Source organism: Sarcophilus harrisii, chromosome 5, assembly GCF_902635505.1.
Source record: "Sarcophilus harrisii chromosome 5, mSarHar1.11, whole genome shotgun sequence".
Lineage (NCBI taxonomy): Eukaryota > Metazoa > Chordata > Mammalia > Dasyuromorphia > Dasyuridae > Sarcophilus > Sarcophilus harrisii.
The window spans coordinates 95,329,463-95,401,551 of record NC_045430.1 but is presented as its reverse complement, the minus strand read 5'-3'; the positions used below and the strand labels follow the sequence as shown (position 1 = coordinate 95,401,551).

The following is a 72,089-nucleotide window of genomic DNA, read 5'->3' as shown; positions in this document are numbered from 1 at the left end:
CCTGTCAAGACATAGTTTAGATTTTCAGGTTACAGTTGTCCTTTCAAACACATTGTAATCATCCTGGAGACTTAAATTGCTCAGGAAAGTAAAGGTTCTGGCCATTTATGTATTTTATTATTAATCTAAGTACAAATAGGAGCCCAGAATTGTCATTGTGATTGTTGTTCTTTGTCTTTCTTTCTCCAGCTTCTTCACCAGCTTCACTTTCTCCTCCATAATCATTTGGGACCAATGTCAAGATCTAGATCAGAATGCCTGAGGATGACCTGTGGGAGGGAGGGAGGGAAGGAGAGACAGAGAGAGAGAGAGAGAGAGAGAGAGAGAGAGAGAGAGAGACAGAGAGAGAGAGAGACAGAGAAAGAAAGAGAGACAGAGACAGAGACAGAGAGAGAGAGACAGAGAGAGACAGGGACAGAGAGACAGAGAATGTATTAGTTTCTGGCCAAAACAGAAGTAATTGCTATTTACATTTATTCTGAGCCAATAGATTCTATAAACCCCAAGATATCTTGCAAGGTTTCAGAAATCACAATTTACATTCCTTTGACCAGAATACATGCAGATAAGAATATGATACTCATGTGGACAGAGGGAAGGGAAAGGGAAAGAGGAAAAGGAAGAGGGAGGGAAAGGTAGAAGAAGGAGAGGGAAGAAAAGAAAGAAGAAAAAGGGAAGAAAAGGAAAGGAAGGAAAAGGAAAGGACAGAACAAGAAACAGAAGGGAAGGGAAGGACAAGATAGGAAACAGAAGGGAAAGAAAGTGGAGGGGAGAGAAAGGAAGGCAAGGAGAAGAGATAAGAGGAGAGGGAAGGGAAGGGGAGAAGTAGGAAGGGGGGAGGGAGGAGAAGGGAAGAGAGAAAAGGAAGGAAGAGTGTTGCCCAATTGGCTACTCACATAATTTGTTTCATTTGTCCTTGATTTTCAAAGAGAACCATGACATCAGGGAGGTGATACCATGACTTGCAAGTGAATTGGATTTAAGGGAGTGTGGGCTGTGCAAAATCACCAGCTTCACTTTCTTCTTTGCAGCCATCTACATCCATTGGCAAGATACAGAACAAGATAACTGGAAATAGCCCTCATCAACCCATGGAGAAATAGTGGTAGCTCTCCCTCAGATATGACTAATAGATCAGCATGGACAGCTAAATCAAGACTATAACTTTGCCGATTAGCCTTTCCATGATGGCTAAGAAGGCCTCCTCTTGTTATGTGCAGAATTTTATTTCAATTTCAAACTTGAAGTATGAGACTACTCTGAATCTGGCCAAGGCCTCCAACACAAGGGAGAGGTGAATATTGTTTGTTTGTTTGTTTTTTACCACATTAGATTTAATTTCAATTTCAAACTATAGGTTTATATACAAATATTCATATGTGTTGAAGTTCTCCTTCATAACAAAAAAGTTAAAGAGGACTTTCTGTTTTATTGTATTTTGTTTTGTAGTACAAATTGTTCTTCATTACAAGCAAGTCTTTTTTTCCTTTTGGTATATCATATTACAATGTTGATCTTGACTGTGAGTTCTTACATACACAAATGTAAGATTAGTTATGTATGACTTGTCTAAATATAAAAATGTACTTTGAGGGTAATATGGATAGTTGTGATATAAGGTTTGCCCCATCCATCAGAGTATATGAAGAGAGTAAGCTAGAAAGTTGCAAACAGGAAGAAGGAAGGGAAGGGAAAGAGATGAAGAGACAACTTCTAGGATAGCTAAGGCTGAGCAGTCACTCCTCCATCCTCCAAGAGGAGTGTCAAGCAATCCTCCAAGAGGAGTGTCAAGCTACAATTGAATCCATCTGCCATCATCCCTAGTCTAGAGATAGAACAGGTTCAAAACAAAAGTTGCTTCTTTGATTACTCTTAAGGAAGAAAATTAGCCCTTAGCTAATATTCACCAGCTTTGTCCCTCCCCACCAAATGCTTGTTATACAAAAGATCTTTTTATATATTCAATGGTGACTAAATTAATTTAATCAAGCAAACAAATATTGGAAAAAATATATTCTTGCTATTCATCAGCTTTGTAGTCATGTCTGTAACATAACTGTAACATGACTTATTACTTTTGGGGTTTTCTTGGCAAAGATACTCAGTGGTTTGCCATTTTCTTTTCCAGTCCATTTTACCAAGAAAGAAACTGAGACAGAATAAAGTGATTTTCCCAGAGTCACACAGCTTGCAAGTATCTGAGACCAGATTTGAATTTTGGAAGAAGAATCTTCCTAAGTTTGACATTCTATCCACTGCACAACCTATCTGCCCAGGAGAAATTATACAACATACTAAATAATACACAAAAGGTGAATGAGCTCTTTAGTTGGGAACAAGATAAGATCTCAGCTCAAACCTGGTGAAAGAGAAGGATCTAATCTAAGGAAGGTTTATTCTCAAAAGTCTCTAGAATTCCAAGCAATACCAAAGACATGATAGGAGCAATTTCCCATACTTGTCTACAATTCCAAAGATTTTCCTCTCCCTCCCTGATATTCCTTTCTTCATATGTTTCAGAAAAACTCTTGAAACAATTTAGTATTTCCCTTATGCAGACATATAGAATCATATTCAATTTCTAGTCACTCAGGAGTCATATCCTTCTCCCTATGTGAAACATCACAGCACACAAAACTACCTCAGGTGTGGGTGGAAGGTTAGTTACACTTGTTACTTAATTTCTTTCTTCCTGACTATTTGCAATATCTTTTCTTTGACCTGTTTAGGTCACACATTTTAGCTATGATAGTTCTGGGTATGTTCAACTTGAAGGTTTTTTCCTCAAGAAGTGAAGGTTATATTCTATTTGTTTTCTGACTCTAATCAATCAGTTTTCTTTTACTTTTTAAAAAGAATATTAAAGTTTTTCTTTATTTAGGGGTATTTTCTTTCTCTAGGATTTTATCTTAGGATCTCTTAACACATAGTATTCTTTTACTGTCAAAGGCTTTTTTTTTCTTTTCTATTTGCTCATATCTAAAGAAAAATCAGAGCAAAAGGGAAAAACCACAAGAGGAAAAAAAAAAGGAAAAAAGTGAACTAAAGCTACAATTCTTGAATTAAGACTTTGCATCAAGATACCTCCCTTTCAAGTAATATTAGATTAAGTCCTGTCTCCTGCTGTCTTGCATGGGATGAAGTCATATCATGGCTAGATCCTGCATGTGCTACAGTCTAAAGATTGTGGTCTTTGAATAGGAGGCTACCTAGATTCAAGTCCTGCATTCTTCCCCTTCTCTAAGACTGAGATTAGCATTCTGGTTCCATCACATGCCACTTATTGACAGGACATAATTATCCCTCGGCCTTCTGGGGCTTCCCCAGCCATAACATGAATTGTCATGTATGAATTCTCAATTTCCTTGGGCTGTCACCTACTGGAGACTTGCCACTTGAAGAGAAAGCCCGTGAGTCAACCTGACTCACATTAATTGGCTTTTTTAGTCTGGTTTCTCTGGGACACCCCAGGACCTGTGGCTACCTATCCAATGGTCTGCAGCTTCAGATTTTCAACTCTGAATTCCGCCCAGGTCTTTATCCTAGAGTGGCCTCCCTGTAGTTGGCACACACTCTGACGTCCTGGCAGTGCCTTGATTTTCTTGTGCCGTTTCTCACTGGAAGCCTTGAGCAATGCAACTTCCCTTCCTTTTGGTCCTATGTCCTTGAACTGTCCTTTATGGTATACAGAATATAAATGAATGCTTTTCTTTGGTTTTAAAATCCCATCTGGAACTTTTATTCATTTTTAATAGATATTTCTTAGGAAACCTGGGTCTGCTGAGAATCCTTAATATCATCATCCCCTTTATTTTTCTTCTTCCCTTGCCTGGGTACTGACCAAGAAAAACATCCTAGATCTCCTTCACTTGTCCAATCATTTCACTTCCTGTTTTCTCTTTGACCAATGGAAAGAGGTATATGTATGATGAGAAAGAGATTTGTCTTCCTGGCTACAGACACTGTAGCCTGAATTTAGACATCTTCTTTATTACAATATCACTTAAAGCTGCTATTAAACTACATGACCATTTAATGATATTTCCTTAAATCTATGAATTCACTATTCAAAATTGAAAAGGAAAAAAATTTACAAAGGAAGAATAGATTTTTCCTTAAGCTGAAGGTAAATTTGAAATCAGAGAACCTAAACTGAAATCCCAACTCTGTTATTTAATATGTATATTATCTTGAGCAAATCATTTCATCTCTTTAGGGCTGAGTTTCCTCTGGCATGAAAAGAGGAGGAGAGAGTCCATAATCTCTAAAGTTCCCTTAAACCGTACATCCTGAAATCCCTGAGGTGATGGAGTTTCTGTGGTGAGTGAGGAGAGTTTTTTTTATCTCTAGCACTGTCTTATGCTGAGTTAAAACACTAGGCTATTCCAGCTGCCCTGCTATGCTAGGCCTACCCTGGGATCACAGGCCACAGGAATGTCTGTGTGGGCCTGACTGGAGCAACTGTTTAGTGATCACTATTCCCTTCTGTTTTTGTTTTTTTGTTTTTTTTTTACTCTGCCTTTGACTTTTTCTTTCTTTACTATTGGTTTCTCTACATCTATTTCTGTGTATACACATCTTTTGTCTCTGTCATCCTCCTTATCCCAAACATTGACAGTTTTAACCTCCCATCAAACTTGAGGATGTTTGGTTTATTTCTGTCCTTTGCCACTTTCTGCCTCATTCCCCACTGTACACACTTTCTCCTTTCCTTGGTACTGTGAGTATAGTAACCCAGGCTAGTTCCCTAAATAGGCATTTTTAATCCTTTTTGTGTGTGTGTCTCTTTTTAGCAGTCTCTTCTCAGAATATTTTTAAATAATTGAATAAAATGCTACATTTCCATTATGTTAATGAAAATAAAAGTGTAATGTTTTCCCAATACAAGTTCATGAATCTCCTGAATTTTTTCAAAAGGTTCCTTCCTGACCCTTACCCTCAGTGGAGCCCAGTTTAAGAACTTCTGTTCTGAGTGAAATTGAGGATTAGTTTAGCAAATTGCTTAGCACATAGTAAACACTATATAAATGTTTTATCCCCTTCTCTTCTTTCCCTTCCCTTTGTATTTTCAGAGGTGGGGAGGAAGATGAACTGACAGGAAAAAAGATGAAAGATAGAAACAAACAAAACCTCAGGTTTTCATTGATAGAAGTCTTTCTGGCTTATTTCCTTAATCCAGCCTTTCCTGTTTATTCTGACCTATGATCCTTAGCATATAACAATCAATCAATAATTATTCATTAAGTTCCAAGCAATAGGAATACCAAGACAAAAAGAAAATGAAAAAAGAAAAAAATAGATTGTCCTATAGGTATAGAATTTAAAACCTAATAGGGAAAGAATATATATCTATGTGCATGATTATATTCAGAAGAAATGCAAGGTAACTTGAAGTAAAGGGCAGTAATGATCATAGGGGATTAGGAATGGTGATGCTTGAGTCAAGTCCTAAATATGAAGACAAAAACCATATAAATTGTAAGGGGAAAACAGTGAGAGAAGACCAGGTGAGGAGAAAGAAGGCTTTTCTCTTCATGTACATAATTTTTATTTTTTTTCTTATTGGACTGAGGAAAGTGCCTGGCTCTCGCAACTCCGGGCTATTTTATGATTTCCCAGCCCCTGGCATGACCCAGAGGCCAGCTTATGGCCAATAACAGCTTTAACCCATGCAGACAATCTTTCTTTCACAAGCATATTTATTATTCTTTGCCCATCCCTCTTCTCCCTTCCTACCAACAGCCTAAAATATTTTTTTAACATAAAAACTCCAACCACTGCTGGAAACCAACCCTAAAGTTAGCCTAGGGTGTGGGAGTTGCCAGAGGAAGTTGGCAGAATACAGGCAAGACGGTCAGAAGGAGGAGAAACTTAATCACCAGGTCTCTTTCCATAGGATACATGGAGTGGGAGGCATGGATGAGGGGTGGGCAGGCATAAAAACATCCCTGAAGATCTAGGCAGGGGCAAAGAAAAAAGCTGCACATGTTGATATATGTAGTCCCTACAACAAGTTCAATTCAACTCTCTTTTTTACTGACTCCAAGTGGCAATCCCTTGCCATTAATAGTGGCCCCAGGTCACCTTCACCTTCAAATGGCCCCAGATCACCTTCAGACACAAGAAATCTGGGATGAAGGAAGAAAAGAAATAAGCATTTATTGAGTACCTGTTGTGTGCTAGGTACTTTGCTGAATTTTTACAAATATTCTGTGATTCTCACAACAACCTTAGGAGCCAGGTGCTATTATTTTCCCCATTTTATAATTGGCGATGAATTGGTGATGAGAATGCAAACTTAACAGATGCATGTTATTTATGTGAGGGCATATGATCAGTGTAATAGTAGGTGCCCATTACATCTATAGGGAGACAGGGGTCTATTGTTGGCCAGTATACATAATAAGGTCAATAATAATAATGTGGGCCAAGAAGGGGTTAGGACGTCAACAATAACATTACTTCCTTTTAGCTTTTGCATTCCTCAACTACTTGAATCCCAATCTTAGGAGCTCCAGTTTCTATTCAGCTGCTATGTTGTTATTAGAAATCTCTGAAATGGGTTCTGGGGGCACAGAATTTCATAAAGGATTGAAGTGGGAATTTCCAAGGAATTTTCTAATCCTAAATTAAACATTGTCTGAAACTACAAACTATCAGTACCAGATTCAGGTTGCACTCCTCTGACTAGAGATTCAGTCTGTGCCACTCTGGCTGGCTTTTGTTGGCTTTTTTTAATCTAGATATAATGTCTATGCTTACTAATTCAGAACTAAAAGATCTCAGACTATCCTTGTAAGAAAGCAGAGAATATAAGTAGGAATATAAACCAGAAACAACATGATGATATGGCAGAAAACATTAGCAACTCTGGATCATCAGATGTGTGATACCATCTCTATTGCTGGTAAGTTATGGAAAAGTGTATTCCATAGAGGAAGAGTCACTTTATTTGAAATGTTATTTGCCTTTTATTTGAATTAATGTAAAAGCTGGTAAAAATAAATACATCTCTTCTTTCAAGAAACTCTTCACATTGGAGATTTCTTCCTCTTCCCTCTCAAGCCATTCCTGAAAGTTCTTGCTAATATCTAATCTGAATTCCTCTTAATTTGATTTCAGTATCTCACTCATGTTTTATTTGTTTTCTTCAGCAGATTACTGGAGGATGTGGAGCTCTCAAGACAGAAAGTCTTTCTGCATGTGGAAAAGAGAGGCTGATGGCAGGTGGGAATGGTGGGAGGGAAGGAGAGGGCAATAGAGAGGATCTCTTCTCCCACTGTCCACCCAACCTAAGACAGGATTGATATTATTTCAATCTTGGACATCAGTAAGGCTTTTCTTAACTGTTGGTCTGGATAGAGAACAAGGTAAAACAAGAGTTTTGGGTCAGTCTGGAATACCTTTGATCACTGCCACTCTCCTCAGCAGAATACTTATTTAAGGGATCCAAACTCTTTAAGGCATGGATTCTTAAACTTTTTTCACTTTCTACCCCTTCTAACATGAATATAAATATCCCAGGAATATAAAATAAGTATACAAATCAAATATTTACTGATAATAAATCATCATTTCATGACCCCTACATTCAGTCCCATGACCTCCATTTTGAAAAGCTTTGCTTTAAGGAACTCAGTCATACTATTCAGATGTGTAGACTTGGGAATATCTTTTTTTCATATATGGATGCCCAGAAAAGTTATCCCAAGTTCAAGACACAATGAATCAGCATTCATTCAAAACCTACCCAATGTATACATTTATTTTTCTGTTTACACCCTGTATTACAAGTAAACTTTTTGTGGTCTGGAACGGTTTTTAATTTTTGTCTCTGCATCTCCATAATTAACATAGTACCTTACACATAATAGGCATTTAATAAGTATATATTAAGTTATATTAAAGCAGTAGAAATGGCATTGCCTTACAAAGGCTCTGACAACTTTATTTATATGACAATGTAATAGATGTATGAGGCAGCTAGGTGGCATAGTAGATAGAGAACCAATCCTAGGGTCAGGAAAACTTCTCTTCATGGGTTTGAATCTGGCCTCAGATACTTATTATAGTGACCCTGGGCAAATAATTTAATTTTGTTTGCCTCAGTTTCCTTCTTGGTAAAATGGGCTAAAGAAGAAATGTCAAACCACTCCAGTTATCTTTGCCAAAAAGCAAAAACAAAACTAAATGGGGGTTATAGTCAGACATGACTAAAAATGACAGTAACACAATAGGTGTGTGAGATAATATAAGCTGTACCCATATGTGGTGATGGCCCATGAGGCACTTGAGATATTGAACCTTATAGAAAAAAACAAGGTGTCATTTAATTATCTAATGGAGGATAATATTTGACTACTCTGTCAGGTGACAATATTCTCGAAACCCACCAAATGGTTTCAATAGGGTCCTAACATTGTATATGTTCAACTAAACAAAATTTATTTCAGGTACATAAGCCTCCCATACTGCCAAGTTGCTTTCATAAGCAACTTAAAATTTGGGTTGACCAGATTTCAAATTGAGACCAGAAGGTTATGAAACAGGACTAGAGTTAGTAAGAAAATTTAAAACTCCACTTTTACCCTTTGTCTGAACTGTCCCTCAATACACACCCGACCCCATAGATTTGTGCAATGTAGTCACTCAATTCACTATAATCACTTGCTTCAACAGACCCGGCAGAATTGTAAAGAATATTTTCAATCTCTCCTTACATAGAGGGTATCTTTCCAATCATTTCCCAGCAACCACTGCTTGCTTGCCCTCATTCCTTTCATTTCTAGAGTGCCAGGGATCCCTCCAGGTCATAGGAAAGATGAAGGGAATATCCTTAGGGTCATTACTGTAATGAAGGAGAAATAAAAGAGAGGTGCTGGAGCAAAAGTTTTTGGATTTGAGACTAGGACAGGAAAAATAAAGGGAGATCAGTGTGAGGATCAGTTCTCACCTCCCCTTGCATATCAAGTATGGGAATGGTTTTTAAAATGTTTTAATACTTTAATTTGAACAACATCGAAAGTCCTAAATGTTTTCATATTAAAAGGATTTAGCAGTAGTGTCATTACTGGGTCTGTATCCCAAGGAAATCACAAAGAAGGAGAAAGGACCTACATGTTCAAAAATGTTGTAGCAGCCCTTTTTTGCAGGATGAATACAGAGAGGCTTGGAGAGACTTACATGAACTGATGCTAAGTGAAATGAGCAGGACCAGGAGATCATTATACACTTCGCAACAATACTATATGAGGATCAATTCTGATGGAAGTGACTATTGTTGACAATGAGAGAATCCAATTCAATTCCAGTTGATCAGTGATGAACAGGATCAGCTACACCCAGCGAAAAAACACTGGGAAATGAGTGTGGACCACAACATAGCATTTACACTCTTTCTGTTGTTGTTTGCTTGCATTTTTGTTTTTCTTCCCAGGTTATTTTTACCTTTCTAAATCTGATTTTTCTTGTGCAACGAGAGGACTGTATAAATATGTACACATATATTGTATATAAAATATACTTTAACATGTTTAACATGTATGAAACTGCCTGCCATCTAGGGGAGGTGATGAAGGGAAGGAAGGGAAAAGTTGGAACAGAAGTGTTTGCAAGGGTCAATGTTGAAAAATTACCCATGCATATGTTCTGTCAATAAAAAGCTATAATAATAAAAAAAAATTCAAACCAACTAAGGGATTAACTCTTTTATTATTTTTCAAAAAGTTCCTGGCCTTATTAATTTGATATTTTTAACTTTCAGTTTTGTTAACCTCTCCTTTAATTTTATGATTTCTATTCTGCTGTTTAATTGGTGAATTTTAATTTGTTGGTTTTTTAGGAGTTTTGTTAGCTGTACAATTAATTCTTTAATCTGTGCTTTCTCTCTTGATGGTAAGTGTTTAGAAATATAAATTTTCCTATAAGTTCTGCTTTGAAAACATTTCATAAATTTTGGTATGTTATCTCACTGTTTTTAATCTTTAATGAAATTATTGATTTCTATGATCCGTTTATTGACCTACTCTTTCTTTAGGGTTAAATTTTAGTTTTCAATTGCTTTTTAATCTATACTTCAAAGGCCCTTTAATGGGGTTTGTGGGGGTGGTAGGGTGTAAACATAATGCCTTCTGTTTCTCCAAGTAATATAAGCTGTTATTTGGGAAAACGGAAAGAGAGATGAAGAAGATAAAATACTTGGGCAGAGCTGGGAAGGGGTAGGGGATTTGGAGTGGTAACAGGCAGTTCATTCTACTCCTTGTAGAATATCTTTATCTTTCAAGATGAAAAGCTCTTTCCAAAACTCAACTTAATGAATATAAAGCTATAAGGTGGATACTATGAATGCAGAAGACAAAGAGGAGGTAGTAACCCAGGTGGACTATCTTTGCCCTAGCCCATCCCTAAGTACTGATGAGCTCATGTCTACGGTAAGATAAGTAGTTGTAACTGTAATGATGAAGCTTACCTGGAGCAAGACAGAGGTGAGAAATGATTAGCCCTCTCTTTTAGAATGTTAGTGCCCAATTACAACTACCTCCCTGTTGGAGACTGATACCCTAAGCCATACTGGCAGATATCCAGGCTCTTTTAAAAGTATCCTTGGGTGGTGAGGGGGAGGAAAATGATTCTGGAATGTCTCCCTTCCATTTCTATAAGGGGGAGGTAGCTATGTGTGAGATTGTTCTACTGAAGAATGTGTGAACCATGGGTAGCTCTTCCCCTTTCCCAAATATGCCAAAATGTAATCAAGTCCAGAGGTTCACATATTACACAAGTGAACAAGTGAATTTGTTGAACAAGTTTGAGGAGGGGAAAAAAGGTTCCTTGAAAGCAAGTTCTCAGGTCCCTTTAAGAATCATCCTAAGAGATGGATGACAATTTTTTTTTTCTTTCTCTCATAATGTTATTAAAAGTAAGAATTGCAATAAGAGGGAATGAGAAAAAATATGAAGTACTACCAAACTCACGGTATGAGCCCTTAGACAGAGGAGAGGGAAACCCATAAGATCTCTTAGCTTGGACTTTTACAGACCCCTGTCTGCTGGTAATTACTAGTTTTGCCTATGCATGTATGCATGCATGCGGTTGATGCTGCTACTGTTGTTTGCAAAGTACATAAGATCATAGATTCAGAACTGGAAAAACATTAGAGGTCATCAAGTCCCTTCCCCTTATTTTATAGTTAAAGAGATGGAGGTTCAGAGAGGTTAAGTGACTTTCTCAGAAATCCATAGATTTCAAAAGTGCTACAAGAGTCAGATTCAAATTTTCCTGGCTTCAGTAAAGCAATCTATCCATGATCCAAAAACCTGGAATCATGTATTCTCAGAAACTATCTTTTTTATCTAAAGGCTGATGTTCCCTAAAAATAAGGAAGAAAAAAAATTTTTTTTAATGTAAACCTCTAGGCTAAAAGTGTTCCTTTCTTACAGGAAGAGATACCAGTTCCATTTCTCTATATTCTGTACTAACATCTCATTTCACCAACTCTTTACTGTTCATTATAAAACTATTTGTTCTTTAGAGATTTCAAAGTCCACATGCTCCCAATAAAATCTTCTCCAGCACCTCCACCCACACACTTCTTTTACAATTTATCTATTTGTAAATTATATGCTTCCAATCATGTGGGTCAAAAAATAATGAACTAAATATTCTCTTCATCACACTGAATGACTAGCTCTTTCAAATACTCCCAAAGTCCACCAGTCAACTCCCCAATTAATATCTTGCTAGCTACTCTTGCAAGAGTGACACAGCCAGATCACTCACCAATATAAAAATTAAAGTCAAAAATTGTTTTGCTTAAATCTCTCCTTTCTCATCTCATCATAGCAGCTTACAAAGCACTACTTTCTCTTAATGAAGCAGTTAATAGGCAATGAATTGGGAATTACATGAGCCCAAGACTCTTATTGCCATCTCTCACAACTATCTTCAATTTCTAGATAAAATTCTGGAGTTTTAAGGTACTATGGCATGATCTATGCTACCTGCTTCTTATTCCACATCTCCTCCCTCCATCTTTGCTGTTCCACACTAACCTACTTCAGAGACATTTTTTAAACTCCTAACATTGCAGATTACTCACCTGCCTAATATCATCATGGTGAAGATTCCTGTCACCTTCTAAGAAGTATCATTCAAATATTTTTTCCACTAAGTCTCCTTTAGTCCCAATAATGAGAAATAAATTCTATCTAGGAGTATGTCCTAGGCCAGGATTTCTTAAACTTTTTCTATTTATTACCCTTTTACACCTAGAAAATTTTTTTACATAACCCCATGTATATGGGTATATAAAATAGGTATACAAATCAAACACTTGTTGATAATAAATCATAATTTTGCAATCATTCACATTCAGTTATATGATTCCATAGAGAGTCTCAAACCACAATTTAAGAAGCTTTCTCCTAGACTTTGTCTAGATTATGGAAATGGGCTTGACTGGCTATGGGCTTAAATAGCATAAAATAAAAGGATTTCAAGCAAAAAACCCCTTAGATATTCAATCCCTTTAATTTTCTAGGTAAGAAAACCAAAGCAAACGAAATTTGGTCACCAAGGAAGAATTTGAACTCATATTTTCTGACCCCAAACAGCAAAGCATTTCCATTAATTCACACTTTTTCTCAAATGGAACATTAATGGTAGAGACCATATAGGAGACACTTAAAAATTTTTTTTGTTGTTCTCCCATTTATTTATCTTGTACCTGGTAGAGACAAAGAACTGTTTTTGGTACTAAAGGAGATAAGACGTATAATCAAAACAGACCTCATGAAATTTACATGGAGCTAGGAAGGAGAAAATAGAATACAATGTACAATAAATACATTGATGGCCACAGTGTAGCCATGGCTAAAAAGATTAATCTTCTATTATCAAAGTACTTATTACCTGATTCCTAAATCTTTCCAGGGTGAATGCTTCAAGAGTAGAAAGGATATTATTCACATCCTTTATAGTCTACTATTTTGATTTTTTAAAAGTTCTTTTTTGTTGTTTTGTTTTTTTTCTTTCTTGTTTTTGTCTTCTGATGCTTCTTTCACAATATGACTAATAACGAAAAGATGTTTAATATTATTGTACACATATACCCTATATCAGATTGCTTGCTATTTTGAAGAGGGAGGAGTGAAGGGGAAGAGAGAGAAAAATTTGGAACTCAAAATCTTACAAAAATGAATGTTGAAAAATAGCTTTACAGGTAATTGGAAAAAAACTAAACACCATATAAAATAAACACAATCTTTCAGTAAGATCTTTTCTCAGTCCAATCTCAATTTCTCCTGCTGCTTTTCAATTATACTTTTATCTTGTACTCTGTACAAAGTACAAAAAGAAAGAGATATCAAGCCCAATTGCTCCCTGCCTTACAAGTCAATTTTGTAAGGGAACTACTTCGTTAAAAGGTGTTTATCGGGAGCTACAAATAATACTGGCTTTAGTCCAAGGAAGTGGATTGAATCTCTGCTACTACTTACTGCTTGTGATTTTAAGCAAATCCCTTTTATAATCTCTTCTGACTTCAATTGCTTTATCAGTAGAAGGAGGTGGTTGACTAAATGAGATTAAAGTTCCTTGCATCCCCAAATCCTTTGCTTCTAGTCCCTAGATTAAAAAAGTGAGAAAGAGAAAGATTAAGTAAATATTCTGCCCAAGGCTTCAAAGAAAACCAGACTTGACCCCAAGACCTCTGCTTTCAAATCCCATCTCTCTACTCCAAACTCTAAATACCTGTCTCTACCCAGCCTCCCAACAGAATACATTTTCCTTATCTTCTAGCATCCAAGGATTATTAGGCACTCTTGCGAAGGTGCCCTCTGCTAGAACAGACTAGGTAACACAGGCTGGAACAGGACTGCTGAATGAGCAATGAGCTAACGATTGTACCTCTCACAGTTCACCTCCAAATCAGAGGGATGTGAGAAAGCATTTATCTTACTGACAATCAACTCAGCCTGGAGCTTGTTGATTGACTAAATTTAAGAAAGTGTGGATAATGCACATAAATTAAAAGTATGAGCATCCATCATCCTCCCAGGGAAGCCAGTTGTTAAACATTTGCCAACACACTTTTGTATTGCTCTATAAACAGTGTTTGAGCTTCCCTAGAGTACAGAAGAAAGCTCAGGGAAGGGAATCTTCATCAGCCTAGTGATTTTAGACTAATAAAAATGATAAATGGCATTTATGCATGGCTTTAAGGTTTGCAAAATGCTTTACATATTATCTGATATTGGCTCCAACCTCAAAACCACAGTGGCCAAAGGGATGTCTGGGTTCCATGACATGTCACTTTGGCTTGAGGTCCCTGGGGACTTAAGAATAGAGGAGGGATTCTCTTGGGGCCAGAAACTTGAAGTTAGGGGTTGCTGTGAGCCTTGCTCCTCTCATTTCCTCCTTTCTCTCTTCCCAAAACTTTCAGGGCTTCATTGTGAAATAATAACCTTGACCATGTGCCTTTCCCTACTCTTCTTTCACCTTGCCTTTAGGGCCAGTGATCTATATATAGTTCAGGGATAGGAGGGGAAAAGCAAGGAAGTGATTATGAGTAGGAAACAAGGTTCAACATATCAGAAAATATACTATAAGGGACCTAGGAGACATTCTGGCCAATTCCCCCTCATTTTGCCAATAAGGAAACTGAAAACAAAGATCCAAGGTCATATAGATAGCAAATAGCAGAGTCGAGATTTCAGCACAGATTTTTTGACTCTTAAGTTCAACTAATTCAACTAAATTTTCTATGAGAATTTACAGAGTTCCATAGAAAGTGGCCTGGCTGGGCAAAGACCAAACATAGAGATGGAAAAATACAACCTGAAGATAGATTTGTGAGGACTGGACTGTAGGAAATTCTTCTAAGGAGTTATTGAAGAAGGTTTTTTATGTTTAAAAAAAAAAAAAGGTGCATGTGAATGTTAGATGTACCCTTCTTGCTGTCCAGGAATCAGTAAATAACATGCCTGTAGTTCCTGCTGTAAATGAAGAAAATGTGTTTAGTGCCCAATATTTATTGTGTCCTAAATTGAGACTAGGGAAAGTAATTCATAGTTGGTGAAAAGTAGTTCTCAAGATAGGCTATTCACTATTTTAATAGTGTCCTTTGATACAAGTTACTGCTTCAATGTGGAGGTCATTGTTTTTCCTCTGAGGCTCAATTGCACCATCTAGTGTGAAGATGTGAATTATTTTTGGGAGGAAAATCTAAGTAACAAAAATCTACTTGAAGTCTTTTCCCTTTCAATGGAGCAAAACTAAATGCAAAAATAAAAGTTACTGTACAAATTGTTTCTGCGTTTGCTGTTGCATTAAAAAAAGAAAGTAATGTTGTCTTTGTACGTCTGTTTGTAGTTAGTGCTGAGGGACTTTTGGGAAAGCCTAATTTTGATGTTTCCTGACACTAAGAGGCAGTGTCATGGTAGCATGGAGCCATTAATACTAATATTAGGGAGGTCCCCAAGAATGATTCATATGGATTATTTCAGATCTACTAATATAGGCACTATTACTACTAATGATATTGAACTTCATACTATGCAATAACCACATATTTGGAGATTCTCTAGTCAAAGACATGAACCTTTAAAAGCTAAAGATAGTCCCTGATCTTGAAGAACTTGCAATCAAATGGAAGAAACAACATGCATAAAATACTATGTCCAAACAAGCTAAGTAAAAGATAGATAGAAAATAATCAACAGACAGAAGTAATGAAATGAAATGGATTAGGAAAGGCTTCCTGTAAAAGGTCACATTTTAAATGGGACATGAAGGAAACCCGGGAAGTAAGGAGGAAAAGCATTGCAAAATGCTTTACATGTTGGCTCCAACCTCAAAACCACAGTGGCCAAAGGGATGTCTGGGTTCCATGCCATATCACTTTGGCTTGAAGTCCCTGGGGATTTAGGAATAGAGGAGAGATTCTCTTGGGGCCAGAAACTTGACGCTAGGGGTTGCTGTGAGTCTTTGCTCCTCTCATTTCCTCCCTTCTCTCTTCCCAAAACTTTCAGGGCTTCATTGTGGAATAATAACCTTGACCATGTGCCTTTCCCTACTCTTCTTTCATCTTGCCTTTAGGGCCAATAATCTATACTTTGGAGATAGAAGGGGAAAGGAAAGGAAGTGATTATGGGTAGGAAACAAGGTTCAATATGTCAGAGAATATACTACATAAGGGACCTAGGAGACATTCTGGCCAATTTCCCCTCATTTTGCCGATGAGGAAACTGAGAACAAAAGTCCAAGGTGGACCTTGGGGAACAGTCAATAATGATGGCAGGAACTAAGAAACAAATAAAGTCAATGTAATTGTATTGAAGAGTACTTGGCATGGAGTTGGGGGAGCGGAATGATATAAAGTGTAAAGAGTAGAAAAGAGAGTGGGGAAAACAATGTTTTCTATAACCATAGAGATAAAGATGCATATAGCTAAAAATACATATATAGAGATAGATAACCTAGAGCCTCTTTCTGTCTTTGTCTCTGACTCTGTCTCTGTCTCTGTCTTTTTCTATTTCTTTTTGTCTCTCTAAAACCTAGCTCTCCCATCCATCTTTCTAGTCTTATACTTTATACCATTCCCCTCTACTCCCATTTTCTCTTCAATTCTTGACTTTTTTGAAATACACACATATGTACATATATAATGTATGCATATATATATATATACACATATACATATAAATATACACACACTCACAGAGATACATATATACAATCCTACTATAATATGGATTCTGAATTGGGATTCTTTAAAATCAAGACAGAATGTTTAGTTGTACCATTGTAACTATCTTATCCTTTTTGGTCCTAATTATACATGGTCAGTTGTAATCCAGATTGCGTTGAAGAGGCTTATTTTGCTTCTTTGGTAGCCCTGATAGATATCAATCAGATATTGAAAATTATGCTGGTCCTATAACTATCTCAAATGTTATGGCTCTCAGTGTCCTAAGTATTATTTTCTCATGCAATGACCAATTACTAGAGCTTGAGCTGGGTTGTCTTTTCTTATCTCATTCTCCTACCATCCCAACTTGAAAGTATTCTTGTTCATTTAACCTGTTGACTTCAAGGTCATTTAATAAAGCTTGTGATGATTTTCAGGGAATAATTTCCCTCAAAGACTAAAGTGGTTTCTGGCTATTTTGGCTACAATTCCGGACTGTATTAAGGATTATAGAGGAGCTCACTTATATTTCTCTTTAATTTTCTTTATCAGTTTTATCTGGAGTCTTTTCCCATTTTTTCCTTTAGGGATGTGTAGGGCAGCTGGGCTCAGGAGTGTGCAGGAACCAGTTTGTTCCTGCTCAAGCGAATTGATCATTAAATCTCTAGTATGATCATTTATACCTTAGAAAGCACAAACTTCACAAATTAGAATTTGATTTGTGGCTTTGTTTTGTCCATATTTAGGAAAAATGGAGAAAATGTTAATAATGTAGATTATACTTAGAAGTGTATCAGAAATATACTTAGAAGTATATTTCATTCCCCCTCCTAATACCCCAACAAGCCAGTGGTTAAACATTTACCAGCATGCCTCTGGGTGAATTTCTCTACAACCTTTCGCATTACCAACTGAACTAGAAGCCTTTTTCTTCTTTTGGGTTTATGAAAGGTCTAAATATTTTAAAGAACTTGGAGGAAAGGTGATACTAAGATGTTCTAACTCCATATATAATGGATAATATGCAAGCCACTGATAAAATCCCACCCTTGTGCAAAAAGGACAAGTGTACTCAGAAGGAGATTACGGGAGACTCTGCTGGCTCTGGGAAAAGGACTCTACTGAATTGCCCATAGGTGGTTCTAGGTTGCAGTCTCAGGGCAAGGAGGAGCACTAAGCAAAAGCAGGGACCCTGGGCGTAGGCTAGCTGTATAACTATATAGTATGTGTATGGGGAGTGGTGGTTGGGGGTCTGTAAGTTTTCAGTTCTTCTAGATGTGGTCACTACTTTTCTGTTCTATAGTCTGTTAATAATCATAAGCACTCTTTTTTACCCTAGAACTATGTCCAGGGCTTTTAGTTTTATTTTTATAAGCTTGGTCTTTTTAAACTTATTTACAGAATTTCTATTTTGGTGGTTAATAGAGTGATTTTAATTTGTTGTTTAATAAGTTTTTTAGTTGTATGAACAATTCATTGATCTGCTCTTTCTCTCTTTTAATTATATAAGTGTTTAGAGATATGAATTTTCCTTTAAGTACCACTTTGGCTGCATCCCACAAATTTTAACACGATGTCTTAAAGCTGTTATTATCTTTAATGAAACTGTTGAATGTTTCTATGATTTGTTGTTTTATTTACTCTTTTACAAATTAATACATAATCAGTTTTTGTGAAAGTGCCTCACACAGCTGAGAGTAAGAATACTCATTCTTATTTCCTTTTAATATTTCCCCAAAGTTTATTATATCTAATTTTTCTAAAATTCTATTCATTTTTTTACTTCATTCTTGTTTAAGGCTGTTTTTTATCTAAGTCTGAGGTAAATTCAGGCCCTTCACTAGTTTTATTTTTTTTCATCCTAAATTCATTTAATTTTTAAAAAAGAACTTGGCTGCTTTGCTATGTGTTTAAACATGTGTTTAGTATTGATTTGTTCCATGGTATTTTTTTTTTTAGCAAAATGTTGGGTTTTTTAAAAATCCCTGTTTTTTGTAAATAATATATTGTTAGATAATAGTTTCTAATACATTCTGTCATCCTCTTCCATTTCATGGATGACTTCATCCATTCACAATTAGGGTTACCGTCTACCAAAAATATGAACTATGCCCAAAGAGCTATAAAATCATGCATAATCTTTGATGTAACAATAACACTATGAGGAATCCAAAAGAGATTAAAAAAAAAAAAAAAAAGAAAAGCACCTATATGTACAAAAATATTTATAGCAGCTCTTTTCTCAGGATAAAGAATTGGAAACTGAAGAAATGCCTATCAGTGAGGAATGACTGAATAAATTGTGGTATGTAATTATGATGGAATGATATTGTTCTATAAGAAATGATTTGCAGGATGCTCTCAGAAAAACCTAAAAGGCCCTCCTTGAGCTCAAAGTGCTTTGTACTTTGTACATAGTAACAGCAAAGTTATGGGATGATCAGCTTTGAATGACTTTATTATTCTTCATTCTATTTTTTATGCTTATCTTTTTTCCACCTTATTTCTTCCTTAAGAGACTGTTTTGCTTCTGACCACTGCCTCAATTAATCTACTTCACATCATATTCCACTCATTCTTTCTTTTAACCCCTTTCCCTACTACTTCTCTACTGGGTAAAGTGAGTTCTTGTATCCAGTTGTGTGTATATATTTATCCTTTCCTCCTTGAACCAGTGCACATGAGAGTTAGTGTTTCGGGGTCCAATTCCTTTCCATTCTCCCCTCCATTGTATAAACTGTTCTTCACATGCTATGTTTGTAAGAAGTAATTTTCTCTATTCTTCCTCTCTCTTCTCCCTCTTCTAGTGCACTTCTCCTCCCCATCCTTTTGAGATTATTGAAATTGAACCTAATAGAATAATATCTAAGCCCTATAACTAGGCCTTTTTTTTATTAGACTCTCTTTAAGAGTCTTAATGATAATAATGTTCTGAAAGGTAACCTGTATTTTCTCCTCGTGTAAGAATGTAAGCAGTTTGACCTTGTTTAGTTTTTACTGATTTCTCCTTCATGTTTACCTTTTTATGCTTCTCTTCAATCCTGTGTTTGAATGTCAGTTTTTCTATTTAGCTCTGATTCTCATCAGGAATTTTTGGAAGTTCTCGATTTCACTAAATGTCAATTTTCCTCTTTATTATTATTGTATGCTATTTTTCTAATTAGATTGTCTTTGACTGTAATCTTAGATACTTTGCCTTCCAGAGCTCTCTGTTTCTTTGTAGTTCTAACTACTAAATCTTGTGTGACCGTAATGATGATTCCTGGGTATTTAAATTGTTTAAATTACAATAATTTTTTTTTGATTGATGTGAGAATTCTGGGTTTTTGCAGCCATATTGTTGGGAATTTTAAATTTAGAGATTCTCTTAGGAGCTGTCTAATGAATCCATTTTTATTTTGTCCTTTGATTCTATGATATCTGAGCAATTTCTCTTTTCTTGAATTGTGATGTTTAGGTTCTTGTTGTTGTTGTTGTTTTTCATGGTTTTTAAGTACTCCAATAATTCTTGAATTATAATATTTATATTATTACATAATTGTATATAACATAATTATACTAATAATAAATCTTAAATTATCTCTCCTCCATTTTCCAAATCAGGTGTTTTTCCCATTGAGATAGTTCACATTTTCTTCCATTTTTCATTCTTTTGAATATGTTTTATTATTTCTTGATGTCTCATGGAATAGTTTCAATTTTTAAAGAGTTATTTTCTTTAGTTACCTTTTTATGTTTTTACCTCATTTTCCCTGCTGTTCTCTTGTCATAATTTTCTTCCATAACTCTCATTTCTTTCCCAATTTTTCTCCTCTCATATTCATTTGAGTTGTTAAAATATATGGCTGAGGCAATTGAGGTTAAGTGACTTGCCCAGGATCACACAGCTAAGAGGTATTAAATGTTTCAGGTCAGATTTGGACTCAGATCCTCCTGACTTCAGGACTGGTACTCTATCCACTGTGCCACCTAACTGCCCCTATTTTTAGTCTTTAAAAAAAATTTAAGGAAAAAACAAAAATTCTTGTCAGGTTTTTATATAATCTGGGTTTTTGTTTTTTTTTTTTGAGATTTTGCTTGTAGATGTTTTAAAGTCATTTTCTTTTTCTGTGTTTGAGTCTTGGGTTTCTCTGTCATCAAAGGAACTCCTTGTGGTCAAGTTTTTTGTTTGCTTATTCTTCTATTACCTGACTTTGGACTTTGTGTTGGGCTTGATGCACTTGGGGTGGAAGAATGACTGACCTGAATGTTTTATTTGCTCTTTTCCCAACCCTGCCTGGAAGCTTGAAAGTTTTCAGTATTCATTCCAGTGTCTGTACTTCTCTGTGTCTATCTTCCTAGGCTGTTTGGGGCTAGGGAAAAAATCACTCTCAAGTTTTCCTTGATTTTCTTTATCCACATTCAATATAGCACATTTTCTAGACTGTTGGGGGAAATAGGGGAAGTGTGTTATGTGAGCTCTCCCTCCAGAGCCTATCATCCTTGGGATTTTAAAAATTGTCTCTCTCTCTTTTTTTTATTAATAGCTTTTTATTTACAAGTTATATGCATGGGTCATTTTACAGCACTGACAATTGCCAAACCTTTTGTTCCAATTTTTCCCCTCCTTCCCCCCACTCCCTCCCCTAGATGGCAGGATAACGAATATATGTTAAATATGTTAAAGTATAAATTAAATACAAAATAAGTACACATGCTCAAACTGTTATTTTGCTGTACAAAAAGAATCGGACTCTGAAATAGTGTACAATTAGTCTGTGAAGGAAATCAAAAATGCAGGCGGACAAAAATATAGGGATTGGGAATTCTATGTAATGGCTCTTAGTCATCTCCCAGAATTCTTTCGCTGGGTGTAGCTGGTTCAGTTCATTATTGCTCCATTGGAACTGATTTGGTTCATCTCATTGCTGAATGTGGCCAAGTCCATCAGAATTGATCATCATATAGTATTGTTGTTGAAGTATATAATGATCTCCTGGTGCTGCTCATTTCACTCAGCATCAGTTCATGTAAATCTCTCCAGGCCTTTCTGAAATCATCCTGTTGGTCATTTCTTACAGAACAATAATATTCCATAACATTCATATAACATAATTTACTCAGCCATTCTCCAATTGATGGGCACCCACTTAATTTCCAGTTTCTGGCCACTACAAAGAGGGCTGCCACAAACATTTTTGCACATACAGGTCCCTTTCCCTTCTTTAAGATCTCTTTGGGATATAAGCCCCAGTAGTAACACAGCTGGATCAAAGGGTATGCACAGTTTGATAACTTTTTGAGCATAATTCCAAATTGCTCTCCAGAATGGCTGGATGTATTCACAATTCCACCAACAATGTATCAGTGTCCCTGTTTTTTGACATCCCCTCCAACATTCTGCATTATCTTTCCCTGTCATTCTAGTCAATCTGAGAGGTGTGTAGTGGTATCTCAGAGTTGTCTTAATTTGCATTTCTCTGATTAATAATGACTTGGAGCATCTTTTCATATGGCTAGAAATAGTTTTTAAAATTGTCTCTTCTTTTGCATCCAACAGGATTTCTTCTTGATCTACATTTTAATTGAGTTAAAACCTTTATTAGAGATGACTAAGAAGCTTCCTTCTTATGATTTCCAGCAGAGTTTGATAATAATTGTTTTCACTTCTGCATAAACAGAAGCTTTTGTCTAAGAGGAAGAATGGTACCCTATGGAGGATTTGTAGGAGAATCATGTTGTTGTTGTTCAGTTGTTTTAGTCATGTTTGACTCTACAACCCTGTTTGGGGTTCTCTTGGCAAAGGTAGTGGAATAGTTTGCCATTTCCTTCTGCAACTCATTTTACAGGTGGGGAACTGAGGCAAACAGGGTTAAGCGATTTGCCCAGAGTCATATAATTAGTATTTGAAGTCAGATTTGAACTCAGGAAGATAAGGCTTCATGACTCTAGATCCAGCACTCTATCCATTGTACCACCACAGTAACATAGTATTAGAAATAGAAGGGATGGCTAAAACTTTCTAATCCAATCCCCTCATTTTATAGATAAGGAAAATAATTAGAGGTTAAATGATTTGTCCATAGTCTTACAATTATTAAATGTCAGGTAAGATTTAAACTAGGGTCTTTTGACTCCTATTCCAATGTGTTATCCACAGCATCATATTTGTACAGGATAAGTAGTAAAGATTTGGATGCATATTTTTGTGGTCAGTAGGCATCTTGATAATATCACAGATTCAACTTAAGTGTTGATTCTTCACTCTCTCTCATAGACACATACCCCTTCCCTCATCCAATCTGTTGCTAAGGCATGACCTTTTCCTTTTGCACTGTCCCTCAAAATCCCTTCTCTCCTCTGACCCTATTACATTTGGACTTTGCCATAGCCTCCTTGTGGATCTGCCTGCCTCAAGGTTCTCCCCACTCAAATCCTTTCTCTACTCAACTACCAAATTGGTCTTCCTAAAATTTAGGTCTGACTTTGTCACTCTCTATTCAATAAACTCCAATGACTAGCACCTCCAGAATCAAATCGAAAATTCTTTGTTTGGCATTCAGGACCCTTCATAATCTTCTTTCACAACCTTTCTAGCCTTCTTATCCTATGCTCCCTGCAATCCCATGACACCTCCCTCCTTGCTATTCGTCCAACAAGGCACTCCGTCTTTGACATTTTCACTGGCTGTCTCTCATGCCAGTAATGCTCTCCTTCCTCATCTTTCACTCCTGGATTTCTTTGCTTCCTTCAAGTCAGCAAAAGTTCCCACTTTTAAGAGAAGTTTTCCTTCTCCCTTAACTCTGGACCCAGGTGGCTCTGGAGGGGAAGTGAGGCAGGTGACTTTGCATAGCCCTCCCTTACTTAATTCCAATTCATTTGCATGTCATAGTATTACTTCCCTGATGTCATGGTCCTGTTTGAGAACAAAGGACAAACAACAATAACAACAATTATTCTTGTGCCTTCCCTCTTGGTTATTTCAGATTTATTCTGTATGTGTTTTGTTGGGATGTAATTCTCAGCATATTATCTTGTCTATTAGACTGAGAGCTCCTTGAGCACGGGGATTATTTTTCCCTTCTTTGCAACTCTAGCATTTAGCACACTTCTGCCTATTGTAGAAGCTTAATAAATGTTTATCAATAGATGATTGTTCGTTTCATCCTCTGTTTCACTCTTCAGTCCACGCAGAAGAGTTATCAGGTATTTGCTCTTGCATTAAGCATCTAGGAAATGCACAGGATTTGGCATGGTTCAATCAATGAGACCAGAGGCTAGGTGAGGTGGATGTTGAAATGAATCACTGAAAGATGAGAGGATGACAACAAACTAGAATCAGAAGGTCTGAGCAAAAATACCAACTCTGATCACTCCTCAGCAATAAAAAATCATGGTCTTTTAATTCTGAGAACTTAATTCTGTGACAAAATTATTGGAAGCATGGTAGGAAAGAAAGTTATGAACTTCTTTAATGTGTTTGACTAATTTAGTCCACTACAAACTTTTGTGACCCAATTAATTTGGCTTGTAATTATGCTTTTTCAATAGGCATTTGTAGGGGTCCCTTTGGTTGCTTTTGTTACAGTGGGTCATTTATCATAAAATAAGAGCCATTTAGTTATTTGTTTTTAATGAACATTTTTTATTTGTCTTATTTGATTTGTCATGGAATATCCCAGATAAGATAAACATTCAACAAAGATTACATCATAGAGTGGAAATTAATACACAAACAAATCCAACAAAGGTGTCTTTTTAGTTTTTATTTTTGAAAGAAAATTGGTCGACTTTTTAACTGTAAAGGAAGGGAGTAAGGAGAGGGAATGGAGAAAGGACAGAGACAGGACAAGAACTATCCATGGAGAGGGTGTTATATGTATGTTTGAGGCTCCCTAGTCTAGGACACTTAAAATTGGCATTGTCAAATATCTTCAGAAATTTATTTTACAAAATAGTGCAGAGTCCCTGATCCCACCTCTTCTTGAGATTGCCTTGCCTCCCTCTCTCCCCCCCAGAGCTGCAGAGCTTTTACTTTCTAGTTAACCCTCCCCCCAAAAAATGTCATTGGAAAGCAAGGAGCACCTGATGGTGGTGGGGAGGGGAAAGGCCAAAAAGAGAGGATGTGGTTTGATCCACAAGCCTGGCTGAGGAGAGGCAGGGACTCCTACCCCTTACCCATGTCTCTCTCATGTAGCTTTTCCACTTGTATCTCCAGCTTCTACTGCCCCTGGCTTCTTTCTTGCCTCCACCCTTGCCCTTCTCTTGGAAGTTTTCCTGATGTCTCCTACCCAATGGTCAGTGGCCCACACATGGTTCTCACCCCCAAAGCACAGACTGCATCTGCCACTCCTTTCCAGCTAAACCTTCCCCAGGAAGGAAAACCCAGACTTTGGAGGTTCCATACTGTTATCCTCATAAATAGGGCTCTCCCCAAATCCCAGTTAGATACGTGTTTCTCTTACTGAGTGTTGTTTGGCTCCAAAGTTGACAAGAAGAAACAGACTTCGTTTTACTGTGAGGTAGTTTAAACAAGGGAAGTATGAGGCTGGTATGGACCTCAGTTTCCTTCATCTTGGTTGAAAAACAAAAACCTATCACACAAGACAGGGGCCAGGTCTTAGGTTAGAAAGACTGTTGGCCATCCCTCCAGAGAGAGGGATTGAAGGAACATAAACAAAAGAACAAAGCTCAGATCAACTTGTACTTTCCAACAAGGTTTTTTTTATGTCAATTTATGTTTTAAAAAATACAGAGATGTTTGACACAGAATAGCACCATTGTGTATGACACACACAACTCCTGCATCTGCCCAGCACCTGAAGGGTTCATGCTTAGGCTGGGGGCAGTCACTTGGGGGGCTTTAGCTCACACCAGTTAGTTTCCCGCCTCTGCCTTGACCAAAAGGTCTTACAGGAAGACAATAAATAAATAGATCATCGAGGTTTTACTTTGAGGTCTGCCCAGTTCTGGCCTCTTGGAATAGGAGGGGGGGAAATGTCCAAAATGTAAGCTTGTGAACGAATGGGCATCCTTTGGGGTCAGCCATTCAGTGCAGAAGTCCTAGAGTGATTGGAGATTGTAAAGTACTCAAGTCCTTCGGGTTTGGTACATATTGTGTTGGATTGTTTCTGGATTGGGGTTTTTACAAGAAGCAGACGGGGCCGATGTCCACACCAAATTCCTGATCAGCCCTCCCAATGTCCATAGGTGCAATGTCAATGATGGGGAGACGGGAGGTCTTCTGTGATCGGTACTCGATGACTGTTTTACCCCACTTACCAGTGTGTTTCTGGAAAAGAGATGGGAAAGATAAGGTTTAGGAGATATGTTTATTGCTCACAGAACAAGGTTCCATTAGAAGGACTGCCTATCCTGGGCAATTCTTCTTTTCTAGCTAGCTGAACCCCCCACTCCCATTTAAATTCCTTCTTCTCAGGGAAAACACTATTTCTCTCTTTCTCTCTCTCTTTCTCTCTCTCTCCTTCCCCCCCCCCCATTTAAGACTTAATACTTCAACAAGTGGGGCTCATTTATGTCTAGTCTCTCTCAGGATAGGAATAGATTCTGAATCATCCTGAACACTCACTGTATGTAAACCCTTAGCTCCTCTGAGAAAAATGAAAGGCCTTAAAAGTAGAAGAATCCAGCCACAAGTTTTTCCCCAAACTTCCATCATACCTTTTTTCTATATGTTATTACCTCAAAGGTATACCTGATATATTGGTCAGGCACTCTGGGTCAAACAGGTCAGTTCCTTTTCTTACTCCAGAATTAGCCCTAGAACTTTTTTGTTTCTGTGATTCAATCTGACTCTTTTTGTTTGGGGGATTCTTACCGTGCAGCCATCCTTCAGTACACTGTATGTGAATCTGCTGTTGCCCTCAGCCCGGATCTCAACATCATTAGAGCCCTGAATCAGCAAGGCTTTCTTGAGGTTACCAGCTGCCTCATCCAAGTAGGCAATACTGTTCTTACAGTGGTAGGTGATGTTCTGGGAACCCTCAGTGGACAACAAGCGTAAAAAGGTCATCTGGATGTTGGCAGTGTTGGGAGCCAGATTGTCATCTCCATAGCTGAACTGTTAGGGCAGAAAGCAGGGTCAGGAAGCCCAAAGGCCTGTCATATGGAGAGGGATTGTAGGGTTCTGGGCATCAGAGAGTCCTCATGTCTCCCAGAAGCCTTTGTCTGGGGGAATGGGCATTCTAGTTTCAGGATAAAGAGTCACTGGGTGAAACATGGGCTTCTGAACTCTAGTGCTGCTATTTCTCCAGAGCCACTCTAAGCCACCTGTTCCTTTTTCTATAATTGGAGACAACCATTCTTGCCTTTCCCTGGTTTGTAGGCCTAGACCAATGGAAGGTCAAAACAAATAAAAACAAACTTCTAGGGAAATAAAGGGAATAAAGACTCTGTTGGATCATTTCAGTTTCAGGAGGGGTTGAGGCACTCACATGGAAGCCCCCATTGATGGTTTCTCCAAACCAGATGTGCTTCTTTTCCTTGCCCTTGCTACTCCACCAGTTCTTCTTGGGGACACTGGATGGATTGGGATAGACACATGTCTCACCAGTCTCCATGTTACAGAATACTTTCATAGCATCCAAAGTGCAGCCTTGGTTGGGGTCAATCCAGTAGTCTCCTGCAGGAAGAGAGATTTCCTGAGATCAGGACCGGGCACCTGTTTCTCATAGAATTCAAAGTAGACAGAGAAACACTGCAGGAAACATGGGCCAAAAGGAAGCTTGGACAGCTGGACTAAAGCTAACTAGGACAGGGAACACAGAGACCATGAGAGAAAGGTGGAATAAAGCAAAGTATGAGGAAGTCAATGAAAAGAAAGAAAAAGTGGTTTCCGGACAACCTAGGGGAAGTAAGGCACATGAAAAAGAACTCAAAGTAATAGGGGGGGAATGTTTGGTACAAGTATAAGAACTAGTTTGCTTGGATCCTACTTTTCCACAGAACTGACCTCAGCAGAGATTATCACGCAGAGGACCACATGAGGGAAATTTGAGCCTGGCTGTTGGAGCGGGACTAAGGTCCTCCAGCTGAGGCAGGAAGGAGTCATTAGGACTTACTGGAACCTTGGAGGCCTCACACTGAGTTCTGATCTAAGTAGATTCTTACTTGACAGGAGCCTCAGGGCTCCTTTCTGAGCTTCATACAGCACCTGCCTTCCTTACTCACCGCTCTTCCACTCAGGGTGACAGAGTTTTAGGTCTCGGCAGGTACGAGCTGGGTTCTTGCGAGAGCCCTCTGGGCTGCGGATGCTTTCAATCTGGTTGTTGAGGGACTTGAGGGTGGCATCTACCTCAGCATCATGTTGCCGCAGGTTGCCAGCTGCTTCATCTGCTCGCATGTATTGCAGGGGGTCAGGGCCTTTCTCTCTCTGGCCTAAGCCAGCAAAGGCAGACATGTCGATGCCAGGGCCAGGGGGACCTGGAGGTCCAGGGGGTCCAGGATTGCCAGGAGGACCCTATGGTAGAAAACAAAGAACCTCAGAGAAAAAATCAGCTGTGTGAGCTGGGAGAGTCCATCCTTACTAGCTAGGGACATACCTAGGAGGAAAGAGTCTACTTCTAAGTCTTGAAAATGCTCATCTTGGGAAAGGGAATGGCAGCCAACACTAGGCCAAGATCTAAGTTATCCTGTTTCTCATACCTTTTCCCTCCAATAACTTTGACCCTTTTATGATCCTGGGAAGCCAGAGGTAGGAAAGATAAAGCAATCTGTCAGCTACATAGTTATTTATGGACAACAAATAACTAGGGAACCTAGTTGCTGTAGTTTCAGAAAACTCCCTGGGTTAGCTATAGGGACATAGTGAGGGAGATGGGACACTTACAGCAGGGCCAGTTTCACCAGAGCGACCTCGAGGACCAGGAGGACCAATGGGGCCAGGGATTCCATTGGAGCCATCTTTGCCAGAAGGACCCACTGGACCAGGTGGACCCTGAAGACCAAGAAAGAAAAATGGTGAGAATTCTCAAGATTTGATTTCACTCCAATTGCTGGGAGACTGTCATGTAAATGATGAGATCTGAGGCAGGCAAACACACGCACATATATAGAGATAATCTTACTATAATGTGGATACAGGAGGAGGATTATTAAAAATCAGGACTGTGCTACTACCTCATGTTCAGTTGGTAGACCTCTATGAGCATTTGATCCTTTTTGACTATAATTATATGGTATTCCAGATTGTGTCAATGAGACTTATTTTGTTTCTTTGAGTGACTAACTTCACACACAGTCCTAGATCTCCCCTAATCTATATCTGACATGACATTGCAATGATCCAAAAGGTAAAAAAAAAAAAAAAAAGATTAAAAGTATAAGAAATATAGGTATGTACTTGGGGAACATGATAGAGGATTGATATCTGATGCGCAGAGTAAAAAGACACAATCATGGGGTCATGGTCACTCCCTGATCAGGGGAAAGAAATCCAGTTGAGTCCAATGTGCCAAAGACTCCAGTAATATCTATCCCCAAAATATGAATACCCAACTCTTGACCTGACCCCACATTTGGGATTTTTTTTCACAAACCTAGCAAAGACCCTATTTTCTTCCCCCACCTATCTACACAACTCCTTACTACTTACTCGGGGACCAGAAGGACCAGCAGGACCAGAAGCACCTTGATCTCCAGAAGGGCCCTGTATTGGAGAGAGTCAGAGGTCAGTACACAGATAGATCTCTGTTTTTAGGAAAGCAACCCTCCCTGAAGTAAAAGACATAGATACGAATAACTGTCCTACATCAATAATATTCCATGCATTCTCTTTTTCTTCTACTTCTCTTTCAAACTTTGGGACACTCTGGGTTTGACCCAGAATGATCCCAAGTTCCTTTTATAGGGCATAAAAATGTACCCAAGTGGGTAACTGAGAAAGTTAAGTGTACATGAGCAAATGGCCATCAGTAGCAGTACTCACAGGAGGACCAGGGAGACCTTGAAGTCCAGTGAAACCACGGTGTCCTTTCAGTCCTCTCTCACCAGCCTCTCCAGTTTCTCCTTTGTCACCACGGGGACCTTGAGGACCCTAGGAGGCAGACAGAGCAAAGCAGTGTGAGCTGAAGTTGAACAGGAGGACAAAGTTGGAATGGTAGAATGGTAGAATGTCCCCTTCTGTCATTGACAACCTATTACATGACTCCCAGATACTTACTGGGATTCCCCTTGCTCCAGCTGGTCCTGCGGGACCCATGGGTCCTTGTGCACCCTAGGGAGAAAAACAGAACAGCATCAAAGAGAAGCCCAGAAGCTAGAACACCTCTTACCCTTAACTCTGAGGAAAGGTGTGAGGCCAGAGGCTAATCATTGCCCCATTCAGCTTGACCCAGGCGAGCTGGGGTAACTTAGAGTTGCTTTTCAGTCCCTACCCTGCCCTGGGAACATTGAGAAATATATAGTCCTGCATCCTGGGGGCTTGGATGAGGACTTAGCTGGCTCTCCATAGCCAAACATGTCTATGACAAAAAGACACTCACAGATTCTCCTCTGTCTCCTTGTTTGCCTGTTGGTCCAACGGGTCCAGGAGAGCCAGGGGGCCCAGGGGCACCAGGACCACCAACAGGACCTGTTTCACCACGATCACCCTGTCAGGACAGAAATACCACACTGTGAGGCAATGGCCCCTCCCTTCATTTATTCAAGACTCTTCAAAAGACACTTTCTGTTGTCCCAAGTCAAAGGGGAGCTAAAACCTTCTTTCAGGGCTAAAGGAATCATATCTGCCCCTCCCAGCATTATTCCCCAGCTCCTCCCAGCAGAGATAAGGAGATAACAATTTTTTTTTTAGAACCAGTGCAGAATCTGGTCTCCTGTAGATGCTTGAGCCCCCATGAAGGAAAAAATGCTTAAAAGATGGTTGTTAATGGCAAGGAAATGTATGCGTTTGTCTTTCTATGAACCTCATGGGATGGTAGGGACCCCAGAGTCACACTCACCTTGACTCCTGCTGCACCATCTCTGCCTGGAGGCCCATCAGCACCAGGGGTTCCCTATGTAAAGGAAAATAGAAATAAGCTCAAGGCTCCTTTATTCTCCTCTTCTTCCATTCCTGTTGTTTTGTCTGCCCCAGACCTGATAACGCTGTCATTTAGAGATATCCCTTCGGCTCTCCTCTGATGGAAAGTTATTGAAACATATTTATTCTTTGTAGATGGAGCTGGTCCTTTCACAGACCCATTCAAGGATCTTTAGTCAGCAAGCACCTCCCCACTTTTTCAAGGCTGAATCTTGCCCTGTCAACCCATTTATTCTCAAGTTCCCCTTCCTCCTCTCATTTATTTTCCTTTTGTTTTCTTGCCCAGCATTTAATCTTCCCTATCCCATTCATGGCTGCTTAAGAGCATCCTGACAGACTCTCTTAATGATTGTTTCTATTACAAAAGAGCTGGGGTGCTGGAAGAAAGAATGAAGATAGTGTTCATTGGACAGGCCAAAATGAAACCTCTGGAATTCTGCCTTCTATATAGCAAGAGTAGGTCCTGTAGTAAAGTCCCATTGCTCACCTCACGGCCAGGTTCACCAGAAGGACCAGTCAAGCCAGGAGGCCCCACAGGACCAGGAGGACCACGATCTCCAGAACTTCCAGGAGCTCCTTGCTTGCCAGGCTCGCCCTAGAGAAAGACCAAAAATGTAGATATTGAATCCACAGTCCCCCTAGTAGCTTTCTGCAAGAGAACAGTGATATTTCACTCCAGCTGTCATGAAAGCTCTGGGAAGCCAAGAGCCACCTGATGCTAACAGGTAGCCAGGCCATGCTGAAAATCTCAGCCAATCTTCAGGTTTGGGCCCTGAGAAGAAGCTGCCTCTCTGCTTATTGTTTTCTCCTATCGTCCACTGTAGAAAAAGGAACTTGGGTTAGCCACCCTTATCCATAGTTTCAATAACCTCAAGTGGAAAGGATAATGAAGGGATCTGTCAGGAATCCCCTCATTTGGAAGGGGTAGGGGATCTTGGAAATAGTTTCTAGGTAGGGAGAAAGGTGGATATCTATCCCATGGAACCTCAATGACAACATGGTTAGTTCTAGTTAGCGCTCCAGACCAACGTCTAATGCAATAACCAAGAGGGATGAATGCTTACTGAAGGACCAGGAAGACCAGGGAAACCTCTTTCACCACGTTGACCAGGCAATCCAACAATTCCTCTTTGGCCAGCAAGACCTTGGGGACCTGGAGGACCATCAGGACCCTGGAGGAAGAAGAGACAAAGTTAAAGTAGATCCAATGAAGCCAAACTACACCTCTCCCCAGGGGGTAACTTTTCAAGGAACTAGGGTTCATCATGTTCTGATATGGTTCTTTTCCCTCAAAAAAAGGGGAAAAAAACTCCCTTCTACTTCCCCTCGTCCACTTTCGTCCAAAAGCTACCCCATTTACTGGTCATAGGAAGTGAGTGGAAAGAAACAGGAAGCTTTAAGCTGAGTCCCTGAGAATCAGATACTATCCATATTTGTGGGGTACCCTAAGAAGGCCACAAGGCTAGGCCACAAGACTTACAGAGGGACCATCATCTCCTGGCTCTCCCTTCTCTCCAGGTGCTCCAGCAGGACCTTGAAGCCCAGGATCCCCAGCACGACCTGGAGGACCACTGTCTCCCCTTGCACCTTTGGGACCATCTTTTCCAGAAGCTCCAGGAGGACCAGGGGGACCAGGATTACCCTGAAGAAGAAAACAAAATCAATGAGCACCAGGTCTTGATGATTTCTCACTTCAGGTGAGCTTTAGCTCCCTAGGTAGAGGACTCTAGAGGATCTGCAAAAACTATTCCAAGCCTTCCAGGAACCTTTCTTGTTTCCTCTGTATGAGGTAATCTAGCCTCAGTCTACTTTCCAGCATTATCCTCTACTTGCCTTCATCTGAATGGTCTAGTCCTCATTCCAGAATGCCCCCCACTTTCCTTTCTAACTACCTAAATCCTATCTATTCCCTCATGATCCAACCCAAATCCACAGCTCCTGTGTGGTTAGTCATGAGCACTCAGCCCATTAGAAAGAGCTCCCATGGACTTGAAGTCTTTTCAGTTACTGTGTTGTAGGATTAGTTCTCTTTTTATGAATTGTACTTGTCTCCTGATTGGATAAAAAGCATTTTTTAATAGGCTGGGACCATATCTTATATTGATGTTTTCATAATCCCACAATGTATATGTATAATATAGTGATGTTCAGTGTCATAGAATCTGAGTTAGGAAAAGATTTCTCAGGTCTAATCTAGCTGATCCAACTCCTGAAGAATGACTTTTCTCTGCTGTAGTTAAAGGCAATTGAGCCCTACTGTTCTCTCTGAGTCAGGAACTTGTAGATTCCATATTGGACATTTAGTCCCAAACCTTCTAGAGAGTATTATTCCCAGGTAGTGGAGAAGGTGGGGAGCAAAGACAAATGTGTCCCTACTTAAGGGCCAGTTCCCTCTGCCTTCCCACAACTGCTTTTAGTGGGCTGGCTTTGCTCCAAGGGGAGCAGTCTTCACACCCAAGGGATTTCCTGCCTGTTCTATTCTTCCTAGTCTGTTCATATACTCAGGAAGGAAAAGAGGTGTTTCAGTGTCAGTCCTCTAAATGCTTGATTTGGATAGTCCCAGCCTGTGCTCAGTCCTGCCAATCTCCCTACCTCAAATGCCCACATATATACCTCCTAACCCCAGAAAACAGAGGGAGAAAACAATAAGGATCAATCACTCACATTGGCACCTGGGGGTCCAACACGGCCAGCAGCTCCTGGGAATCCAGTGGCTCCCTGGGTAGAAAAAGAGAAGTCATTGAACCTGTGACCTAAGGAAAAAGCTTAGAGAATTAATCTCCATCTAAGACTTAGATTCTGGGAGTCTAAGAAACTGCTATGGTGAGGGTCCTAGGATTGCAAGAGAGGAAGGTGAAACATGGGAGGTTTTCTGTCCAAGGTCCAAAGGAAAAAGTGTACCCTCTTGGGGCCGCACCAAATGTTGTCTCACTGAGTCCAGCCATTAGGTTCCCCAAAAGTAGTACCTATCTTGGAAGGGGACAGGGTAGAATAAAGGAAGGAAAAGGAAGTCTGAGGCAAGGTAGAGCAGGCTCCAAAAATACATTATGGGTTATGGCATGGCCACAAGCCTAAGCCCCTAGCATAAAACTACTGTCCAGCTTCTGTGGAGTTGTCAAAACCCAAGAATAAAGAACAAAACAGAGGAATGCAAAGAGAGCAGGAATAAGAACAGTAGAATGGCTCTGTCCCTAGGACAAGCAGATGAAGCTTATCCACCCTTTCTATCTCTTCTGAATGCTTTCAGGGGCTCTCCAGGTGGCTTGCAAGCCTAATAGAAATACTTCTGAGACGGAGTGGAGAAAGGCCCCTGTATTCTCCCAGACCTTATTCCCTCACTTGCTATAGTCTCTAAACTCTACCTCTCTTTATGGCTCCTACCAAAATGGATTGGGGAAGGATAAAAAAGGGACAGGATGATACTCACAGGAGGACCCTGGGCACCACGGGCTCCTTTAGGACCAGTCACTCCAGTTGGACCCTAGAATGGAAAAAGAAAGAATTGAGTGAGTTGGAGAAGAGTAACATACTTTCTTAAAGGATCCCCTTTTGGGGACCAGAATTCACAAAAGAGAATTTAGACAATGGATTCATAATCCTGAATGATTAGAACTAGAATCAGTTCAGAAAGTTCAGACAGATATGCATCTCCCTTATTTGGCAAGATCTCTGGGGATGGAGACGCCAAACCTTCACTGAAAGTCTGTGACAGTATCTCCTCACCCCAGGAAATTTTTCCTGATATGTCAACTTAACTCCCATTCATATTGAGATGTAGTAATTGATTCTATTCATTATAGACTTAGAAAATGATTGGTTTCTGCTTGGTTCTACAGACACACATAATTCCCCCTTGCTCCAGGGATGAGTTTAGCGCTACATCCTGAGCTTTCTTCTCTGAATTCCCACTGATCTTTCCAGTAGCCTCTCCCTTAGATTCAGAAATATAGATAGTAAAGCATTGGCTTTTGCTGCTCCTAGATCTGGGCTTATACATAAAAGAATCAAACTATTCCCAGATAGCTGGTTCCTTGACCAAAGCTTAGTTGAAACCCAGAGAAGCCCCCATGAAGACAGTTAGACCACTGAGGTTTTGAAGGTAGCAGCTACTTCATATCATCAACCTCAACCTTCCCCTCATAGCCAAGATCATGATGACCTTTTATGTTCAGCTTACACTAACCAGGCCTGATATTTCTTTCTCTCCTGGTAATGAATCCAGACTTCTAGAATAGATTCTTAAGAAAAATTAGTGCTACCCACCTGAGGCCCAGGTGCTCCAGATGGACCCTGAGGACCAGGGGCACCAGCATCTCCCTTCTGACCAGATTCTCCTTGTTCACCCTTAGCACCAGGCTGACCATCAGCACCCTGTTTCACGAAATAATAAACATGAATGAGAGATGAGAAAAATAGGTGATAACCCTTCTCCAGTGGATAGGGGTATGTATGGGGGTGGTATATGTATATTGTATTATATTGGAAAGCATGCTGTAGCCCTCTTAAACAAAAGGAGAAGATTAGGGAGCTTGAGTTTTCTCCAAATCTTTCCAACATTCTCCTACTTCCTCATCCCCTACAGGTTAAGACAAAGTCCCAGAATGCACAGACCTACTAGACTACTCTCCATATCACATCCAAAACAGAAAGAAAGTTTGCTGTAGTGAAATGTTGCCATGAAGGTTCATAGACTTTGGGCTCTATTGAAATGGGAAGATCTTGTTTCATTATATAATTATCCCTTTGGACCAATTCAAGAACTGCATGAAAATCCTGCTTAGAGGACTAAGCTAAATATCTAGACAGAAAGATAGGCACAGCGCTATGAAAGTTTAGGGTTAAGAGAGACAGAAATAGAAAGAGACAATGGCTTGTTGTCGCTTTCCTAGTCTTTACTGGGAGTCCTATATGATCCCAGATACTCTTTGGATTTCTTTGTAAAACCAAAGCTATTTTCTGGGCTTGAGAAAAGTTAATTTAACAGAAAAGAACCTAGAAAGACCCTAGAAAGTGATCCACATCCCATTCTAGAGGCCATAGTAAACTGAATGGCAAACACAAAAGAAAAAAAATGATTCAATAGATGAAGTTACTTACAGGAGGACCTGCAAATCCAGCAGGGCCAGGGGGTCCAGTCTCTCCACGTTCACCCTACAATACAAGGAATCCCAGTGAACAAGTAGGCAAAACTCCCACAACTTGACTGCCTTCATTCCCACTCTGTGACCCAAAGACAAGGAGAGGCTATGGCCACCTTGAAGCTCAGGCTAGACCATAGAAAAGGAAAAGTGCTAATTGGGATTTAGCATCCCTCCAGCCCTAATAAACAGCTGTCAAAATTAGAAACCGAAGTGTCAGGCCCTATAATCTGATGGTCAAGATGCTCCCTGATAGAAAATTCCATTTTGACTAAAACTTCTTGAACGTAAAAATTCTTCTGATCAGTTCCTATTTGCATTGAATATGATAGATCAATGATTTCTATATTTCATTGACATGTCCTAAGAACTAGATCTAGTAGAGGAATTTTTAATTAAGGGTCTACAGACTCCTAAAGGATCTTTGGACAGATTCCAAGAGAATATGAACTTGGAAATTTTTAAGATTTTGATTACTATATTCCAATATAGTTAGACTTAAATACATTTTATGCACTTAAAAAATCTTTCAGAAAAGTTTCATCAGATTTCCAAAGGGATCCATAACACACAAAAAGCTAACAATTTCTGGTCTAGGGTTTTTTTTTTTTTAAGGGCATCAGAAAGTAACTAAAGATTCCAGGATTCTTTGACAAAAGAATAAATCCAGCTTCACAAATCTACTTTTCAGCACAATGGTCCTAAGCAACAAACAATACCATGGCCAATGAAACCCAAGTATCCAGTTTTATCTAATTTGTTGTCTTCCATGTTCCCACCAAGGTCCAGAGAGTAGGAAAAGTGCACATTGCCTAGACAACCTTCAGAGTCTCAAGCACCAGCTAGCTAGAAAAGGGCAGTGCTATTCCAGGTTCAAAGTGAGCAAGCAATCAGGGAGGGGTTCTTCTCAATAATAAGAAAAAGAACTCACTGGGGCACCACGGGCTCCAGCAGTTCCAGCAGGACCAGGGGGGCCAGATTCACCCTAAAAAGAAGATAAAGAAACAGTTGAAGGAAAGTGGAGAATCTACAGTGACCTCATTATGACACCAATAAATACAAGATAATATAATCCAATCATTCAGCCCAATAGCCCCTGCTTAGAGGTACCCCCAGGCCACCAAGGGAGAGAAGAGTCCAAGGTGATGGACAAAGAGAAAAAAAATAAGAATTTAGGATAAAATGAAGAAATACAGAAGGGAATCTCCTGATTTACAATAGGAGCTTTATCTGGGGACATTCAGAGCTGTGACCTGAGGAAAAAAAAAACTAATAACTCACCTTCTCACCATTGGGGCCAGCAGGGCCAGGGGGGCCAATAGGACCAGTCAGACCCTAGGGAAAAGGGAGATAAGGCATTGTAATGGACAGCGTCTGGGACACATCAAAGACCCTCCAGAAAACATTCAGACACTTATCCAGCTGACTCTCTTAAACTTCTTAAATTTCATCAACTTTCTTATTTGCTCCACTCTGCCCTTCTTCATTCCCCTCCTCAGCTAGATTGCTTCTGCCTCTGCTTGCCCCACAGCTTTTGAGTCCCAAAGCTTTTGGATTTCTGTCCTCATACCCTGGGATTAAGTGCAAGAAGCCCCCAGAGATGGTGTCAATCATACTCTTTGTGCCTGAAATCTGCCAACACAATTTCCTTTTACTTACTCTGCCACCATCTTTTCCAGGAGCTCCTTCAGGGCCTTTTTCACCAACATCACCCTAAGAGGATAAAGATAAGATTTAATTTAATTTAAGTGAGAATACTGGACTTTACCCACCACTCCCTTGCAAATGTCCCCTTAGGTGTGGAGTCTGAGTACTCCCCTGCAATACTCAGACCCAACTTGGAGCTCCTGAGTTGACCAAATTTGGAGAAGGATCTAAGCACTCATGGAGGAGGTTAAAAGGTCAAGGAGACTGTTCACACTGACAAGCAGTGCTGAATTAGCTTGTGCTAAAAAAGCTTATTTCCGCTGATAAGGGAGCCCTATCCTTTACTTAATTGGAAAGAATGCGGTGAAATGGAAAGGAGATAGACAAGAAGAGACTGTGTAAACTGAGAGGACAAGTGGATGGAAAGAACCTCTTAAAGAATGTGAGCAGTAATGTGTAAAACAACTCTAGGGAGCAAAGGAAAGGGATTATTTTTAGGGTAGAAGCAGAAATGAGAAGGAGATTTATTTATAGCAGAGGGAAGTGGTATGAAGCCATAGAAAGACATGTGAGCACCATGGATGCCTCAAGGAAGGAGGAAGATATAGAAGTAGAAGGGAGCACAAGGCCTTACAAAGATGGGGAAGAGGGAGTAGTGAAGAGAAAGCTTCTAGAAATCAAGGACACAATACAATACTAGATTATGATCAGGGATAGGAGGAGAAGGAAAGTAATTCCATCAGGAAAGTTCTAATTATATAGCCTCCAGAGGTCATTCTTTTCCCAGGGAATTTCCAAGTCCTTCAAAAAGGAAGGAACATCATTATGTGGCTCCCAAAGCCAGAGATACTGGTCCAGGCATCCAGACTTGTGTTCAAGTGGGCATGAAAGTCAAATGTCCTAACTTCTAGACTACTATTCTAATCATCAGACTTTGCCCTTTTCCACTCTGGGGCCACTGAGTCATTCACCAAGGGTTCATGTTAGGAAGCTGCCATTCTAAACCACTTCCCAATAATGAGTATAAGTAAGAACAATCCAGGGACACAATCTAGAGTGAAGTGAGATGGATTGAGAGTGGGGTAATATTCATGCTTGAGAACTACTTACTCTGTCTCCCTTTGGCCCAGCAATACCAGCTGCACCTCTCTCACCGGGCATTCCTTGCAGGCCTGGGGGACCTTGAGCACCATTAGGACCAGCTGGACCAGTAGCACCCTAGGTTGAAGAGAAAGAATTTGTGATGTGAATTATCAACAACTAGGCTCCAACAGTAACGAGGCCTTTTCCTTCCTGTTCTCCCACTTGTATCCAAGTAGTTTTCTCTCTGCCTATACTATCTTTCCCCATACTATCCCTTCTTACTCTTTCCACCTCTCTCTCCTTTATGGATACTTCTCAATCCTTTCTTCTGAAAGGTGGAAGCAGAGGTTTTGCAACATCTCTGAGCAACATGACAAGACCTCACCCCCAAATCTTCAGGACCCACTTACTTTAGGACCATCAGTGCCAGGAGTTCCAGGGAGACCCCGGGCACCCTGCAGACCTTGAGCACCAGGAGAGCCACGTTCACCTGGGAAACCACGTTCACCCTATGGTAGATGAAATCAAAGAAAGATCAGGAGGTAGAACAGGATTAGGGAGATCACCCTCATTACAAAGAGTAGAGAAGGGTTAAGAAGAAAGATAAGGTTGGGGGAGGTTGTGAGCGCTTAATTCAATGTAGCATTCAAGAAAGAAGAACAGATTTTGAGACACTGAGTAGAATTTCTAATTCAGAATAGGATAAAGGGAAGTATAAGTCCCAGGGAAATATTCCAGAAATGGTCAGGACTCTGCTATGATGCAACCCAACTAGACATTATACTTACTCTGGGGCCTACAAGACCAGGAGCACCAGCTTCACCCGGAACACCCTAGGAAAACAGAAGGATATAAGATGGGGAAGAAGTTTGCAGAAGTCATAAGGGATGGGTGCCCAGACAATAGTTTGCTGTGAGGCCCATAGAAGCAGACTCCAATAGTCAGGTGAACTCACTGGGGAAGTATTCTTAGCCTGGGAACAGAGTTGATTACATTGCTTGCCTCTGTATGGAAGGGATGGAGCATATCTCAATAAAATGGGTTTTTAATAGAATTTTTAGCACAGAGCACCATTAGGATACATATCTACATTCAACATATCTTCTTGGGAGTGCAAAGAACAACAACAGAGTCTTTTCCCTCAAGATGAATAGGTTATAGACACTCACCTGATCACCTGGTTTTCCACCTTCACCTGGAGGGCCAGGAGGACCAGGTAGTCCCTAGAAGCCAAAGAGATACATATTAAACACAGCATGAAGGAGTGCCTTGGTCCTTACAGGAGGACCAACCTTACAACAATTGATCTGGATTTGTGGATACATCCGGGTTTGTGTTTAAGTGGGCATGAGAAGTCAAATGTCCTGATGTCCTTTTTTTGGTTGGGACAATTGGGGCTAAGTGACTTGCCCAGGGTCACACAGCTAGGAAGTGTTAAGTGTCTGAGGCCAGATTTGAACTCAGGTTCTCCTGACTTCAGGGCTGGTGCTCTATCCATTGCACCATCTAGTTGCCTCATGTCCTGGCTTCTAGTCTACTATTCTAATCATCAGACTTTGTTCCTTCCTACTCTGGGGCCACTGAGCCATTCACCAAGATGTCATGTTAGGGAGCTGCCATTCTAGACCACTTCCCAATAATGAGCTCCCCTGAATATATTTAAGAACAATCCAGGGACATAATCTAGAATGAAGTGGGTGGAGAGTTGGTATCCTTGGCTCAAACTTGATCTCAAAAAGAAGTAACAATGGATGAATATTCTAAGTCTAGCATGGAGTGACAGCCTTCTTCTCCATTCCTCCTCTAAAGCAGCCAGTAAGTGCTAGCTCTCTCTGATAGTGTATACTATGGTCCAAAAACAACTCTAATCTAATCCATTCTTGCCTTGGGGAAAAGATTGAATCTGGCACTTACCTGGAAGCCAGATGGTCCAGGAGCACCTTGCTCACCCCTTTCACCAGCAGGACCCTGAAGGAGATAAGAGAAACAGTAAATAGAATGCACTAGTGAACAGTGGAAAGGCACAATAGGAGAGGTCCTTGAAGTAAAGAATATAGCAAGAAACTGTAGAAGCTAGGAACTTCCTGGACTTTCCAATATTGATGGTACAGATATGAATAGCATGTATACCACACACTTAAAAAAAAGCTGCAATTCTCCCTATTCAATAGCTTATATCATTAGCAACCCTGATAGGAATTCAAAGTAGCATAATGGTTCATGTTCCACCCATTTCCCAATCATCATATGGGTTGTGATTGATGTTAACTTAGAACTTAAATGTTTGGGAACTGTCAGGGTCAAAATATGCTAACATTTCTAGATGAACTGAGGCATTTCCCACCTCTGATACCCATGTCCATGAGAGATTATACAAGTGCTTACCGCTGGTCCAGGGGGTCCGGAGGCACCTGTTTCACCATCTTTGCCAGGAAGACCCTAAAAAGAAAGAAAGAAAAGCTAGTATAGGGATCTCAGTTGACTTCAAGAAACATTCCCTTTTCTGTTTGTCTAGCATTCTAATTTCAGGGTCCTGAATATCTTTTCCACATTCTCTCTACAAGTCTATCTATCTATCTACCTACCTTTCTTTCTTTCATTTTTTCTTTCCCTATTCTGTCCTTTTTTCCTTCCTTTCTTTTGTTCTTTTTTTTTTAACAATTCCATGAATAAAATCTACTTTCCAATAGTATAGCAATACACTTATTGTTAAAGTTCCTAATTTTTCAGTATCCCTTCTATATGCCTACATTTTTTAGCTCTCTTTCTGCCTCTACTTCCATCCTTTCTTTGAACTCCAATGTACTTCCCAGTTCCATTTCTTTTCTCTTGTGCTTTGGAATTAATTCCCATGCAACACTCATTTCTTTTCATATTACTGAGTTTTCAGTGTCTTTCCCTAATCTTCACATCTCTCCCACAATGAAGGCTTCCCAATTTACATCCCAATGTCTACCCAATCCATTGTCTCAAAGCAGCCAAAGGTTAAAGTCTAAATCTTTCAGAGGATTTCTCTGGGATCCCTCACAATGTGGGTTTCAGAAAGAAAAAAATCAACCAAGGACTACAGTGAAAGATGCCATTTCAATCTGTCCTTTCTTGAGAGTGATGTTTATTAAAATATTTTATTCAATATTCCCTTTTTGCCTTCCTAGACTCACAGCTGCTATGAAGGTATAGGAGTAACTGTGACCAAAAGAAGTGTATTACCCTTAGTCCAGGAGCACCAGGTAGTCCTTTCTCACCAGCCTTGCCAGCTTCTCCCTAGTGGAAAGAAAACATAATCTTGTGGTTAGGAGGCCTGAATTAATCCAAAGCCATTTGGACAAGCAAAGTCCTTGAGAGAATGATGCAGTGGAATAAAAGGCAATTAGGTAGCAGATCAAGGATGAAGCATATTGCCAATTCCATATCCAGTTTGAGATAGGAGATATGTTGGGATAATCCAAGAATCTTGCACCATGTTGCAGTGTCATGCCCAAGACCATTAAAAATTAATACTGAAATGAATTGAACCAGCTACACCCAGGGAAAGAACTCTGGGAGATGATTATCTCCCACTACATAGAATTCCCAATCCCTATATTTTTGTCCACCTGCATTTTTGATTTCCTTCACAGGCTAATTGTACACTATTTCAAAGTCCGATTCTTTTTGAACAGTAAAATAACTGTTTGGACATGTATACTTATATTGTATTTAATTTATACTTTAACATATTTAACATGTATTGGTCAATCTGCCATCTGGGGGAGAAGGTGGGAGGTAGGAGGGGAAAAATTAGAACAAAAGGTTTGGCAATTGTCAATGCTGTAGAATTGTCAATGCGTAGAACTTGTAAATAAAAAGTTATAATAAAAAAATTAATACTGAATGAGACGGCAAGTAGTTCTAAGGAGAATTGTTTTAACCAGAACTTGGGTATTTTGGCTTTATGTAGCATAGAGATTATAGAAGGTACCCACATGAAAAGTTGGTGCTACACACAACACTAAAACTGATGTTTTCTTTCAACCTAAGATTAGCAGTTCATGAACTAGAAATGGCACCGAACGCAAGATAGGAGGGCTAATGTCACATAGGGAAAGGGAAAAGGCAAGATATGACTTACATTGGCACCTTTAGGACCAGGGAATCCCATGACACCAGGCTGCCCACGAGCCCCCTGAGGTCCTGGAGGTCCAGGGCGACCATCCTCACCAGGGGCTCCCTGGAAAAAAGGACATCAATTTCAGACACTAGAGATTGTCCCTCCAAGTCTGTGTATACAGCATCATATAAGAGCCAAGAACTCAAACTATTAATGTCTAATAATAAAGGTCTTAGCATAATGATATTAATCACATAATGGAGTGCTTGCCTCATAAGTACTAATCTAGAAAGGAAACATCCTGGGCTTTCTTCTTCCCTAAGAAAAGGGACAATTTCCTTGGAGCAATATATTTTCAATTCTAATTAGCTTCTTCATGGACCATATACTCTATTCAATATATAAACCTAGATCCCAATAAATAAAGTCTCAAATATACTACCAGCCAAATACTCTACAGTCAAACATCTTACTAACCAAAAAATAGTTTATTACAAAGTGTACCCTGTTTCCCACCCAAATCACCCATTCCTAACTTGTCACATTCCCAAATATACTTTCTCCTGACAGATCATTCTTCCTTCCTAACCCCAGAAAATAAGATCATTTAACTTACAGAAGGACCAACTTTCCCTTGAGGGCCAGCATCACCAGGGCGACCAGTCAGACCCTGTGTACAAAAAAGAAAATTGATATCAGGAGGCCTGGATGGAATTGTGCTTCCCCTTCATTAACTTACATGCTAGAGCTCTGTTTTTTGTTTGTTTGTTTGTTTGTTTTTACAGTCTTGGGAAAGGATGATAAAGGGCAAGAGGAAGAGTGCTAGTCAAGAAGAATTAGATTTCTTGTACTGAAGTAATTAATTATAAGATCCAAGTGGGACAAAGAGGGGGAGGTGGCAAGACCAGAATCTAAAAGAATGAGCACCTGATTCCAATGTCCTTCTTAGAATGGAAGGGTCCCATAACCTGGAGTCAGATCCAGAATCTTCCCTCAATGTCAACTCCTCAATGCTAGGCGTTTGTATTTTGTATTCCTTTTGCTTAGCATCACCCAAACACCTTGAAGAGCAGATCCTTACTGAAAAAGGATGTGGAAGTGGGCAGGGAAAGGAATGTGTGTGTGTGTGTGTGTGTGTGTGTGTGTGTGTGTGTGAGACTCCATACTGAAAGAGATAAATTGTTCCATTTTACTTGGTCCTTCCTACAATTACTATGACACTGGCAGTCTTTTCTTGTCTTTGCCTGTTGTGCAAATGTCCAACAAAGCTCTCCTTCCAAAATCTATGCCTACTGATACATGGGTATGGAAGTCATCTCTGTGTCTTAGAAACATCTGTCCAAAGAGGTTGGTGAACTTACTCTAGCTCCAGGGAGACCGGGTTCTCCAGGACGGCCAGGATCACCATTGGCTCCTTTGGGACCACCAAGACCACTGGGTCCACGCTCACCAGGGGCTCCCTGTTCACAGAGAAGTAAAAAAATGAGATAATTAAAAGAAAACTCATATAATATCTAGCCTGGGGGCAAAGCTGAGAGCCATGAGCAGGCAAACAAGCTCTGAAGCTAGTTTCAGGATAAAATAAGATATATTTACCTTGGGACCTGCCAGACCATCTTGACCTGGGAAACCACGGTTGCCAGGAGCACCCTGGGAAGAAAGAAAGGTGAAGCGGTAAGAATAGACCCTGTTCAGATCACTGAAACTAGAGAGTATCACCTTTTTTCAGCCCCAAAACAAAGTTCTTTGGACTTCTTTCTTATTGGGGATGGAGTAGGGCAAGATGTTAAGAATAATACCCTAAGCCAACCCAAAGCATTTCATGTATGTTATCACATGAAGCACCTTAAACAGAGAAGGAATAATTATCTCCAGTTTTTGTTATGGAATAGGGAATAGAAAGGAAATTGATAATGGGATCAAAGAGTTCAGAATTTGTCCACCTACAACTTGATTTAAGAATTTCTTCTACAGTGTGCCCCAAACTAATCATCTAGCCTCCAATGGAAAACTTCCAATGGCAGAGGAGGTTATGATTTCCCAAGACAGTCAACTCTACTCCTGGATATAGCAAAAGTTGCTAAGGGGATTTGCCCAAAGACACACAATACAGAAGTCCCTGTTGAGATCAGGATTAGAAACCACCTCTCTAGAACTCAGTGTGGTGACTTTTTAACCACATACCACCATTGGATGGTTCTACTTACTCTCTCTCCAGGAGGACCCACAGGTCCAGCAGCACCAGGCTCTCCACGGGCACCTCTCTTGCCTTCTTCACCAGCTGGACCAGGAGGTCCCTGGGGTCCAGCAGGGCCCTGAGGAGAAAGCACAAAAGAAAAATCTGTTAAGAATTTGGATGCTTCTCGAGGGCAGTTGCCATTCTGGTAAATCTAGGAAGCCCACACAATCCTGGGAACAAAATATGTTCTCATAAAATTCATCCTTGGGAGAAGATGATTTAACTGGTAAAGAAAATTCTTTCAAACTGGATCGGGACTTGATACAGAGGGACACACAAGGCAGTTCCCATGCTATGCATGGTGGCCAGAAACAAATTCAAATATATGGAGCTATACAGAGCAGCAAATCTAAAGAAAAGGGCCACTGTCAAAGTTTACAAGGACATTGTTGACCCTGAATATTAAAGAGGAAGAGAAAGCATTTAGAAAATTGCTAAGTGAATTTATCTAGCAACATGATCTAAACTAAAAATTAAAACAATAAACCAAAGTTAGAAAAGCATATCTAGAAATTACAGAAACCCCATTTCTACAGTGGGAAGTCAAGACCAAGTGCCACACAGCTCTTTTTGTGTTAGCAAAGAATTGAAAAATGAGTAGATGCCCATCAATTGAGGAATAGTGAACAAGTTATAGTATATGAAGATAATGGAATATTATTTTTCTATAAAAATGATGAACAAGGTGATTTTAGAAAGGCTTGGAAAGGTTTACATGAACTGATGCTGAGCAAAACAGGCAGAACCAGGAATACATTTTATATAATAACAGCAAGAATGTGCGATGATCAACTATGAAAGACTTGATTCTTCTTAATGGTTTAGTGATCTAAAGCAATCCCAATAGGATTTGGACAGAAAATGCCATCTGCATCCAGAAAAAGAACTAAGGAGACTGGATGTAAATCAACATATGCTAAGTTTAAAAAAAAAAAAAAAAGACCAAGTGCTGTACAGATAAATCATTGTCTCTGATTGTATTTCATGGGCTGCTGTACAAAATCTGAGTCAGAGATGAGGTGAGGTACCTTAGTTCAGAAATGTTAAACATATTACCCACTGGCTGTATTATAGCTAGCAACATTCAGGAGTGTAGCCTGAAGCGCATTAAATTGGGAAATATTTAGCAACATAAATAAAAATATAATAGAATATAGATAATATTAATGTGTGGGTGTTTTGTAATTTTTTTCAAGTCAATTGGGGTTAAATGACTTGTTCAGGGTCATATAGCTGTTAAGTGCCTAATACTGAATTTGAACTCAGGTCCTCCTGAATTGGGAGTCATTGCTTTATCCACTGGCTCTATCCATCTAGCTGCCCCTAAAGTAAGGTTTTCTAGACCAATATGACTCTGCCCTCCCTACCTCTATCCCCCCAACCTCTATCCTCCACCTCCAGGAGGATTTGAAGCAAGGTCTTATGATTCTAAGAGATTGATAATCACATTCAGGGCATTGAGCTTTCTCTAACAGAAATGTATATAGACAGGCTGATTCTTCCATCCCAGGCCAGCCTCATTTCTCCTCTCCAATAAGTAAGTAAAACTAGATCATCTAGAATATAGATGGCTGTAAGTAACTGGATATGAAATTCAACATCTCCAGCTACCATATTTTGTTTAGGGTTCCCTATTCCTTAATTTCCAGGAAATATTTTGGTAATGGGATCAAAGAGTCTAAGTTCAGGAAGGAATTTCACAGTTTGTCTAACTAAAAAGACTTAAGAATTCTCTTTATACATGCCCCAAACTAATCATCTAACCTTCAATGGAAAAGTTCCAACAGCAGAGGAGGTCACGACCTTTCAAGATAGTCATTTCTACTCCTGGACGAAGTAATAGTTGCTAAGTTTTTCTTGATATCAAACCTAATCTATCTCTCTGTAACTTAAAAGTTCTATCCTCTAAGAGCAGAATAGCTCCAAACCCTCTATCCATAACAGACCTCCAGGAGCCTAAAGACAGTTATCATTTTCTTTTTGAGTTCTTTGTTTCCTATTTGCTGTACTCTCAAGTCCCCTTACCATTTTGGTTTTCCTGCTAAATAGTTGGAATGCTTCCAAGGCTCAAGCATAAGGCAAAGACATATAAACTTTATCTTTGCCCTTTCCTCATGGCACCAGGAAAAACTTAAATCATCTAAGAATTTAGCTTGTGGTAAAGAATTGGCCTGTGGTAAAAGGCCATCTTCTTATCCTTATTAAATAGTCCTGAAGAGAAATATGTCTCCCAGATGATTGGATTATCTAAAACCAAGGATAGGAGCTCTGAGCTGAATGGATTGGTTCCAAGATAGGGAGAACAGCAAATAAAATGATCCTAAGGCTTCAGTCCCAAATACTTACAGTTTCTCCTTTGGGTCCATGTTCTCCTTTGAAGCCAGCAATTCCAGGTTCTCCCTAAAGGAAGAAAAAGAAAGATTTTCATTCTTAATTCTGTTTACTACAAAATTAAAATGGTGGTGGTGGGGGGGTGTCTGTCTGTCTGTAAAATCATTGGTGATTCCAAAGAAGAGAAGACCCATGTAATGTGGAAAAATAGTTCAGGTCTAACTTCCAAGATTGGAAGATAGTAGATTTAGGACTGGAAGGGACCTTAATGGTCATCTAATCCAAATGCTTCACTTTTTTTTTTTAACAGATGAAGAAACTGATACTTAAAGGGTTTAAATGATTATGAAAGGCCATATAATTATGTTCCACATCTGCTGATTCCAAATCCATCATCCTTTCTATTACTTCACAAATGAAGAGATGGGTTGCTTTCTGACTCAGTGAAGAGAAATCCTTCAGGACTCAGTGTAAGCTTGAAGCTCTTACCGTTTGACCTTTAGGACCTAGAGGGCCAGTTGCACCTTGGGGACCAGGAGGACCACGAGGACCAGGGAAGCCTGGGGCACCAGCAATTCCAGGAGCACCCTAAAAATATCAAGCAAAGAGTAGTCAGAACTAAGGGGGAGGTATGCTCCATTCCAGGGGTGTGGAATGAGACACTAGAGGCAATTTGTGAGTGAGAAAAAGACTTCCATATTCTTTCCCTGTTCCTTCTTTTACCTCTGCTTACTCCTCTACAATACTGCTTGTGATCGGAATAGTTATATGGATTCATATACCAAATTTACCTTCCTGCTCTTATTCAAAAGCAGCATTAATATGTTACCTTCTATGGAAGGCTCATCCTGACCAAAGATGCAGAAATGAGGAACTCATAATCCAGTGATTAACACTGTGCAAGCTTTCAAAAAAATAAAAATTTAAAGCAGTGATCATACAGTGACATATTCCAAAAAGTTAAATCAGATAAAGAAAGGTAAACCTTAAAAAGGATAAGAAATATACAATAGAACTATTTTATCTCCTTAGATTATAATTTTAAAGAAAGAAGGTATTAAGCTCTGAATCCCTTTCCTGAGAGAACCATTCCCTGGTCTATCCTCTCACTACCCAGAGAAAGCTAGATTTTTCTTAGTCTAGGACAATGAAGCTAAACTGGAAGGATAAAAAGCCAGGAGGTAACACTTACAGCAGATCCTTTGGCTCCAGGGATGCCATCAGCTCCAGGGTTACCCTAAAAAAAAAAAGAGTGACATTATTGGAGCAACAGAAAAAGAACCTCACTCTCCAATTCACAAGGAGGATAATTTCAAGACTGAGAATTGATACTGTTTCTCTTTGTTATAGGTAACTTTAAAATAAAAAAAATAGATAACTTTAAATTGCTGATTACTTCTTCCAAGAAAAGGGTAAGGGCTGAAACAAAGAGGCCTCAGGAACAAAATAGAGGGAAAGTCTGAAGGACTTGTCTAGAAAGAAAACTTCAGAGATTATATAACTCATTAGGGGTGAAGGAATAAAGACAATCCAATTCATCTCATTTGCAATGAGGTGTAGGAATAAAGACAAAAATCAGTGAATTCTGAAGACACCCAAAATAAAAGCCTTGGACCCACTGAAGTAATTTATCAATCACCAAGCATTTTTTAGATAGGCTGTGTAATAGGTATTATGCTAATTGATGGGCAAATACAAGATAAAAATCAACTAGTTTCAAATCTAGATGGATTTTTTTTTATTTACAGATAATATATGCAGATAGAAATATGTATGAAACATATACCAGGGGGGAAAATCTCATTTAAGAATGTTTAAGCCAAGATGAATATCGGGTATTCTAAAAAGCAAACGTGAAGAAGGAGTGTATTCCAAGCATGAGGCATATGTCTAATGCAGAGACAGGAAATGAAATATTGTATGAACAAGCAGACTAATTTAGCCAAAATGAAAAATGTAGGAAGGAGAATAATAAATAATATGACTGAAAAGATAAGTTGAGACTAAGTCATAAAGAGCCTTAAATGCCAGAGGAGTCTCCATCATAGAATTATTATATAGTGATTATATAGGATTAGGGAATCTTTGGCATTTATTGATTCAGGGTGAGGGAGTGTGTGATGTGGTAACACCTATGCTATTGGAAAATCTCTTTGACAGCTAGGTGGAAAACGAATTAGCAAAGGAATAGATCAATTAAGTATAAGTGAAAAATAACAGGACAAATGTGAGAGATGTTGTAGAGACAGAATTTACCCTTCTCCTGCCTTTATAGTCTTCACTTTTTCCAATAACTTCTAAGGGTATGGAATCCTGTTTTCTAGATTTTCTGGATAAGTGATCAGCCCTATGATCAGGGAGTTGGGGAATTAGTAGGCCCTGATCTGATATCCTGCTCTTCTCAGCAACCTCCTTGCTGTCTTCTGCACAGCAGGGCCAACCCCTTATCCCTCCTAGGGCCATTTATGCTGGAGAGTAATTGTCACTTACAGAAGCTCCTGCAGGTCCAGGAGACCCAGGAGTACCAGATTCACCTCTAGGACCTTGAGCACCTTCAGGACCACGGGCACCAGTAGGACCAGCTTCTCCCTAAAAAGTGAGGAATATAGACATCATTAAAATGAAGGGAACAAGAGAAGGAAACTGTTCACCAAGTTAGTAAGTAAAGTTTATATGCTAATTACATATAGATTATAGAGACTCCAGATCCTATAAAAACACAGGTCACACATACATATTTTCACATATATATACAATCACATACACACATGCATATGTTTTCAGCACATGTGTTTACACATGTATGCATACATTCATAAAAGCATAGGAACATTCTTGAATTTTTAATGGGTCTCCTTAATTTAGCCATGTACTACTCTGAAAGGATATATTAGGCCCAAAACTATAGATTTCAGATATTTAATTTTTCAAGAGGCCAAAAAAAAAAGGCCTCATAAAAACTGAAGCCACAAGAAGTAGGATATCTGCTTCCTCCACTCCAACTGACAAATTTCTTCTTTCTTTGAAACATTCTGGTCATTAAAGACTTCCTTTGCATTGTGAATAGTCACAAGAGAATATTATAACTAGAAACTAGAAATGATAATAATAACTGGGTTTCTATAATCATCATCAAGATCATCATCATCATCATCATCATCATCATCATCATCAACATAGTTGGGCTGAAAAGTTTGCTGATCTTCTAGGTCATTAGTCACTAAACCTTCTCCCAATGCTGGCTGACTTCATACATTCATTTTCACAGGGTAGAGAAGGAATGTTTCCAGAGCTGCTCAGAGTTCTGGTTAAAACTGATGTGTTAGAGCAAAGATCTTTTCAACCTAGAGGGTGTGATTACACATACTCTGGAGCAGTCTACGAGCCAATTTTTATTTTCTGTAACACATTTTCTCTTTAAAATTATAACTTTTAAAATCATTTTTTTAAAAAGTCATTCAGAGAGAGGAGAGGGGCATTAACTTGAAGAGAGGGCAAAGTCTGCTCAAATTTCTGGATTTGCTTTTCCTCTTCTCAGAACTTTCTTATCTTCCATTTACAATCATTATTTTGTAAAGGCCAAGTGCCTTTACCTTGTTCTGTCTCTTTTTATAGTGGCTCTCCTTCACCTGGCTCCCAGGGCCTCAGCTACTGTCTGGTTGTCATGGAAACCCCAAGAGGGAAAAGCAACCTGATACTAGTTGACCACATTCATCTCCTGGCCTAAACTCAGCAAGATTTTCCAGGAAATTTCACACTGGACTCTCCGGAGTCACAGAGGCCTTTCCCTGAGTTGTAATCTCCCACTGGCCTCTATTAATCTTCTGAAGAATTCTATTAAAATGACTCTGAAAGGTTTTTTTTTTCTTTTTTTCAGGGAGGAGTGGGGATGACATGGGGACATAGTACAAAGAGTGATGCAAAAAAAAAAAAGAAAAGAAAAGGGTGTAAAACATCAGAAAGAGACAGAAAAAACAATTGCTTTCAAAGTAAGTATAAAATATTTAAGAATCTACCTACAAAGACAAATAAAAGAATCATGCTAAAATAATTTTAAAATAATCTTTAGAGAAATGAAGACAGATGTAAACATAAAAGGAAAAATTAATCACATTAATCACATCTGGACTTTGATAATGCAATAAAATTATATGTAAATTAACATAATTAAAAGATTTAGTGCCATATCAATCTAACTACCAAAGTTTGTATAAATAGAAAGATAACAAAATTCAGCTGAAGGAACTAAAAGTCAAAAATGTCAAAGGAATTAATTTTTAAAGTGATTCTAAAAGATTAAAAATTCTAAAGATTAAAAAGATTCTAGCAGTACCATAACTCAAACAATAATATAAAACAAAAGGCATCAAAACAGTTGTTTTGATATAAGCTAGAAAATTAAAAATGTAATCAGTAGGATAAATTAGGCACATAAGATCTAGAAACAATAGAACATAATGCCCTACTATTTGATAAATGCAAAGACTTCAATTAGTGGGGAATTTTTTTTTTTGGACAAAAAATATGCTGGGAAATCTGACAAAAAATGGATTTAGGCCTAGATCTCCCATTTTATATTTAATAAACTCCAAATGGATGTATGTTGTGGGTAGAAAGGGTCATATAATAAAATTTGAAAAGGAATGAAGATACTTTCACAGTTATGGCTAAGGAAATAGTTACTGACCAAAAAAGGGATAGAGAGTCCAGTGTGAAATTTCCTGGAAAATCTTGCTGAGTTTAGGTGAAGAGATGAAACATTTTTGCAAAAATAAAATTGATGGGGGGCAACTAGGTGGTGCAGTGGATAGAGCACCAGCCAGAAGTCAGGAAGACCTGAGTTCAAATGTGACCTCAGACACTTGACACTTCCTAGCTGTGTGACCTCAGGTCACTTAATCTCAATTGCCTCAGCAAAAAAATAAAAAATAAATAATAAATATAAACAAACAAATAAATAATAAATGAAATAAAATCGATACAGTTAAAAGTAGAAGAGAAATAATAACAAGTAGGAAAAAAATCTTTGTATAAAACTTGCCTAATAAAAGTCTGCAATCCAAAATACACAAGCAATTGAATATACATTGCATATAATTATATACAAAATTTACAAAAGGAAAAGCCATTACCTAATAGATAAATCATTAAAGGATAAGCATCCAAATTCACCAAATTATTACTAATAATTACTAATAATAAGAGAAATTATATTAAAACCATAAGTGGATTTGTGAATCAGACCAGTTATTTTGGAAAGCAATTAGGAACTCTATGTAAAAAACAAATCATTAAACCATGCAAATCTTTTTACCCAGCTATACCATTTTTTGAACATATATCCCAAAGGGGTTAAAGAAAGAGGCAATGGACCCAAAAGGACAAAAATATTTATAGAAGCATTTTTTTTGTTATAGCAAAGAACTGGAAACTAAGAAAGTTTCCTCATTTGGGAAATGGCTGAACAAATTATGATGTAAGAATGTATTGAAATATTGTTGTGCTGTCAGAAAAGGAAATTCAGGAAGATTTGCATGAAGAGCAAAGTAAACATAGGCAGAACAATTTGTATAATAGCTATAATGTTGCAAAAGAAAACAATCACTAAAGATTTAAGAAATCTAATCAATTCTATGACCAAGATTCCTAGGACTGCAGAATGAAACACTTTCAAACAGGGCCAAAGTGTGAAGGTCTTGGAGGCTTATTTGTTACAGGATATAACTACATGGGATATTGGTTAGAATAGAGAGAGCTAGTGATAGCTAGTGATAGAGAGAGAGAGAGAGAGAGAGAGAGAGAGAGAGAGAGAGAGAGAGAGAGAGAGAAATTTTAAAAGCATAAATAAAACATTCTAAAAAATATTCAGAAGATAATAGGACAAAAGTCCAAAAGAAGACAGACATAAACAGGACAGTTTTGGGAACTAAAATTGCTAACTTGTTGAATTTTATATACATAGGGTTAATTTTTTTAAACCAAGCTGTATGTAATAAATATGTGTATTTTCATCTGTATATGGAAGTGTTCATATTTGTCAAATTCATTGTTTTTTATGGAATTTATTTTAAAAAGAGTCCCACAAAAACTATAAATACCAACTGATGCAGAAAAAAAATGAGACTTTGGTAGAGCCAGAAGTAGAGAAAAAGGTAGGAGAAAAGGAAGGGAAGAGTACTGTTTCCTCATTTTATTATTAATCCTTTTCTTCTCCCCCTAACCTGGTTCTGTTAGCTGCTTTACTTTTTGATGCTTCTAAACTCCTGAGATTGTTGGAGAGAAAGTAGATCTCTTACCTTTCCCTCCTAGTTGGCTATCATCTCTCTGATCTCTTTCTGTTTCTTCTTCCTGCCTGTATTTCTCTGTCTGCCTTTCCTTTGCTGAGTCTGTAATTTTACCTGCAGTTGCTTATCATGCTATCTTTACTTTTCCTTCCAGCAGGTGACCCTAGAGAAATTTTTGGCTTTATTCGTTTCCTAGAAGGGGAGTAGTTATGGATGGGGGCAGAAAATTAAGATTTCTTAGAAGGGAAGAAGAGTTCAAAAACCCCTCTTTTGGGGAGGGGAATTCATTGATGTTTTGGGGATTCACAATTGTCTTGAAAGCAAACTTACCTTAGCCCCTGGAGCACCTGGGAATCCTGGGCCACCAGAAGGACCAACAGGACCCTATGGTCAAAAGAAAAGAAGTGAGTCTCTGGCTGGGAAAGGGACAAAACTTCAGACTTCAAGTAAGCCTCTAGTTCGATCCTCCCCCACATGAGCCTGTCGGAGCTCTACAAAAATTCTGGCTATAATCTCCAGTTAAAAAGAACACAACAGGCATTCAGATGCCAGTATCCTCAGGGGTCTCCAGACAGAGGTCCTCATTAAAGACCACTCTAAGGTCAAAGTCTCTGAAACATCTCAGCCTACACTTGCCTAGTTCCAGAGTTCAAAATGAATATCTGATTCTGAATATGATAAAAAGTAAGCTTTCCCAAGCCTGTGATTTCCTAACATTCTCCCTCCCTTCACTCCCCAAAACCACCAAAAAATGATTATCAGTCAACTTACAGGGGGACCAGCTGGACCTGGTTGACCATCATTGCCACGAGCACCCTGTGAAAAAAATAAGAGGGAAAAGGGAATCAGGGAGAGGAGTCTATTATTCATTTGCCTAGAAATGCAAATAGAAAAGATTCCCTCTTCCCCAAGATTCAAACAAACTTGTATACATATACATACAAACATATACACATGAATTAAGGAAGTTACTAAGTTTGGAGTGTCCTAGAAACTGAACAGGAAACTGGACATTATTTGAAAATAATTCCCGTTTTCACTCAATCTAGGTTTTACAACTTCAAGACCAAAGAATCATCTGGATTCACCTTGCCTGTGTTTGGAAGTATACTGTTGTAGATACAAGAATCAAGAGCCCCACTTCCAATATATCCAGGAACATGACATTAGCTCACAAATAAACTACAACTTATCTGAATTAAATAGTAAGACAAAATGATAATGCTTTCTCTCTTATTGGACCCTCAGCAACTCTATGGGGTAGATGATACTTATCTCCATTTTACAGATGTTCAAAGTTAAATGATTTGCCTAAGCTCACACATTAAGTATCCAAGGCAGAAATCAGTCCCAGCTCTTCCTGGCCCTTGGGCAGCTGTCAACTGACACTCACCTAAGTGACTCCAAGGGGACTCTGACCCTCACCCATCCTATTGACACCTCATCGCCACAGAAATCAACTCAGGCAAGATAGATGAAGCTTCACTGACTCCTAAGGCATTTCCCCACTATTACTGAATTCCAGAAGTAGTCATATTTGCCCCTGTGCTCCTTAGAGGCAAGGTTGCATGGTGGAAAGAATACTGAAATGAAGGAGAGGATGTCTGCAAAGTAGTCACAGACAATTAAGGGATATAGCCACACCAAGATCACTAGAGATATCACTAAGTGGCCTTGTGTTCTATTTGATATCAATCACTATGGTACTTTCTAAAAGGAGACTGAATCCCTGAAATTCAAAGTAATTCATCTACCTTGTAGCTTTGCCTCTCAGAAGCATCCATAAGAAGGAGGACTTCCTTAATTAGAATTTATATTTCAAATTAAACACAAAAGGAAGAGCTTGCCGGTGACTTTTTCATGTTTCTTATAATAAACTCCATGTTTTGGGATTAAATGATAGATTCTAAAGGAGATTCCACGGGGAGTGTACCCAAAGGGGCTAAAGAAGATACCAGAAGAGATTCCTATATGTGCTAGAGATGAGCCACTGATTCTGTTCTGGGCTCATTAGAAAGAAAAGAGAAGGTTCTGTCCCCCCCATCTCTGTCTCTGTCTTTATGTACTGAGAATGACTAAAAAATGAAAATATATAAATTTAATGGAATAATATTGCTCCAAAAGAAATGATGAAAGGGGTGATTTCAGGAAAAGTTGTAAGGACCTATATAACTTAATACAAAGCAAAGTAAGCAGAATTAGGAGAACAATTTATACAACAACCATACCATGCCATGATTCTGGAGGACAAAAATTGAAGTATGCTATTCACTTCCTGACAAGAAAGGTAATAAACTCAAGATTCAGAATGATACCTATTTTTTTAGATGGATAATTTGGGAATTTGCTTTGCTTGATTATATATATTTATGCCAAAGGCTGTACTTTTATTTAATTTTTTTTTGTTCAATTGGTGAAAATATTGTAGGAGGAAGAGAAGATTTAAGCTTGTTAATTAAAATAAATGTACAAATAAATAAATAAACCTCTACTGAGACCAAATTGGGATGGGAAGCAAAAAAAAAAAAAAAAAAATTGAGCAGCCTCTTGTTTTGTCTAATTCTCATTGAGACAAGAATGCTTCTTACTCAAATAGTTGAGTTTCCCACCAACCGAGGAAAGCACCTGCAAGCCTTTATAGAGAATGCCTTGCCAGATGGGAAGGTTGGTAACCTCCCCTGGCCCTGTGGAACTCCAGAGCAGATATCTGGGGACTCAGAGAGACCAGGATGGTAATATTACTATCATAATAGTAATGTCATAATTATGTCGTCATATTAGTCCATGGGGACTAAACTTCTGCTGGGGAAAATCCAGGATGGGGATTTTTTTAAACTTATATTCCTGGAGGGAATGTCTGTCAGCTATATAGTCTAGTTCCAAGGAGAGCATATGTGATCAGTGAGGCGGAAACTCCAGCTGTGCATAGCCCCAGACCTGGAGGTCCAGGGCCCAGTAAAGTGGGATCCTCTATAAAGGGAGGCAGCCCGATTGCACAGTAGAACTGCAGAGTCACTGGCCTCCATGATTTATAAGAGGTTAGCTCTAGGAAAGTCCTCTCAATTTCACTATAGCACCAGCAACATGGTCCACACCACTAGAAGAATGAATGCCTCTGAGCCTGTAAGATGGTCAGTGTGGGGAGGCAGAATGAAGTAGCATCAATGGGTATAGTCAGAAAAGCCAGAACTTAATGCTGTTATGTGCTAGAGGAAAGGAAACCAAAAAGAAGGGACTCTTGGTAGAAACAGGGAAAGAAGAGGGAGAAAATTATAGTTCTCTCAATTCCCTCTTCATCTAGTCACAGGGCATAATGCCATTGTCACTTGAGGCATTTTAGAAAGCAATCCCTTGTACTCTTTAGTACCTACAAGCTGGGATCCTGGTAATTGGCAGGAATGGCAGTGCTTCTTGGCTAGGGCAGAATACTTTTTCTAATCCTCCTCACAGAAAATGACACTATTACAGAATAGGCCCTTTGGCAAGTTTTGCTAATGAACAAGAATCATGCCTAGTTATTTTACTGATGTGCTTTTGAGGGGCAATTTTCCCTGTACAAATGTTCAGTCAGCAATACCACTAAGGCTCTTTTAATCATTGATTAGAGAAATGTAGAAACTTATTTCCTGCTCAGGGTACTGAAATCTCTTGCTTGAGTGATGGATAATCTGAAATATCAGTTGAAAAGACAATCTTTTAAAAGCATTGTTTTCATCATGTTTAATCAATGGCAAACACTTAAGGTGGTTTCCTATTGTGTGTTATAACCAAGTTGAGCTCCTCAGCCTGGAATACAAGGCCCTCCAGGAACTGATCCCCTCATGTCTCTGCAATCTCATATTTCTTTATTTCCCAACACATACTCAATGGAGCTTCCTTTTCTTTATGATTCTCTCCCTTTTCTTGCCATAATTATTAAAATACAAATTTTAAGATCCCCTCAAAAGATGGCACATTGTAAGTGCTTAAAGGGATGATTTTTCATTCATGAGTCAAGTTTCACTACCTTTTTTTGTTTATCAGTGATTGAACTTTTTGCTGAATACTATCTTTGTATGTTAATTTCATTATCATACACTGGCTTTTATATTCTGATTATCTCCTGCTCTTATATTTGTAACAATATTAACTCACTTTCGCATAATTTATATAGTTTAAATATTGTTATAAGACAAATAATATAATTATCTCATTTGCCTTCTAAGCAAAGAGATTAGAATTCCTTAAAGAATACAATGTCAATAACAAGCATGTATAGCTACTTATTGAATGAATGAGCAATTTTTTTTACCTACAATACTATCTATAATAATCTGAAGTTCAGTTTCCTTATCTGGCAATGAAAGTGGTAGTACCCAACTCACAGTGTTGCTGCATGGAAAATGCTTTGTAAACCTGTAGTTGCTTTATATTTTATATAAATATGACCTAGTGATATGATATATACAGTGAGGAAATTAGATTAAATAGTTATCAGGATCTCTTCTAATACTATAGCCTATGAAATACTTAATAAATGCAAGGCAAACAAAACCGACTATGAATTCCAGGGTGATGAATGACAGAACTACATTCAAATGAAAGAATGATCAAATAAGAATATGTAAAAATACTTTACACATCTTCAAAGTACCACATTCCCTAATAGTATCATGTGATACATCCTCTAATAATATCATTCAATTAGAGATCATTACTTTGTTAGTGGAATTTGAGTTCGGGCTATCAAACATCTTTCCCCATTCTTTGCCAAGGTATCTATGCTGCTACTAGAATTCCTTATGTTTCTTTGAAGCTTTCTGTGCAAAATGAAACACAGGGTGGCAAGATTATTACACCAACTGGAGTGTGTCTGCCAACACCAAAATGAATTTTTCAGGTCCTCTAAAATACCACAGCCCTCGCCTAGAAAATTCAGGGAAGGGGCAAAATATCATAAATAGGGGAAAGAGCTTATAATAAACTGTAGAATTAACAAAGAAGGGGTCACCTGGGTGATGAATCTCAAATGATTAAGAAAGGCAAAGAAAAAGATTTATTTTTGAGTTTCTCTGGGTAAGAATTCTTATCAGGATGCATTTAGTCTAAAGCAAAGATTTCACTTAACTGAGCTCAGAATCAGCATACCTGTTTCAATGAAGTAGATAGACCCTTTGCAATAAAGCTAACTGAAATGACTAATGAGTGCTCTGTCCTCGGAGTAATTGCCAACCAAAGGCTAGGTCCTGGCACTGTCTACCCCAAACCCCTGAAGTAAGAGATGTGGCTCCATACTCACCGCTGCACCAGGAGGGCCATTTCGTCCTCTCTCACCAGGTAGACCTCGGGGACCCTGAGACATACAATGGTAAATGTAAAAATGCTTGACGTGTTCGTTCAGATGCCAGGAAAAGCCTAACTCCAGCTCTTAAAGATGAAATTCATACTCACCATAGGGCCAGGAGAACCATTTTCACCAGGAGATCCACCTTCACCCTGAGACAAAGAAACAAAGAGTCAGCATGAATGAACCTATTCCCCAGAGAGCAAAAAGCAGGAAAATCCTAGTATCTTGCATAGCCTGTCATTTGACTATAAAACACTCCCAGACTGACATTCTAGATTGGGAAAGTTCCCTATGCTCTTTCCTGTTGAATTCCCACTAGGAAAGAGGAAGACAAATTATTTTATGTTGATAAAGACTATCACCAAAGCTGTTCTTTCCCTGCAGTAAATTCCAAGTTAGGATTTTCCTTACTGAAGGAAAAGTTCCATTTCAAAGCACTTACATTCTATATGCCTTCTTATTTCCTTACCTTAACACCAGGAGCACCAGCTTCCCCCTTGGCTCCATCTAAACCTGGGTAACCCTAGAGAATGAGAGAGGAAATTCATTCACGTGTCTGGGAAAAAAAGGAAACATTGCTACTCTTATCCTTACTTCAACCCAAGTCCTTCCTTTCCTCCCAATTATCCCACCATGACCTAAGACCACCTTCCTATCCCTATTAATAAAAAATACTTACTCTATGACCTTTGACACCAGGAAGACCAGGAGTACCTGGGAAACCTCGAGCTCCCTGAAATCCAAAAATAAAATGTAAAGGAAATAGACACTAGGAAGAGCAAACTCTATTTCTTGTACAGTACTTTGAGGAAATATGAAAAGCCTGATGAGAGCAATCAGAATGAATGCCCAGAATGTACACTTTGTGGGCTTGTAACTTCAGATTTATGACTGTGACTGTGTCCCTTCCCCATTATGTGCCTTGGTTTCCCTGTGTATCAAAAAAATTAGCATTTCCCACTGTTAGGGGTTTTAGTGAAACACAAGGAAAGTACTATCTCACTGTCAGGTTGGGAAAATTATAAAGATTTCTAACCAATTCTTCCTAACTGACAAATGTTGCAGTATTTTATTTATATAAGTGCACTATGGGATCATAGGTTTGAAAATCCTAATGCCAATCTAAGAAAAAGGCTGGTTTTGGAGATGAGAAAGATAGTAAACATACCTGAGGACCTGGGGGACCACGTTCACCAGATTTTCCTGGTTTTCCAGCTTCACCCTGAAGGGAGCAAAACTTACTTTTAAGCTTACTTCAGAACAATATCATTGCTACTCTTGGACCTTTAGAATGGTCCCTTTTATTTCTAATCTCATTGCATTTTCCACATCTCTTCAAAGATTAAAGGTTTTCTTTTCAGTAGCTGACTTTTTTTATCCTTTAAACTCCTCCTTGAAAGGTACTGCTTCTACAGAATACCTCTATACATATAAAGAAGAAACTTGTTGTTTTTTTTTCCATTTTGCAGCTGGTTCCCCAATGGACAAATTCCCTATATCTTTATCCCACCATTGCCTCTAATGTTTTTGTCACCTATAAGATAAATCTTAAGAGTATTCCAGTTAGGCAAAGACTATACCTACTTTATTCTCCCTATCACTCCAGGTACACGAATTTATCTTTGAGAAATATTATGTATACAGGAAGTACCCATCTCTGTAATGAAGCTAACTGGTTAGGCTTAAGTGATAGTTTATATATATAAAACTCTTTGCTTTTTCATTAGTTGACTAAATGCTAAATTGGTCCATTTTCTAACTCATTTAAAATTGAAACAGTTTAGCTTTCTTGGATATTTCTGTAACTATTTATCTATCTGTACATTTTTTTCTTTGTGTTTTTCCTATCCCCACTTTTATTTTTCAGATCTTTTCCTATCATTTCTTGGGCTAAAGGCCAATATTTTTCTTTTCACTGTATCTGGAGCAACAGTCTAGATAAATCTTAGTTTCCTTATCTGTAAAATCAGAAAATGGGATTAGATAATATTTAAGGTCCTTTCTGGCCTGCAGTCTTATCATCCCCTGAACTCCAGAGCTTATTCTTCCATAGAATATTGTCATCATCATCACTAATAAGAGCTTCATAATTTAAGTCTTTCTCCTCAGTATATTGCCTCCCACCCAAGTAAGGATAGATGAAGTTCAACAATTCCTTTCCTAAAGTAGGCAGGTTTCCTTCCTTGTAAGCATTCAACACTCAACAAAATGATAGCTCTTTTATATTAAAGATCACATCAAACAAGTGTCTCTGTACTTTTCATAGGCTTCCCACCCCTCTCCTCAAAATAGCAGTTTTATTTTATACTCACATCATCACCAGGTTTTCCAGGGGGACCAGGAGGACCTCGAGGACCCATGGGGCCCTAGAAACAAAAAGAGATAACAACCTGAGCTAACCATACTAATCATACATGTCAGTTGACAGATACCTGAAACAATTCAATGTGCAACAGCAAGAGTTGATAAATAGTCTGACTACCACTGCTAGGAGTAAGGACTCTGAGAGGCCTGGAAAAAGTTTCCCTGACTTCTTCTTAAACAAATGTCATTATCCTAGAAAACAGTAGGACAAAATTACAAAATTGCTCCACTATGGGCAGATGCTGCTAAGAATGAAGATATTCTGGGAATTCTATTCTGGGAAGCTTAAAGACTTCTGAGTATCAGGTTATGGGGATGATCACAAACCTAATTTATATATCCTACCAAGACTGGGGACCAAACTCATGGAATATGACCCTGAGATGTAGCCCTAGTACACTGAGTTTGAGTCAGGGTGGAGGTGAGCAAGAGGTGCAAACTCCTTTGGTCATAGAATGACCTGTGCACAAGTTATTTTTTTGTTAAAGTCCAATTTCATAAAGAGAAGAATACTAAGAGAATCTAGGTTGCTGAGATTTCATTCCTTGGAGTCAGGAAAGAGAAATGTGAACACATCTCTTTTGTAATTAGTATTTCATTTAGTAATCCCAAATCCTTTGAAAAATAATTAAAACAGGTGATTTTTAAGGTAATTAATTTTATCTGCATTTACACAGTCTCAGTAGTAAGGGACAGATACACTCTTAGGCCCTGCTTCCCCATTATAGATCCTCTAGTGTGTACTTTTAAAAAACTGTTATATTTCATACTAAAGATTTCAGCCTCCCAGGCAACGTAAAGCAAGTTTTTCTTGTCACTGTGATGGGATATCTTAGGCTAGCAATAGTGACCCAAGAAAGATAATGCTGTGATAGCATTCTGGATGGTCCCTGCTGTGTTTCTCTGATGTTAAAATGAGTGCAGGCCCCCAAAGGTGTTGGTGGTCAGGGTAATGGGTGTGTATTGTATGAATATTCCCAGAGGAAGGCCATAGTCACATCTGAATACCTACCGAGACTCCAGGTTCTCCTGGCTCACCAGGATTGCCTTGAAATCCTTGAGGGCCCTAAAATGGAAAGCAGAATGCTTGAGTTAGCCACTCATGGTATGAAGATTAAAAAAAGAATTGAAAAATCATTTGAAAGGCATTTTTAAAAAGGCTGTCACTATACTCACAGGTGCCCCAGAAGGGCCAGGCGGTCCTCTTGGTCCCATGGGGCCCTGCATTGGAACACAAAACAAGGGCCCTGATCAGGAGACACCTAACCACCATTGATCAATGTGTTGTTTTCAGCCAAGGAAACCCAGACAAGAAACAAGGGGGTAATTCTATAATGGAAGAAGGACTTACAGGGGCTGCCCACTATCAGCCACCTCTTTCATATAGCCTCCTTTGCTCCATATCCAACTATTTTTATTCATAGAGACCATTCAGAAAGAAAACCCAGACTGACTTTCTCCTGGAAAGCAGCCTTGTTTACTAAAGTTTCTGAGTTTCATTTAGCATGTGCCAAGTAAAGCCTCAGGGCTGAAATTTCCTGCAGAAAATCTTGTGGGATCTTGAGGAACAGTAGCTGCTGTCTACATTCTCCAACCTTCCTTCCAAAAGCAACAAAGATTAGCCCTTAAACAAATCAGTCTATATGACTCCATACATGCACACCTCCTCCCCAGCAAACCACCTCCACCAACAACACCACCTCCTTACCCACTGTGGTAATTCATTTAAATAACTTGGCATTTGACAAAGAATGTACTCAATGAAGAAAGACTAAGTCATTTAAGACCAAACATTTAAGTCTGCTCTCTGCTAAGTAATGAAGAGTGATGTTACTATAAACAGCTATTCTAATAGAAGTGGCCAGGTTCCCTGAATCTAAGGTCATCTCCCTCACTAATGGACCCTTTCAATTTGAGATAATCTTTATCTTCTTTACCATTGGTCCTTGCATCACTCCCATCTGAGCACCTCCAGCCTTTTCATCAAACCCTCCTGCCATCTGAGCAGCGAAATTCTGCAAACAAATTCAATAATTAGGGACACAAATTTATCTTGGTTTTTTTCATTTTATCAAGTGTATTTTTTTAAGGGATTAAATCTATAAGCTTAAACTCCGGCTACTGGACAGTATCCACTGAGGATATAAAGGATAGGAAATGCCTTTTAAGTGGTCCTGGTGTCACCATGTTATTACTTTAATTCTTATGTGATGTTTACTCAGTTTTATGAAATGATGACCCATTTTTAAAAACAGTATCAAACAATTGTACATTTGCTATTAGTTATTACAAAACATAAGAAAAAAACTGTTTATATGATTATATAGTACTATTAGACTCTGAAGCCTTGGGGGAAATACAGATCATTGACCTCCAAAGACTTAGATAATGGATTGGTAAATCTCTATGTCCTTATTTAAGGTTAATTTTGTTTAAGTGCATCCAATATCCAAACGATGAAATTATGTAATTAGTTAATTCCAAGATTTTTTCCCCACAGTGACATGGGACCATCTAACAGGGAAAAGATTTGGCATATGCCAGGGCAAATACACATGCAAGGATCCCGGTCACTCTTTTTTTCAATGCACACAACTATTTAGGCAATGTTTTCCCACATCTAGAATCAATCAGTTGCGCAGCTCTGAGGTTGAGTGGGGAATTAGGCAATTGAAGTTCTTCCTTGCTGAAAACAGTACTGCCTAGTTAGATCAATCCCTAGGTTCATACTGAATAAAGGCCATATTGTGCTGTGTAGTCTAGAGGATCTAGAGAGGTTGTATAATGAGTCTAGTTAATACTGGGACTCCCTGGAAGGCAGCCAGATCAATATGTATACCAAAAAGAATATATGGGTCATTTTTTTAAGAAAAAGAACAAAGTAAGCATACTCACTCCACCAAGGCCAGGGGGTCCAGGAGGTCCTGGAGGACCAGGGGGTCCAGGATTACCAGGGGTACCAGGTTCACCATCTCTACCACGAGGTCCAGGAGCACCCTTGGCATAAAGATAAAGGGATCAGTGTTCAGTAACATAGGCTCAGTAACTACCTGCCCACAGTTTGTCCTTGGGGGAAGCAGCCAGGCATGTGGTAAGACCACAGAGGGGCCAAGGAGGCAATGAAGCTCAAAACATGTTCTTTCTTTACTTACCTTTTCCCCTTTGTCACCACGGTCACCTCGAGGTCCTTGTTCGCCTGCAGGTCCCTGAATAGGAAGGGAACAGTGATATCACATCCAAAGCACTACATGAATTGAATAGCAAGTGACACGTGTTAAATTAGGAGAAAGGTTAGACCATTGATTTCTCTATTTTTCTCACCTGAGGTCCAGGGGGTCCTTTGGGTCCTACAACCTGTATAAAAGAAAGGAATTCATCATTAATTAGAGGGGAAAAAAATAAACAGGCCATCCCTAAAAGAGTTGGCCCTGAGAAACATGGACGGTATGTAAAGAAAAACTGACAGCTTACATCTTTAATATCTCCAGGCTCGCCTTTCTGTCCCTGTAATGCAAAATATTCCTTAGATTAGATAGCAATAAATCTACCCTACCCAAATAAATCTATAGACACTTGTACTACAGGGGTTCCATCAAACAGGAGCCAAAGCAAATTTACTGTGATCAAAACATCTCTCATTTCAGAGATAGGAGTTTACTGTTCTGAGTGGGAGATACTTTCTAAAGAACATACAATAGCTCTCCAAAAATATAAGTAAAACTGCTGATAAAAACAAACAAACAAACAAAAACAATCTCACCTTTGGTCCCAGATGCCCTATTTAGAAAGGAAAAAAATGGAACATAACATAAGTCATCATGAGATGGATAAAAAAAACTTATTAAACATATGTTTACTCTTCAGAGGACACAAAACCGGAAAGAAAACAAAACAAAGAAGGATTAAATAAGGAGGGAGGATATTTATGAGGGAATAATTATGTGTAAACATAACTGTCAGAATTTCACACCTTTTGTGCTATATGACCTCATGAACAATAAAAGTTTCTCTAGGTTTCTTGCACAGAATGAGCAAAGCAAGTTAGTGGTAAAGCGTCAAAGAGAAGAGTTAATCAGCTACACAGAAAGGAAACACTCAAGATAGCATTTGTTTAGTCTAATTTTGCCTTCAGTCTGAAAGTCCCCTCATCCCCTCCCCCAATCTTCCCAAGCTAAAGGTTACTTAGAAAGCCTTACTTTAGAGAGGTGCCTGTCTCCTCCAAGTAAGCAGAGCAAAGAGCAAAATGCAAATGTTAACAAAAAGCATTTCAGCATAATCCCAAATTCCAATCTCCCAATTATTTTTCCCTGGTAAAATAAGTAAGCAGCAAGCAACACTTCACTCACACTGGCCACCTTAAATATGAATTGGAAATTTTAGCCATTAAGATGGGTTCTCACTTTAGTCAATGTAAGTAAAGTGTTACAGAAAGAAAACTTCTTGCTTCTCCATCACTTCTGTTTCTTATAAATTAATCTGCACTAGTGAAGGTAGGGAAAACAATGGAGAGGATTCCATGAAACTTGGATTTGTTTCCTTTGTAAAAATGGAGCAGATCAGTGAATAAATATAAGTTGGGGAAGGAAGTAAGGAAGGGAACGGAGATGTCTCAGCTTCATCCCTGGATACTGACAAGGACTGACTAAGGCTTCACACCACATATAGATGGTCTAGAGCAAGGGTTCTTAAACCACTTAGACCAAGAACCTTTCAAGGTCAAAACTATTTTCACAATAACAATAAAATGTTATAATGTCTAACAAAGTAAAAAAGGATAGATATAACCCACATAAATAATAGTGCTTTGGGGGAGAGCTCAATAATTTTTAAGTGTGTTGAGTCTCAAACGCAAAAAAAAAACTTGGTCTCTAAAGGGACACAGTCCCAGACTAATCTCCTCAGTTTACATGTGGGACTTCTGTAACTTAGTTCATACTTCACTTCATAACACTGTCCTTTATTGGGGATAAGTACATGGAAAAGGGGGAGGAACCACCCAAGTTCTGTTCTTAAGAGAGGAAAACATCTTTTTCTATCTCCTCCCTAGCTTACATGATTTCTTCTCCAATCTGGTGATTATATTTGAAAGAGCTTCTTTGAGTAATGAGTGTGACTGAGGAGGACATGATTTGTGACGTAGTTGAAAAGCTTTTGCTCTTCTTTGTGGATAAGGTAATTACTTGATCTCTTGAAAAGGTATTAGGTTATCTAGACTAAACTAAACTTCAGTGCCACCAGTAACTGTCTAGCAGTGCAGAGAAGGGCAGAAAGAGAAAAAATTCCCAATCAACTAGCTAGAGGAGTGGTCTCAAGGTCTTGGGTAAGCAAGAAGTAGTCTTTCTTTTAAGTTTTAGCTGCAGGAGTCCCATGGATGACCAGTTTTCCCTATTTTCTGGCTCTGGTCCCCATCCATGGGAAAGCTTTTGCATTGACTGCAAGTAATTTATTTATGAAACAAGAAATAAATAAATTACAACCACTGGCGGTGGATGGGTCATTTGGGCAGGTAGGGCAGCACTCTCCAAAGGAGATCTCAGGGTGGAGACAGTCTTTTATGTCTTCACAGATTACTTCATCGCACAGGACAGTCCCAGTGTCACACACACAGATTCTGCAAGGCTCAGGTTTCCATACATCCTTATCATTATACCTCTGCCCTCCATGAACACAGCTGTTTGCATTTTCTGTACCAAAGGGATGAGGGTAAGAATATGGAAAAAAAGTAGGAGGAATGGGTAAGAAAGAGGAAAGCCAGAGGAGAAAAAGAAAAATAGGGTTATAATGTCAGCATTAGTTGCAGCAGTCATTACAATTAAAAAAGTCAAATATAAACTCAAGTCTTAGAGATAAATACAGCTTCAGTAAAGACCACTTTTTCCTCTGGGATATTTATCAAATAGAACATAAAGAATTTATTTCCCAAAAAAAATATTGTCACCCATGAAATCCCCAGGACCAATAATGCAATCGATAAAAGGGAGGTTAGTAGAATAGGCTACACTACATGTTTTCTGTTATCTTTCAGAACCTCTGGGAATAGCTGTTCTTGGGAATAGGTCCTGATTCACAAATGTATACTAGTCTGAATTCCTCCTTTCTCTTGCAGGTGAGCTAAAAAGAAAACAAAGTGGGGGAGGCAAGAAGAAGAAGCTGTATAACTCCACTGAGTCCCCCAGGATAGGCCTTTCTTTGAAGATAAAGTGATTTACACAGGAAAAACAGAGATGGGTAGTTCTCACAGAAATGAAGTGAGAAGTATTTGGTTTATCCTACTCTTTTGCCTGAGTTTTACTGGGTTGGTTAACCACATATGACCTCAAAGGCATTCTGTTAAATCTGTCAGAGTTTTTACCCATAAAATATATTAACAGACTCCAATATCAGATACCTATTAAGGGACACAGGTTGGGGATACAAAATATAGCAGATACCTATTATCAGATACCTACTGTACAAATCAGACACCTATCAAGAGACAGAGGTTGGAGGTAGGGAGAGGAGGAGTGGAGATGCTCAGAACTGTTTTGCAATGTTAGAATTAGGATTGTGTGGAGTTAGAGTCATGACAGAGCAAAAATTCTCAATCCCATGTCAAGATACACATGATATAAAAGTCAAATTTACATATCTTCCCCAAATAGCAAAATTATGTCTTATTTATATTTGTACTTTCCTCTCAGTGCCTAGAAGGATGCTTTGTACATCATAATAGCTTCTTTTACAAAGTTTTTGTAGAATAAATGAATGAATGAATACAGAATCATATGAGTCTTTAATACCTCACTTAGTTGTTTCTCCTTAGAGAGAGCCAACTTCCATTTTCACAACATTAGGCTCCCCAGATGCTAGGAGGGGCACAAATTGCCCAATCATGTCTAGTCTAGACAATCAGCCCTGGCTACCCAGAAAGACTGAGAGAAAAGAGCAAAGATGAGTCCTTCTTACTGTCCCATCCCATCTGGAATTTGTGTTGCAAAGAAGCCCTTTGTTGACAAGAGAGTTAAGCACACTGTGCCAAAGAGCTGGCTGCATTGGTAGCATGTGCTCAGGAGAACTCAGAGCTGGTTTTCTCATCAAAAACCTGAAAGTAGGAGCATCAGGCACAGAAGAATAAGAGAGACTTCTAAATCAAAAGAGAAAGAAGACTGACCTTAATGTTTTGGAAGGGACAGTGTTAACATTTGTACATAAAGGGATTTTTACTTTTCCATTTTCCACAGGGAAAATATTCCTAGTCCAAAAGTGTAATATTGGTAAATAAATCCTGGTAAAATGCAGAAGCTGCTTGGGGAAAAATGCAGCTGTTAAGGGAACACCAGCTTGATAGGTTTGCCCTTAACAAAAGTGGGGACAGGATTGGCTAAATACCTGTAAGAAAAGATGGACAGCTCTAAGTGGAATAACCCCATGTATTGTTACTAAATTCCCCTATGGGAAGCACTGGGACCTGGCTTCAGGAAGCACAGAAGGGTCAGGAGCTGAGCAGAAGCCAGAAACTGAACAACTGAGTCAGATGTGACCTTAGGTAAATTATGAGAAAGAAAACCATAGTAATTATCTATGACTGAAACTTGTGGAAATGCGCTTCTGAACAAAATACTACTGCTTTAAAATCGAGCCAAGGTAGTAACTGGATAACTTAGGTGTGGACAGAGGAGCTCAGCACCATTAATAGGTTTAATTACTGTTAATAAATTGCTGGTGATAGCATCACAATGAACTCCTCTAAGGTTACCCTAATTATAGCCGTACTGTATGTTACCCTTTGTGGAAGCCCTATAAAAAGCTACCTCTTTCTGGGAATTGTTTGTCTTTGCCACCAGAGAAGGGCTGGAGCCCCTATGGTGGCGGTTGGGAGCTGGGGGAGGGGGCACTGTGCTAAAGGTGGGAGCCTGGGGGAGCCCACCGGCCCTCTCCTCTCATGAATGAGCCTTTTCTGAGCTCACACAGAGCCCGATTCACAGGTCTCTGCGAGAAACCAGTTTAAAATAAATACGGGCAGCATTTCAACTCCATCTGGAACCCATCGCTGCCAATCTCCCCAATGCAAACAAACTTTCACAATAGGGGATTGAGGTCTCTAGCTTGAACTGAAGGGAGCTTTCAGAGGCGCAGACTCTGAAATGCAGATGTGGGTCAAAGACACCGGAGCCAAAAACACTTCAATCCCTTGGGGAGGCATTAGCTATCTCTAAGTTTCAAACATTTTTTTGACGTCCCTCAGAGCTGCGCCTGTTCCCTACGTCACATCTTGGGGACTAGGGGAAGCAGTAGAAAATGAGTCAGGACACGCGGGCAGGCAATCTCTCTGGGGCAACATTACCTAAACTGCCTCCTGGGAGGAGCCACTGAAGTTCTGGACACAACTAAGCACCTCCAAAATTAATTCCTTAGAGCCAATAGGAGGCAAACGAAGCCCTTTGCCATTTTAGAAAAACTATTTAGACACTGGATGGAAAACTTTAGATGGGGAGGGGTAGTTTGTTTTTGTTTTTTTTTAATGGGGGGAGTAGGCTGGATATTTCTCAAAAACTATATCGAATGCACAGCTGATTCACAGACCACAGTTAGAGTGGTTTGAGAAAAGAGAATTTGAGGTTAGGAAAGTGTCAATTCGGTGGCTAGGTAAAGATAAGACCATAATTTACTCTGCTTGCAGAAAATGCCACATCACTGAACTCCTTCGTATATCCCCTGATCTATCCTCCCAAGTGCCCCTGATGGCGAGCACTTCTTTGGCTGCTCCAGCTTTCCCTGGCAAGTCAGTCCTGCTAATGAATGGAAACTCCATCTGAGTGCCGCGAGACGGCATTCCACATAGTTTCTGGAATCCCTGACTGCTTTCAGGGAAGAGGGAGAGTGCCTCATCAGGAGAGTGACTTTTTCTCCCTTTAAATTTTCCCTCTAAGATTGATTTACAATCTGTGATATATAAAGAAAGGGACAGGTATCCTAGCTATAGGTAACGGGCCCAAAGACGAGGAGGAAAAAAATATGAAAAGGAAAAAAAAAATCCTTTCTACCTAATACACTTTCCAGGCTTCGTTTGTCCTGACTGAAATTGGGGATCCTTTCAGAAAATAGTTGCAAAGGAGAGTGCAGGAGATCCGGGTTTAGATTTGGACTGTAAACCTTGAGACCCTCAGTTGCATCGAGACAAAAAATTTATATTGGCCTCTCCTTTCACTTCCTCCTGATAATGTGGTTTGTAGCGTTCTAGAAGTATACCAAAATAGTTCTTTGTATTGTACCTCCACCTCCAAACCAGAAAGGGGGGAGGCTATTTTAATTGCTGTTTGGAGGAGTAAATTTCCTGGTGAGTCTGGAATGCTTTCTACTGTTGGGGGGGGGGGAGAGAGAGAGAGAGAGAGAGAAAGAGAGAGAGAGAGAGAGAGAGAGAGAGAGAGAGGAGGAGGAGGAAGAGAGCGCAATCCTTGAAAGTTTCTGGGGATGCTGCAGCAAAGTAATTTAAGCCTTCAGATTCTAATTGCACCGTGTAAACAGTAGTGGGAAGGAAGAAACAATAAGATCTCTAAAAGCCGCACAAAAATCTTTCTTTGTGGCAAGTCTATCTCAGAGTATCCCCTTTGTCTGGCTCTCCTTTGAACCCCCCACTCCCATCAGACCATTTAAATTAACCCTTTGGCTCCTGGCTGCTTTGTCAACCAACAGATACAGACCATCCTTCTCCTCCATATATAGATGGGCTGTGACCCGTTTGATGACCTCTTCGCGAGAAGTGTGAGGGGCCTGAACTAATGTTAATGTGGATATCTGGGGCAAAGGAGAGACGGAGAAAAAAAGAGAAAGAAACCGAAAAGTGAGACAGAAGAGAAAGAGAGAGTATATGAATTTATAAGCCTTCTCAAGATTTTCAATTTTCCATTGAATAACCCTACAGGATTTAGGGACATATCCGTTACTCTACGGATATCAGCTGTGATTAGCCCCCCCAGAGTATCTTCATCCCAGCTTTCGGAGAGGGGTGAGAGAGGGCTCCAGCCTGGTGAGAGAGTCCTGGGTCCCTGGTCCCCTCCAAGTCCCCAGTGAGTATCACTTGCTACTATATCACCTGCTGGTAGGAAGAAGTGACCAATGGGCTCCAGAAGGACCCTCGTCGCGCTGGGACGAGGTGCAAGAAAAGGTATGGAAAGAAGAACTTACGGATATCCACGTCCTGACACTGGACAGCAGCTATCAGCAGCGCTTGGGCAGTGGCCAGAAGCAGAAGAGTCCTTGGACCTCGCAGGTGAAACATGACTAGCCCGGGACCCTGCTCCGAGGAGGATGAAGCAGGCGGCAGAGGAAGGTGCTGGTCCCGGTTTCTACCGTGCCCTCATGCAGCCGGCCCCGCAGGAAAAGGACAAGCTGGAGGGAGTCTCAAGCAACCTTGCAGGACTCTGCTTCTAGCACCCGCTTGAGGCTCCCGTTATATGCGCTCTGCCCCTCCCGGGAGCTAGCGGATAAGCCGAGAGCACGGGCCACCCCTACTCCCTGCAAAGCTGTAACCTGAGCTTCCCCCCCCCAAACCCCTCCTTCTGCCCCATACCAGGCCCTGGGCCAGACCCTTCCTCCCACCCTGCCCCTCATTTTACACCTGCCCCTCTCTAGAGCACTTCTCCTTCCCAACACCCCATCACTCTCCCCTTGAGGAGAAAGGGAAGAGACTCACATTGGACACCCCATCCCACCCCCACTCTCCCTCAGGAATGCAAAGCGCCCCCCCCATCACCTCTACAAGCAGAAGAGATTGCCAAGAGGAGGGGGTGTCTCCGGCCCCTCCCTTCGGAGTTCTGCCCAGGGAGCCGGAGAGGGAGGGATGTGTTTGCAGAAAAGAGGGCACTGAGCCCTGGATGGAGGAGGGAATGAGGGAGGAAGCAGGG

The 72,089-nt window shown here is 39.4% G+C and overlaps 1 protein-coding gene across 3 annotated transcripts; it reads right to left on the bottom strand.

Moving 5' to 3' along the window:
- Positions 1-24,291: 24,291 nt before the first annotated feature.
- On the bottom strand, positions 24,292-71,701 carry COL2A1 (collagen type II alpha 1 chain). Of its 3 annotated transcripts, none has more exons than XM_031938041.1 (54): positions 71,371-71,701; positions 66,681-66,890; positions 64,967-64,983; positions 64,678-64,710; positions 64,528-64,560; positions 64,359-64,412; positions 64,102-64,203; positions 63,144-63,221; positions 62,383-62,427; positions 62,219-62,272; positions 61,155-61,208; positions 60,011-60,064; positions 59,522-59,575; positions 59,312-59,365; positions 58,947-58,991; positions 58,795-58,848; positions 54,288-54,332; positions 53,847-53,900; positions 49,723-49,821; positions 48,425-48,469; positions 47,722-47,820; positions 47,248-47,301; positions 44,870-44,977; positions 44,259-44,312; positions 44,024-44,122; positions 43,279-43,332; positions 42,684-42,782; positions 41,783-41,836; positions 40,958-41,011; positions 40,487-40,540; positions 39,742-39,795; positions 39,361-39,405; positions 38,983-39,081; positions 38,600-38,707; positions 37,502-37,555; positions 37,124-37,177; positions 36,774-36,827; positions 35,802-35,855; positions 34,968-35,075; positions 34,132-34,185; positions 33,369-33,422; positions 32,185-32,346; positions 31,769-31,876; positions 31,192-31,299; positions 30,625-30,678; positions 30,166-30,273; positions 29,844-29,897; positions 29,610-29,717; positions 29,277-29,330; positions 28,512-28,619; positions 27,854-28,142; positions 27,118-27,305; positions 26,502-26,744; positions 24,292-25,955 (listed from the first exon to the last, which is right to left on the bottom strand). In XM_031938041.1, exons 1-54 carry the CDS (start codon positions 71,462-71,464, stop codon positions 25,809-25,811), a joined length of 4,476 nt encoding a protein of 1,491 aa, XP_031793901.1. In that variant the 5' UTR covers positions 71,465-71,701; the 3' UTR covers positions 24,292-25,808. The 3 variants fall into 3 exon arrangements, with proteins under 3 accessions (XP_031793901.1, XP_003772190.1, XP_031793902.1); XM_003772142.3 differs by having other exon boundaries at positions 66,684-66,890; XM_031938042.1 differs by lacking the exon at positions 66,681-66,890.
- Positions 71,702-72,089: the final 388 nt, after the last annotated feature.

Bases quoted from the DNA above. Each gene is read 5' to 3' on its own strand.
- COL2A1 (XM_031938041.1), bottom strand. From the start codon at position 71,464: ATGTTTCACCTGCGAGGTCCAAGGACTCTTCTGCTTCTGGCCACTGCC. The intron at 39,082-39,360 runs GTAAGTATAATG...CATCTACCATAG, and splicing joins CTGGTCTTGTAGGCCCCAGA to GGTGAACGTGGTTTCCCAGG. The intron at 32,347-33,368 runs GTGAGTGATTGA...TTTCTTCTTCAG, and splicing joins TTGGACCCCCAGGTGCCAAT to GGTAATCCTGGTCCCCCTGG.